Here is a 66,813-nt window from a genome sequence, read left to right as displayed (position 1 = left end):
TATATTTTTTTATTTTAATGATTTTTTACAGAGAGGAAGGGAGAGGGATAGAAAGTTAGAAACATCGATGAGAAACATTGATCAGCTGCCTCTTGCACACCCCCTACTGGGAATGTGCCCGCAACCAAGGTACATACCCTTGACTGGAATCGAACCTGGGACCCCTCAGTCTGCAGGCCAACGCTCTATCCACTGAGCCAAACCAGTTAAGGCTGGATATATTTTTTAAAAAAATAGCTCTGTTTTTTGTTGATGAACTGGATGTGGGTTAGTGGACAGACCATACATCCTTATTTGTTTGGGACAGTTGCAGTTTGTATAATGAATGACATGGTCACCTGGTTATGAGAAAAAGAGAGGAGTCAAGAATGGCTCCATATAGGGGAAATAAATGGTAATAGAAAAATCAATAAATAAATAAAATAAAGAGGAAAAAAAATGGCTCCAAAGCTTTTGGACTGAGCAACTGGAAGAGTTGCTCTGCCAGAGGAGCTGGGTTGGGGGAAGGATGGGAGCAGGAGTTGTAGTTTGAATCTTTCAAGTCCATTAAAAGACTTCCAAGTGTCTGGTAAGCACAAGGACCACTGACTGGGAGGGGGGAGTTCCGGGACAGGGTGTGAGGTAGAGAAGTCCAGTGGTTGCTGAACCACAGAAAGCATGAAGCTATGAGGCTGGGGCCTACATGAAGAATGGAAGGCGCTGCCATAGGAAAGGAGGTACGGGGTAGGGGATGGAGGTGAGGGCTAGCACCCTTTGAGAGGTGTTTTCTGTCCCTCGCTGGGTGCCTGCTCTTTGCTGTGAATGAAAATCTTTCTTGTATATGTGTACTTCCTCATCTTAAACAGAGGACAATAAATCCCATCTGCTGTTAAAAGTGACTTAGTCATCATCGTAAATATTGCCTGTGGTCACACCCATTTGTAGGCATGGCTTCTGCAAGGCCCTGTGGCCCGCAGGCCAGCTTGTCCCTGTGTCCTGCAGCCCAATGTGTTCTGCACCTTCCACTTGCATTTCAATTTCCAGTCACTTTCCTCCTTATTTTATCGCAGCCCCTCCTCTTTTAATGCAGGGTTTTAAAGGAGCACACTAGGACTGCAAGCGAAGGGAGGGCCTGTCCTGTGACCATTAGTCACTACTTTCTGCTTTGAAGGCTTGTTTCTTTCTTTCTTCATTTTCCCTGGATAACTGCTTACTGGAAGGTCACTTGTGGGTAAGAGAAATGGAACTATAAAAGTTATTTTGTTGCCAATTTAATCAGTCGTGCAGTATTTACTAGGCACACCCTCCCATGTGTCCCAAGCATTGTGCGAGACCCAGCAGGGGCTACAGTGACTGATTAGCTCATTCCTACAACAAATATTAGTTGTGGGCCTACAGACAAAACAGACAAAAATCCCTGCCAGTTTTGAGTGTATCTTCTAGAGCAGTGGTTCTCAACCTTCCTAATGCCGCAACCCTTTAATACAGTTCCTCATGTTGTGGTGACCCCCAACCATAAAATTATTTTCGTTGCTACTTCATAACTGTAATTTTGCTACTGTTGTGAATCATAATGTAAATATCTGATATGCAGGATGTATTTTCATTGTTACAAATTGAACATAATTAAAGCATAGTGATTAACCACAAAAACAATATGTAATTATATATGTGTTTTCCGATGGTCTTAGGCGACCCCTGTGAAAGGGTCGTTCGACCCCCAAAGGGGTCGTGACCCACAAGTTGAGAACCGCTGTTCTAGAGGGAGAAGGTAGACAATAGATAAGAAAACCTAGTAAAATATGAGAATGTGAGTGGTGCTAAGAACTGTGGGAAATCATTAAGCAGAGAAGGTGCATGGAGAGTTCAAAGGAGAGGAAGATGCAAACAGAGTGGTCCTGGAGGCCTTAATGAGAACAGGAGGGGGTGTCTCCACCTCAGGCTCAGGATCCAGCAGCACCCAGGTCAGGTGGCTATTATGAATCCTGGCAAATCCAGGGCTGCCCATCGCACTAAGAATAACTCCTGGATCCTTCCTTTCCGTGGCCTGCAGCACTGAGGGGATGTGGCCCTGGCTGCCTCCTGACCTCACCACTCACTACTCAGCTCCAGCCTCAGTGAGCTCTGCTTTCCTCACACATCCCAAGCGCATTCCTGTCTCAGGGCCTTTGCATGCCCTCTTTTTTAAAAAAAAATATTTTTATTGATTTCAGAGAGGAAGGGAGAGGGAGAGAAAGAAACATTAATGATGAGAGAGAATCATTGATTGGCTGCCTCCTACATGCACCCCAATGGGAATCTAGCCCACAACCCAGGCATGTGCCCTGACTGGGAATTGAACTGTGACCTCCTGGGTCATGGGCCGATGCTCAACCACTGAGCCATGCTGGTTTGGCTGAGAGGGCATTTATTAAAGCGGGGGACAGTGAAACAAGAAAGAGCTGGGGAAATGAGCCTAGGCTGGTCTGCTTTAGCTCCCTAAGAAATCAAAGGAAAAGGGGCCTTGGGGGACAGGCTCAAGGGGTTTGCCTGGGATGAACTATCATTGCCCATTGCTGTCCTGGTTGCAAACCTTGTGGGGTCCCTTAGAGTTTAGGAGATGCATGCCTGTCGGGGAGGGAAGTATGGGGTGGGAGGAGCCTGGGTGCACTCCTGGGAGGGAGAGGGTGCCTTTGACCTTCATTTTGAGGGATTTTAAAGGCTGGGCATTGCCCTAGCCAGTTTGTCTCAGTGGATAGAGCTTCTGCCCATGGACTGAAGGGTCCCAGGGTGTGTGTATAAGGCAACCAGCCAATATGTGTCTTTCACATCCATGTGTCCTCTCTGTCTTTCCCTCTCTCTAAAAATCAATGGAAAAATATCTTTGGGTGAGGATTAATAATAATAATAATAAAGAGTAAATAAAATAAAGGCTGGGCATTTAGGGGGATCTTGGGGGAGGATATCAATAGAATATTCATCAGTGTTATGCTGATGTATCAAAATGGGGGTTATTCTCTTATCTGTCCTTGGGTGTGGTTGGCAAATGGCACTAATTGGATTTCTGCTGTCTCCCTGAGTAGGGTGATTTAAGCTATTTACCCTCTGGTTGGGGAGGGGAAGTGCAAACCATTTATTCTTAAGTGTCCCTGGTTTAGGGAAGATGGCTGAACCTGCTTGACATCTTGATTTTCTATTTGGCTGCAAGCTGCTGTTTAACTATTTGGTCTCAGTTTCCCAATTCCGCTTTTCCTGGCTTACTGGCCTGTCTCAGTCTGACTGCTCTGCTGGAAAGGCCATGGGAGAAGCCACATGGACAGGCCACCTGGAGAGGGAAAGGTCCCGGGACTACTTGGAGAGAGGAGCCCAGCCTCCTCACCCTCCCTGCCAGCACACCAGGCATGTGGATGAGTCATCCTGGACACTCGGGCCTAGTCAGGCTTCGGGACCCTGCAGCCCCGAAGAAATCTGTGAAGAGCAGAAGAACCACCTAGATGAGCCCAGACAGTACTGGAATTTGAGAGACAATAAAGCAATTGTTTTAATCAACTAGTTTTGAGGTGTTTTCTCATGCAGCAGTACATCACTGGAATGCTTTCCCTGACCACCGCAGCGCAGACTATACCCTCTTCTCTGTTTTCTTTGCTTTGTTTTGTCTTTCTTCACATAACTTAAACTTCCCTGACATTTAACATGCATGTGTTTACTGTCCATCTCTCCCACTGGACTGTGATCTCTGTGAGATGAGGAAATTTATTGGTTCTGCTCACTGCTTTATTCCCGGATCTTAGGACAGTGCCTAATAAACACTCAATGAGCAAATATAGAAATATCCACTCTTCTAAGATCAAAATAGCCTTGGTGATAGAATGATCCTTTCCCTCTGAGAAAAGTAATCTAATCCCCAGCTCTCAGGGACACACACTGTTCTTTTTGTAAGGAACATCCTGCAACTGACCGTAGGCATCAACATCCACACACTTTAATTGAACTCCTGCTACATGGAAGACTGATTGGAGAACTAACAGATAAACATTTGAAAATAACTGGCAACTTTAAACAAATCCAGCTCTGTGTTTGGAGAATCGCCTGTGTTCCCAAAGAGGGGGCAAGAAGAAGTAGCTGATGCAAAGCCAGCTGGAAGAAGGGGTGAAGAGCACCACGTACCAGGGAGGACATGATGGAGGGCACTGGCCCAGCTTCTAATGACTCCCAGGCTTGCCCTGCACCCCCGGCTATCTACTAATTCCTTTAGAGAGGCCTCCTGGGCTCCAAGAGTCCTGCTTTCTATGTAAAGGGGCAGATTGGCATGGCCACCACCATGGTCCACACAGTTGCTATCTGGGTTCTCTCCTGTTCTCTAGGCCTGACGTTTTCTCAACTAATTCCAAGCCCAGTGTACCATTTTAGCTCATGTGGGCGAGTGTTTCGTGGGGACAGCAGATGGATAGGATGACAAATAGCAGGATGGTGAGGACAGCTAGGAAGTGCTTTTTCCTGTGTCAGAACTGTTGGCTATGCACGTGCTCCAATATAGTCTAGACTCACTGGGGAAGCAACAGCATGTACCAGGGGATAGCAGACAAACTGGCTTCCATTTCTTTCTTTGCTGCTAAACAACCTCATCCATACATCCAATGAACCATCTCACCAACTGTCCCAGAAGTAGACCCTGAGACAGTGGCTTATTACTGACATTGTCCTGGGGAAGTGAAACAGGGAAGAGAAGAAAGCCAATACAGCAGGTTGCTGCTGGGGAGCTCTGGGCAGCTATATAGTAGAATATGCCCTAGAGCTGTACCACCTGAGGGGTGAGTAAACTGGGTTATTCAGCCACTAATTCCTGTGTTTCATTGGCCAAGGGTTGCCTCCAAGGGAATTAACTCCATGGAACTTTGGCCTGCCCTGCAGCCAGATAAAAGCTTCATGCAGTTCTAAGGTTTTTTATAAGAAGCCATCTGTCTTAGCTTGGCTGCTGTAACTAAGTACCATTGACTGGGAAGCTTGTAAACAATAGAAATTTCTTTCTCACAGGCTGGAAGTCTGAGATCAGAGAGCCAGCATGGTTGGGTTCTAGCAAGGGCCCTCTTCCGGGTTGCAGACTACCGCTGACTTCTCTTTGTGTCCCCACATGTGGTGGAAAGAGCACAAGGTCTCTGGCTTCTTCCTATACGGGCTCTAATCCCATTCCCAAGGGCTCCAACCTCATGACCTAATCACCTCCCAAAGGCCCCACCTCCAAATACCATCACATTGGGATTGGGGCTTCAACCTATGAATTTGGGGGGGGATGTAAACTTCATTGCACCATCATGTGGAACAGTGAGTGCTGAGGGGATATGGACAGGGCAAGATGGCGTTGCTACATGGACCAGCATGGCCTGTCTGCCACAAGTCAGCCCTGTGCTAGCACTGGGTGCAGAGGAAATAAAAAACCAGATCCTTGTTCATTGTCTAGTGAGGGAGATGGATGTACAAGTAGAAGTGACCACTAACACAGAGGCCCATGTCAAATGCTGTGGGAGGTAGATCACCACTGAAGGGGCCAGGAAGCTCACAGAACAGGGAACAAAAGCTGAGTCTTGAGAGCCAGATACCAGTTGAAGGTCACATATGTGTCATTAACAGCTCAGAGTCTCGCCCTGGCCGGGTAGCTCAGTTGGTTAGACTGTCCTGATACGCCAAGGTTTTGGGTTCCATCCCCAGTCAGAGCACATACAAGAATCAACCAATGAATGTATAATAAGTGGAACAAGTTGATGTCTCTCAAATCAATCAATTAAAAAACATATTAAAAAAAAAACAACAGTTCAGAGTCTCTGCACTCATGTGGTAGCTGTCGTCTGTTCTGTTGTTGGACAGCTAGAATTCCTAACCACGATAATGATCCCAGGCATTCAGAAAGCAAGCTACACCAGAAGGGGGTGGAGACTACTCAGTCAATTCCATGTGACACGTGAAAACAATTCTTAGCACACGGACTGTGCTAAAGTAGGCAGCAGACTGGATTTGGTCTGTGGGCCACGGTTCACTGACTCATGAGCAAGACTATTGCAATAGCTGTCCAGCTGGTCTCTGACTCAACTCCTGTCCCTGTTTTCCACTCTCCAAATAAGACTGATCTTTTTGAAAGGGGATGGGATGACTTTATTCCCCTGCTTAGCCTGCCTTTCCATCTTCCTTAGAATTACTCCAATGTCCTTTCATGGCCTATTGAACCTGGCATCGCCTGGATGCCCACCTGTCCCTGGTCTGCAATTCCTTCCCTTTCTTCACTGCTTCCTGACCACCCCTGTCTTCAGATGTCCCTCCTCCAGGCTGTAAGCTCTCTTTCTTACTTCTAGGCTTTGAGGATACTCTTCCTGTGGCTCTTTTTTATTTTTTTAAATATATTTTTATTGATTTCAGAGAGGAAGGGAAAGGGAGAGATAGAAACATTAATGATGAGATAGAATCATTGATTGGCTGCCTCCTGCACGCCCCTGACTGGGGATAGAGCCCGCAACCCGGGCATGTGCCCTTGGCTGGAATTGAACCTGGGACCCTGGGACCCTTTAGTCCGCAGGCCGACGCTCTATCCACTGAGCCAAACCGGCTAGGGCTCCTGTGGCTCTTTACATTGGCCAGTTTTCATCTTTCAGGTTTCATCTTAGGTCATCCTTCAGAGGAGCCCTCTCTGACCACCCAATCCAAACTTTCAATCCGCTTGCTGGCTCAGTGATTCTGGTTCTTCATGCCTCTCAATCTGTAATTTTCATACTACTTTTTTCACTTGTTAATTGCCCGCCCTTCCTCTAGATTATAAACTCCATGTCTGTCTTGATCCTCAGTGTCTTGCACAAGCTGGCACAAAACAAACACTCAATTTGTGGGGTGAAGGGATGAATTAACCTCTAACTTGCAACCCTGTGCTTTCTGTCCCACCCTGTCCATCTCTGTACTGCTGCACACATCCCATTTTACAACTCTGATTTCACCGTCTGGCTCCTCTAGTTCCGCATCTACTTTCAAATCACTGAGCTCACAGAACCCACAGCCTCTTAGCAACGGGCTGCCTAGAACTAACCACAATGTCTCTGGTGGGCCAGTCTGGTCCCAGCTCTTTTTCTGTTGTTCTGGGGCAGGCCACTTTCCTTTTGTTGTTTGTCCCCTCACTTAATCTCTCTTAAAACTGTTCCGTGTGTCTTTTGTCTACTTCTTTCACTTTCCTGATTTTGAATTCAAGATGCACCAGATCTCCTAACCTGTGACCATCTGAAGCCTGAATCATGTTCTGTAGTTATTACCCAAGTCTTGTTTTTTTTTTAAAAAAACAAAACAAAACCGCACCCACTCCTTATGTGTAACTGCTGATTAGGGTAATGGAAAGTAGGACCGTTTGTGCAACAAGCAGAATAAATGTAGTGAATTTGTCCAGCACATTTGTCCAGTGCTGTTGATGTGTCCCAATGACTGGGGAGATGATATACACATCTGAAATGGTTAAGTGACAGAAAAAGGCAGAATACAAACAAGAATCAACGCAAGTGGTAAAAATAATGGCCCCTTAGGAGTTCAGTGAAGGGTGCAGTCATCACGTGCTGTTTGGAGTCATTCCAAGGAGGAAGGAACAAGTATTTGCCCAGTGCCTGCTCCGACAACACTGGGGTCAGTGCTATCTCCAAATTACTGATGAGGAAGTAGGTAAAGTGATTCACCTAACGCCGTGGGGCTGGGATTTGAACCCTTGTCTGCCTGATTCTGAGGCTCCTACTTTCTGCACATGCACCATCTTCTTTCCTGCAGAGTTAGGAAGACTTGCGCTGGACCTCAGGTAGGACTGGGGTTCAGGTCCAAACACTAAGAAAATTAAGATTTGGCTGAACAAAGGGATGAAGGGAAATTATTTTAGGCAAAAGTATCATCACAAACACGAGCTTAGAAATGGGTGTGAGCCTGGGGCTGTGGGACAGTCGAGATCTGTCTGAATGGATATTTCTAATCACAGCTGACCTTTGCTTGTTGTTTGGACTCTGTTTCCTTTTCTTAACTTTTAACATCCCATTAATTTAGTGATTGTACTTATTTAAAGACATGTAATATAACAGTTTAGTAATTTTTGAAAAACTTTTTAAAATATATTTTTTATTATTGATTTCAGAGAGGAAGGGAGAGGGAGAGATAGAAACATCAATGATGAGAGAGAATCATTGATTGGCTGCCTCCTGCACACTCCACACTGGGGATTGAGTCCACAACTCGGGCATGTGCCCTGACTGGGAATCGAACCATGACCTCCTGGTTCATAGGTCGATGCTCAACCACTGAGCAACACACCAGCCAGGCTCAGCAACTTTTTTTTTACACCCTTGCTTTCATGGAACATTTTTGTATAGATCCTTTAAAATGTATTTTATCTCTTTGATAATTAATAGCTAACATTTCCATGCACCCTGAAATCTCTTTAGATTATGACTTTAGGAGTCTTTGCAGTAGACAGGACCAGCCCCTGATTTGGAAAGAAGTTAACGGAGACTCTCAGCTCAGCCCTGAGGCGGTTTGAGGGAGCAGCCCCGATGCCTGCATTTGGCCATCTCTCCATGAAAATCCTGCCCTGCTTAGAGCCACAGTCTCCTGCCAGTTTGTAAATAGCCTTGTTCCTAATTTATCTCACTTCTCTTTTCGGAGCCAGTGACCCAGATTCATTCAGCTGTAGGAAGCCTCACAGGGCTGTGCAGACAGGTCTCCATGTCGCCATACTAGGAAAAGTGAGAAGGAAATCATGAAGCTGCCTAAAAACGGAGAGAAAACCTCTCACACAGTTACTTTAAATCAAACCAGACCTGTGTTAGGAACTGAGATGCCCCAGTTCCTCCAGATCGGTCCATCCCTACGGTATTTGGCTTCTGCCCGCTAAGTGCAGTCTACTTCTCCCACCACTAGGTGGCAATCCCGTTTTCATGCAGATTTCATTCAAGCGATAATGCTGTTCAAAAAGTAAAAACGAACTGTTTTCACCCCATCATGTTGGCAAACAAAAGTCTTAAACTTCTTGTTAATGAATGTGTGGGAAAGCAGGAAATTTCAGACATCACTGGTGGGAACATGAAGATGATTTGGGTGGGGAACCGGGCAGTAACGTGTAAGCTGCGTTCAGGTGGGTTCATTTGATGATGATGGCGGTTAACATTTATTTTGTTCCCATGATGTGCCAGGCGCTTACATGACTGTACTGCTGTATTATAATAGTAGGTACCGGTATTTCTCCCCAATTTACAAATGAGGAAATCAGGCACAGAACGGTCGGATAACTTGCCATAAAGTCACAGAGCTATTAACTGGCAGAGCCACAATGGACATCCTGCTTCCACCACATTGCACCTGCCTCCTGTGTGCCAGGAAACACGCACAGGAGGGTGCTGTTCACTGCACCACTGTCTATAGTAACAAAACGTTGTTAGTTAGCCTATCAGCCCAGTGGTGAGACAATGAAGCATGAGGAAATATAGATCTGGAAGTGGTCACCTGGAGAGATCTCAAAAATAAGTGGAGACAAAGCAAGTGAGACCAAAAACACAGAAAACACAACCATGTATTTTTCATGGAGACCAGCACAAGTCGTAAAACTGTAAAAGGATATACTGGAAAGATACCCTCCAAATTTATGATGGTGTTTATTTCAGGGGAGAGAAATGGGATTAGGGAAACAAAGGCAAGGACTTGTTTATCTGTGATGATCTATTAAAAACTCCCCCCCCCCCACTTGTTTTTAATTTTTTTAAATTGATTTCAGACAGAAAGGGAGAAGGAGAGGGATAGAAACATCAATGATGAGAATCATTGATAGGCTGCCTCCTGCATGCCTCCTACTGGGGATGGAGCCAGCAACCCTGGCATGTGCCCTTGACCGGACTCGAACCCGGGACTCTTCTGTCTGCAGGCCAACACTCTACCCACTGAGCCAAACCCGCTAGAGTTGACCCCCCTCCCCCAATCTTGATTATAAAGGAATCTCTAACCCAGAACATCATTTTATGATTGGATTTACATGTGCATTACTCAAACCTGACCACTGTTATTGTCAAGGCAATAATCAGGGAGATCTCCCCAAAGAGATTCTCTCAAGCTCCCTTCTATAGTATAACTTTAAGGTTCACAGGTTCCGCCTCCAGCAACAGCACATCTCTTTGCTTAACCTGCAGGCCTCAGAGGCTGGAAGGAAGGGAGGGAGGCAAGGAGAATCAGTTCTGCTCTGTACTTAGTAATTGATTGGTTTAAGACAGTGTTTCTCTTTAGGATACAAGCTCCAAACAATTGAAGCATTTATTTAAAAAAAAATAGTTTCAACTATTTCCTTGCTTCACTTTTGTGTGTGTCTGGGAGAACGTAGGGTATAGGATATAATAAAATGTTTAATTGCTCAGGTGGAAAGACACAGCGATTACAACAAATTACCCCTCTCTAACCCTTTTAAAGCTGGTAGGCAAATTGGTTACTTGGAAACACATTGACCTATGACTAAACCCTCTTCCTGTGTTTACCAGAGTCAACAAATATAAAACCATAGGTCATATGTTCACTCATTTTCCTAGAACTATAATGAGTTTATAGAAAGAAGTTAATATTCTCAGATTAACGGGTATTAATGGCTCTGAGCAAGAGGCCAGGTCTGAGGGGAAAATTAAAAAAAAACGTATTTTTATTGATTTCAGAGAGGGAGGGATAGAAATATCAATGATAAGAGAGAATCATGGGTCGACCGCCTCCTCCATGCCCCATACAGAAGATTGAGCCTGTAACCCGGGCATGTGTCCTGACTGGGAATTGAAATATGTCCTCCTGGTTCATAGTCAATGCTCAACCACTGAGCCACACAGGTCAGACTGGAAAAAAATTGGCTCTTAGTACCAGCTTGGAGCTTTGGCAGCTTCATTAAATGCAGTCTTATTAAATGCATTAAGGAAGTGTAGAATTGCAGAATGAAATGCAGCTTTAAATCTAATGGACTATCTCAAAGCTCAAATCTATAAGGTTACCTTTTGTACTTCTGAAGTAACCCCTTCAGAAAGAATGAATCTTTGAAAATTTTTTAATTACAGTGGGGCCTTGACTTACGAGTGTCCCGACTAACGAGTTTTTCGAGATACCAGCCGTCTCTCGGCCGATTTTTTGCTTTGAGTTGCGAGCTAAAATTCGGGTTACTGGCCAGCATCAGATACCCCACCGCTAGTTGGCGCAGCGAACGTCACAGTGAACACAACATCAGCCCAGCATCACGTGTCTCACTTGTTCACTTTTTGATTTGACATACGAGTAATTTGAGTTACGAGCTCCGTCACGGAACGAATTAAACTCGTAAGTCAAGGCCCCACTGTACCTCAATTTGGAGACTCTCTCATTACAAATCTTGTTTCATTTCACAATTTCTTAGGGGAACAGGTAGCAACCAAAAACTAGTAATATACATGTTGATTCTTTTTTTAAAAATATATTTTGATTCTTTACAGAGAGGAAGGGAGAGGGATAGAGTGTTAGAAACATGGATCAGCTGCTTCCTACACAGCCCCAACTGGGGATGTGCCTGCAACCAAGGTAAATGCCCTTGACTGGGACCCTTCAGTCTGCAGGTCGATGCTCTATTCACTGAGCCAAACCGGTTAGGGCTACATGTTAATTCTTATTAAAAAGTTATGACTCGTTTAGAAACTCAGATTTGGTTTTCTCCTCTTATACCTTAGTAGTGAAAATAACTTTTTTTCCTTATCAACATTTCCTTCCCAAAGGATTGAGATTTCTTTAATTGGTGAGATGTGAAATTTACCGGTGTAGTGAGAAATTGGGGTGCCCTTATGTGGTTCAGGGAAACCTACCTAGGGATTTACCTTCACTGTTCTACCAACCATATCTTCTTGATTAGACTCTAAGGATATTTATGGATCTTTTCACACCACCATTAGTTTGGGTCAAAGGGAATTTACGTTAACCCAACAGAACTGTATTAAAATGAAGGCTTGTTGGCTCTGGTTTCCTAAATCCAGGGTGAAACTTATTAGAGCAGCGTGGAAAAAAAAAATCTGCTGGTACAATTTTTAATTTTCTCACTTGATTCCTGACTTTGGATATTACAGGTTACAGGAATATATGCTATTTTAAAAAATGTAGATGTGTATAGAGTCAATAAACGGTCACCCACAAGCCTCCTCTCTCCCAACTGAACCTTACTTTCCTTGACAGGTGACTGATTCAGGACACCTCCTTGTATTCATTTACATAAAACACATACCAAAGCTACTGGGTCAGTGGTATAATTCTGAATATAAAAACAAAGTCTAACATTTTCCAGGTTTGTGAAATTAATCTATAAACACAGAAATTAAAAAACCAAAAACCTCATTATTTTACTCACATCTTGTATTTTATTTATAATTATGGCTAATGAAAGAAACAAATTAATTGTAGCATCCTATGATTTTAAAATAGTAACTGTAACTTAAATGCTAACCCACTCCATAAAATAGGGACCCATCCCCCAAGGCTATAGTGGGGATTTACTTGTTTCCCAAACCCAGTGACAACTAATAGTTTTATTACTTATCAAACACCCCCTAAAAATATATTGTTTCCCATAGCTGAAAAATTCCACAAATGATACATTTTCTCTATGGACATGATTCCATTACTCAAAGCAGAATATAACTACTAAAATACCTACAATTACTTCTCGGGGTTATTTGGTGGTATGCCAAGGGGCAATGCCAATGATATGGTGAATATGCTCCATCTTTCTCCAGAGCAATTATTTATTCGAGGCTAAGGAGTCACATATTTCTTTTTCAAAAATGTTAAATGAAAATTTTCCTTCTCAAAGAAATATATAGAGAATCCCAATATATAAAACAAGTTGTAGGAAACTGTGTTGGCAGTAGTAGTTGGCTGATGTGAGTTCCCCCTCCACACACCCTGGGACTGCCGTGCCCCTTCCCTTGTGGTGTAACCCTGGGGAAATGCTTGGCACACCAAGCCTCATTGCCCTCCAATTTTAGTTCAAAGACTGGGCAGGCTGCCCAGGACACAGAGAGGTTCCATGGGGTCCAAGAGCCACCAACACTGCCAATCCTGCTTGACCTTTTTTCAAGTAAATCATAGTCAGAGGTAGCATGGCTGATCTTTTGTATGCTGAAGTCCAGTTTTTTATATCTAAACTTTTCTGGCTTTTCGGTCTTTTTCTTTTTTATTGCAATAAATTTTAACAAATTAATATTTCTGTTTTGTGTTAAAGCAGCTCTCAGATCCTGTGGGACCTCCACCTTAGGTCACAGTAAACAGCAATATATTTTCCCAAACTGTGAGAAAGAGCTGAATCCTTCCAAATAGCATCCTGCCCCTAATCTGGTTTCTGAATATTCTGGTTCTTTTCCTTTTTTGTATATTCTTCTAGTCGAAGAAGCCACTTTGTCCAGTACTGGGAACACAGCTCTGTGTCCATGAAATGTGGGTGGGCAGGGGATCCATCTTTGTAGGCCACCACAATTAAACCACACTGAACCTAGAAGAAACACAGTAGGATGAGTGAGTTTAGGTTAATTTCCTTCTTACTCCAGGGCAAACTCAGAACAAAACAATCTAATAACTCAATTTCTAAGATGGGCTGATGAAAGACTGCTTCAGGATACACAAGAACACAAAGATGACAGATAATACTTTGAAGAATGGACTGTCATCATTTAAGAACTATTAGCAACAACAGCAAAAAGCCGAAGGGGAAAAGTGCTTTTTAAAGTGGCAGATAGACAAGGAACAAAGTAAGCAGTGGGCTACAAACAGAATAAGAACCATAATGAGTTAAATAGCTTTAAACAAGTGTTGAGCAAAGCTTTGAGCAGAGGCTCAGTGTCCTGACCTGAAAGCTATAGTTGGCATCATGGTTTATGGCACCCATGTATGCCACAACCTGCAGCGGATTGTCAAATGTATTTCGGATAAGAGGTTTCGGTTTTTCCGATGTTTTCCAATCAATCACACACAGGTTGCCTCTAAAGAGAAACCAAAGGAAAATCTTTGTAGGTAATAGTTAAAACCAAAAAGCTCTATTAGGTTAACCCTCTTACGTGTAATTTACTACTGTCACTCAATGACTGCTGCTTCTATTCTCCACTTGCCAAAAAGACAGCTCCTCTGAGCTTTACCTCTTAGGATTAGAAAGATCTGACCTTCTCTGCTTTGAGCCCTTTATTCAGTAAATGAGCCTGTCAGGAGTTTGATGAAAATATTTCCTAAATTGCACTGGTGAGACCTACAGGTGCAGACCCATGGTGGGAGTGCTGGGAAACAACGTTTCCACAGTTCAAGTTCCTATACATTCTCGAAATGCCTTGGAACATCCAAGGCCTCCTTTCCTTTAACAAGTGACAGGGGAATTGAAGCTACACCTATTATTACCTTAGTTGATTTTGCTTCAAATGTCTATCAGAATGAACCACCATAGACCAGTAGCAAAGTCCTCATCATAAAAGACTAAACATCCTGGAGCTTTAGAAATGCTCTTGCTCATAAACCAAGGCTGGGGTTCAAATCCATCAACACTTAAAAAAAAAAATAAAAAAAAATCCTGGCCGTAGCCTGTTTGGCTCAGGGGATAGAGCGTTGGCCTGTGGACTAAAGGGTTTCAGGTTTGATTCTGGCCAAGGGCATGTGCCTGGATTTTGGGCTCGATCCCCTCCAGTAGGGGGCATGCAGGAGGCAGCCCATCAATGATCCTTTCATCATTGATGTTTCTCTCTCCCTTCCTCTCTGAGAAAAAAAAAAAAAAATCCTGCCCTAGCAGGTTTGGCTCAGTGGATAGAGCGTCAGCCTGTGGATTGAAGGATCCTGGGTTCGATTCCAGTCAAGGGCACATGCCTGGGTTTCGGGCTCCATCCCCAGTAGGGGGCGTGCAGGAGGCAGCCGATGAATGATTCTCTCTCATCATTTATGTTTTTATCTCTTTTCCCCACTCCCTTCCTCTCTGAAATCAATACAAATATATTTTTAAAAAATCCTCCCACTTTTTTTTTTGGCCCAGCTGGCGTGGCTAACAGATCAAGATGCTATTTTTAGGGTAACAGGAAATAAAATCCAGGAATCAAATTTGATCACATGGCTGGTACCTGGCTTGGGGGGAGGGGAGGAGAACATGCTGGAAAACAGGCCATCCTAGGGATATTGAAAAGTTATCTTCAAAAAAAAATAAAGAGGAAAAAGAGTTATCTTTTCTCCACCAAACATTTTGATTTTGGAAAACAGATTTACAAGGATTATGTGGCTCTTCCATCTGTATCCATCCTTACCCAATTCTCTTACCTATCACACAGGTTTTGACTTAACAGAGGCTGTACCTTGAAGTAGGAGTTAAGAGGAAAAAGTAGGCACCATCTGTCCCACCCTGCATTAATGCACCTACATACTTTCATAAAAACAATCTAATACTTACTGATACTCAGCCACACAGTCCAGCAGACCTACATACTTTAAGGTCTCATGTTGCACAGCACTTTCAAGAGCTTGAACTCCACTGACATCTTTCAGAATATGCTGGATGCTTTCGATGTAGCCAGATTCCAGATTTTCATCTCCCTCTTTTAAGTTCCCCTGAGGTGAAAGTATGCTTTCCAAGGCTTCATGGAACTGTTTCCCTTGTAAAAATAAGTCTAAAAAAAAAAAAAAATCAAGGGAAAAGAAAAAACAAAACAAAAAACAGATCAAACTAGTACTAAAAAACAAATACTCTAAAAAACTCTGAATTAAATTAAAAATTACACAAGATTAACTTTTCTTTAAAACACATGTAACTACTTGTTTAACATGTGTGCACACTTTTTTTCTAAGATGCTTCAAAATAACTGCATTACTCTTAAAAAAGTGCTTGTGTACCACCACTTGGGGTAGATATACTGCTCTCTGGGAAGCATAGTTTAAGGCAGAGGTTGGCAACCGGTGGTCTGCGGACCACTGGTGGTCAGTGAGGTCTGAAAGGTTGGCAACCACTGGTCTAAGGAATGATCAATGTAAAATTTAGCTTTAAGAAAAGACAACTACACAGTCTTGATGATTCACCTGTGCAATGGTCTTTCTTTTTATCTTGCTTTTGAATGGAATCTGTTTAAAGGAAGTTAGTCTCTTCACTTGTCTAGTAACTTAGGAGTTGAAGGCTAAACTTTATTTATTCTCAGTTCCTAATCAAGAGCATCTGATTATCTCAATTTACCAAGATCTAAATACAGATGACGTGTTCTGGCTTATTGTTTTAATTCCATTAGTCTGGCTTGTCAGTCTACGTTGATAAGTAGAACAAGGGTTATGTACTAGATTCTGAACAGAATGCCTAGCAAACAACTATAATTCCATTATCAGGTGATTGACTCTTTTCCATAATCAAAGAAAACAGGCAATTCTAATACTTAAGTTTGTAGCTTATAAAATAAATAAATTTTACACATCATTTAGTCAAAATACTTGATCTCTACGCTTGTTTCTTTTGTGAAATGGGGACAATAGTATCTATGCTTTATAGAGTTGTCATGAGGATTAAGTGAGTTAAACACTCAGTGCTATTTAAAGCTAGTTATTATCTGAAAGTAATTCCTCGCTAAAGTTTAAAAAAAGAACTTAAAAGACTGACACTAGTGCTGTATATTCTACAAAACACAGTAACAATATAGAACCAGGATTAAGAAAATTACTTGAAGTATATTCTGCAAAGCCATCCTCTCCCAGTTCCAGAATCATCCGCTGCTTCCATCTCTCCAAATAGAAAATCTGTTCTGATGTCATGGTCTGCTGAAGGACTTTGGTCACACTTGGTATCTTATTCCTTTGCAAAGGGATTTTCAAAGGGGCTGTCGCAGCACTTGTTGCATTTGGTTTGCAGCTTCTCTCTGGATTGAAGAGAGGAAACCAGTTTCCTGGAACCCTTGCTTCCTCATCTTGCTTTGGGGGTTTACACTTACTCACAGGTCCATAGAGTAAAGAATCTTCCTCGAACAACGATTCTGGAGTCTGAGCAGGGCCTCTGAATGACAAGACAGACTGTACTAAATCAGAGTACTTTTCTTGGTTCACCTCTTCATAAGGGTTCACTTTTTTCTTCCGGCCACATGAATAAGAGGACGTGGAGAAACCCAGATGTGGGGATAGTTCTACAGAAAATCGCTTTGAACTTTTAAGCTGCCTGCAGATGGTCTGAAATGCCTTCATCTTTAGACTTTTCACTTCCCTCTAGTCTCCTTGCAATGCAGAGGGTCTTTTTAGTTTTTGCATTCCTAATAAAGAGAAAAGTGGTGTTAGGTGCCAAATGTGTTAAATTATTTTAACTATCAATGGGAAAGCTGCATCAGTATGATATTGCACATTTAAAGCCTATTCAAGAAGCTTTTGCAACATGCTCGGACACAGCTATTTCCAAAGAAAGGCCCTGGTCAATACCAGAAGGACCAGCACCTACTAAATTCGAAATAGCAGCTTGGGCAACACGTCCCCCGATATTCTCTCTGAAGAAATGTGATGCCAGGAACAGAAGGAGGAGTGTGAGACTAGAGGAAAAAACAACTCTAGAATCCATCCTGTAATAGCCAGGAGTCACAGTTAACAATTAACCACGGATCCTTAAATACCAGGTTGTTTGCTAAGTATTCTGTGTGGAGATTTCTCATTCAACCCTCACACCCTGTACTTAACCGTTTTACAGATGTGGACATCAAGCTCCTGAAGGACATGTCAGGTCCCAGCTGGCAAGCAGGGCAGTCAGCAGGGAGCACCACTGTGACCCCCATAAGTCAGCCCCAGGCACCTACAGTAAGGGATAGTTGATTGTAGGTTCCTCGCCCCCAGGGTGACTTTCCTTCCCCTAGCAAAAAGCTGGTGGAGCGTTTTGACCCTCTGACCTTTCCTCCCTAGAGATAACATCTGTGCCTCAATTGTATTTCAGCTCCAGGTCCAGAAAAGCAGCAAAACCAGGCCAGCGACCTCTCTGCCCCTCCTTGTCCTCAGGACCAGCTGCATTGCAGAATGACCCCCGCCCTGAGACTGGCCAATCGACCAGTGAAGACCACAACCCTGAAAGGACACACCTAGAAAACTGATGAATATCTATTGAGATCTTCCCTTAAAATCTCCACCTTAAAACCATGAGCAGACTTGGCTCAGTGGATGGAGCATTGGCCTGCGGACTGAAGGGTCCCAGGTTCGATTCCGGTCAAGAGCATATACCTTGGTTGCAGGCTCATCCCCAGTAGGGGGTGTGCAGGAGGCAGCTGATCGATGTTTCTAACTCTCTATCCCTCTCTGTAAAAAATCAATAAAGTATTTTAAAAAATAACAAAAAACCAGGAGCAGGAGGACCCAGTGTGCTCTCCCTCCCAGAAACGCCCCCCCCCTCCCCCCCGCACCTTGCCATTAGTTCCCTCACTCCCAAGGGTCCTTCCTTTTTATTTTTTTGTTTTGTTAATCCTCACCCGAGGATATTTTCCCACTGATTTTTAGGGCGAGTGGAAGAGGGAGGGAAAGACCATGTGAGATTGGTTGCCTCCTGCCTGAGCCCCAGTCAGAGCTCCGTGGGGGAGGAGCCTGCAATGAGGTACTGCCCTTGACGGGAATCGAACCGGTCGACCGCAGGCCAAAGCTATCCACTGAGCAAAACCCGCTAGGGCCAAAGGCCCTTCCTTTACCTCCACAACAAATTCCCTAGAGACCATCTCTTCTACCAAGTACTCTTCTGACCGCTGTGATTTACCAAGTAAAAATCCTCTTACAGTTTGGGTCTTGGCTCCGAATTCTTTCTAGCCAGAATCCAAGTACCCAGGTTGCTGAAGGAGGGTCGGCATGACCCCATGGGTCAGACTCCTGGTACCATTACAGCCGTCAACAACAGAACCATGTTGGCGGTCAGAATGCAAGGGCCCTTACGGTGAGAGTCAGGACTAGGGAGGAGACGGCTTAAGGAGAAGCCTAGCCCGGGGCAGGGGTAGGTACCTCAGCAGCCACCACCCCGCGCTTAACTCCCGCGTAGCTAACAACCTCTTCGGGCGCGTAAGCTCAGCGTTCCCGCGCTTTGGTCTCGAATTAGGCTTCCGCCCAGGCAAGGCGGTCCCAGCATGCACTGCGCTCCGCGGCGCGCACGCCCCGCCCCTAGCCCTTGGTTCACCTCCGTAGACACTCACGCGATCCTCGGAGAGTCCCGCCCCGCCGGCAGATGCGCGGGCGCCTGCAAATCGCGCCCTTCCGCTCTCACGAGATCTCGCTGACGTCACAGCTCGTGGCCATCTTGGACCCTGGCTAGGTAATAAATTTCGCCGCGCGACAGCACGCTCTTCCTTGAGACGCGCCTGGCGGGGAGTGTTTCTGCCTTCGCGTCCCTCTCGCTACCCTGTGGTCTGCGGCTCCCGCGTGGCCCGGAGCGAGGGTAGGCCCCGCGTAGCTTCTTTGCCCGGCTCCAAGATGGACGGGGGAGGCAGCTGTGGGGGAGCACGTGGCGTGCCGCTCGCCTTTCCTGGGGCTTCTGGGATGGTGGCGGAGTCCCGTGGCCTCCTGCCGCCGTGGGGCAGGGAGGCTAGCGGAGGCGGGGCCGCGGCCGCCCCTCTAGGCGCCCCGGCGGCGGCGGCCCAGCCTCTTCTTTCCTCGCACAGCCCGGCAGCCCGCGCTCGAGACCCGCGTCGCCATGGCCGCGGTTCCCGAGGTGCTGCAGCAGCAGGACGAGGACCGAAGCAAGGTGAGGCCTTACACTTGCAGGCGCCCGGCGGGAGGCCCGCCGGCCTCGCGGGGCCCCAGATTTCTTCCCTCGTCGCAAGGGGGCTTTGGGGCCGCTCGCGTGCCCACGCGGGACGCACCTGCCGGGCCCCGAGCGCCCTTTGTTCTTCCTGAGGCTGAGAACAGACGCGGCACCGTGTCCAGCGGCCCGGTGTCGGGGCCGAGCGGGCGCGGCGAGCCTCTGGAGCCCCGAGAATGGGTTTTTACGTAAAAAAGTTTTTTAAAACTGAACTTGGCTTCACGAAGACTGGACGGGGGACTTGAAATCCACTTAATATGCAACTAAATGCTTCCAAACTGCTCCCCCCCCTCCAGCTTGGTAAAACTCTTTTTTTTTGGCCTAAAATTTAGGCCCTAAATACTGAGGAAATTTCATCAAGTCAGAAATCTGAAGCCTGTATCTTACAACTTTATAAACGCTAAAGGCGTCGCTGCGGGAGTTGTGTGATTGTTCGTAGGTGCTCTAATAGTTGTTGAACTCGGCTTTTATTTTTAAAATGTGGGTGTTTATGTAAATTACCCCCATGCCACTTAAAGCTTGAGGTCTGGTAGGTAACGTGCAGTAAAATTAGTTTGCCGTAGCCAATTAAAGATTTAGAAACAAGCCTCTGCTCTTTTTATTGATCCTTTACATTTGAATTAGTGTCGCACAATTCGTATAAGTTGGTAATGAACCACAGTGTTATGTGCAGAATCGTTAACACAAGTTTTTCTGACAGAAAGGGGGGAAACTTTAAAGATACAAAGCATTCTTGGATTTAACCCGGAAGACGTCTTAAAATGTCCCGTCTATGTTAGCCGTCTTTGGGGAGAGACTATCATCCAGTCTACGTCCCACATTGTTCCAACGAGGGCCTCATGCTGTGTTAGTTACTCAAGTGCAACTTGGTGATGGGGGTAGTCAAGTCTTCCTGGGAGTATTTTTACTTGAAAGTTGAAAGAAGGAACTTGTTCTTTTTACTAAAACTGAAAGTGGGAACTTGAGACTACGATTCTTACCAGAACATTCCAAAGGTAGATTTCTTCCTACAAGTTTAGATGCTGAATAGGAATTTTGATAGCAATTTGATACACACACACACACACACACACACACACACACTTCTTCGTTGACCCACAGTGTTTGAGAGTCTAAAACATTAGCTGTTTAAAAGTGCTCGACTGCTTCAGCGGGCCTTCCTGTTTGTTAGTATGGTATATGGTAGCTGGAATTTAAAGTGCCCATCATTCTAACCCTCCAGCAAAATTGGAGGATTATGAAGGCTATTTCCTGCCCCCCCCCCCCTTGTAGTGGCTACAGGAAAAGGATTTATGTAGAATCATTTTCCTTCTATTTTTTTTTAAATGAAATAAGGAAATAATAAAACTTACTAAAATATAGCCCTAACACGTGGCTTCATTTTGCTTCCTGATCTAATTTTCGTCCTGTGCTGTGTATCTTTAGATGGTTTTTACTGTTAACTTAAAGGACGATTTTTATAGAGGAAGGGAGAGAAACCTGATCAGCTGCCTCCTGCATGCCCCCTATGGTGAATGGAACCACCGACCTTTTGGTCCATGGGAGACTGCTCAACCCACAGCCAGGGCCGGGGCAAGCCTCATAGATATGCCCTGACTGGGAATCGAATTATGACCTGGTTCAACTCGGTTCTCTACTGATGGAAAAGATTGTATTTTGATCTTTAAATTTGGAAAAATGGGATTTTTACCAAGTGTCATCCCTGAAAAAGTTAAGGCATTAACACCAGTGGCTCCATCGTTATAGTTACCTAGTACTGTGCCACTGTCCATGGGACGTTCTCGGGTGTCTGGAGTTTTTAATGGGTAGGGGGGAAATGAGATCACGCAGAACCTCGTTCCCATAAAATAAGTTACCCTGGTCTCTAGTCATTTTGCACCTTACAGGTTCTCCAGGCCTTCTGTTTGCCAAAAAGCCACTTAAATAGTTGGCATCATGGTTAGGTTCCCACTCCCAGATTCAGTTTGTATCCATCTGTGGTGATGAATCTCAATATTCCAGCAAACCCACCGCAAAGAGTATGGGTCCTGATTGCCTACCAAGACTTTTTTTTAAAATGATTCTTAAATTGCTAATAGACTGAAGTAAGTTTAGCAAGTAGGAAAAGTTTTGCAAGGACTAGATGGTAGCCCTTCCCAGCCTGGTGGATGATGTCACCTCGGAGCCACATTAATGTTTATGCTGCTGCTCTGGTTTGCAGTTTTTTTAACTTGTGTGGAAATTGTCTCTAGGGACACTTGACTCCCAGCTTGAGTGGAAAAATGTCCTAAAGTTTGTTAGTGTAGGAACAGTACTAAACTTTGACAACTACTATGACAATTTCAAAATTATTAATTTTTGTGGAGTTTCTTAATTTAATGGCTTGACTTCGTTTTTCTTTTTTAAACTCTGGAAGTGTAGGACTTATCAGAACTGCCCACATCTTAGTTCTGGATCAGTAACTTGTACACAGTGTCTTAAGATGCCCATAATCTCACATTTTTGGGGCTGTAGGAAGAAATGGCCAAGGGAGACTATTACAGAATTTTCTAGGTCCTGAGATCTAAATTCTCATTTGGTGTGAGACCTGGTAAATAACCAACATCTGATGTAGAGCTTGAGTTTAAACCAGGGTTTTACAGCCTGAGCATTACTGACATTTTTGGCTTGATAATCTTCTGTGGTGGGGAATTGTCTTGTGCATTGTAGGGGTTTAGCAGTATACCAGGCTTCTGGGTGACAGGAGCTCCCTTTCCTCCAGTAGTGATAGTCAAAAATATATGCAGCCATTGTTAAATGTTCCTTGGGTGGGAATCACTGGTTTAAACTTTCCTTTCAAAAATGATGTGTATGAGTGGGTGAAGGTTGTGTTACAGAGGCTGATCTTCAGTGTGCCAGTTTTTACATTTTTTGCAAATCTATGATTGATAAATTATAAGAAAATACATGCTGTATCGTTGACTTTGGGGGAATTAGCTCTCCCCACCCCAATATTGAGGAACCTCATCAAAAGATGGTAAAAGGGTTTCTTCAGTGGGTTCGGGGGGCAATTTAGGATTGCAGAGAGGCAGCTGTGTGTTCACTCTGTTGAAATGTAGTGCCTGCTTTGTATTGTGGAAACCTGAAGCTCTGATGTTACAGCACTCAAAACGTTGTGGACTAGAATTGAAGTTCACTAGCAGAGTAGAACTTAGTTTAAAATCTTTTTTTTTTAAATATATTTTATTGATTTCTTACAGAAAGGAAGGGAGAGGGATAGAGAGTTAGAAACATCGATGAGAGAGAAACATCGATCAGCTGCCTCCTGCACACTCCCCACTGGGGATGTGCCCGCAACCAAGGTACATGCCCTTGACAGGAATCGAACCTGGGACCCTTGAGTCCGCAGGCCAACGCTCTATCCACTGAGCCAAACCGGTCAGGGCTAGTTTAAAATCTTAAAAACATTTTGCTCTATTTATTGTCAGGGCCTGGTTGTTGGAGGAGATAAGGCAAAAATATTTCTGTAGCTTAGTACCCTTGAGATAGCCATAGCCATTGATGAAAGGGCATGAGTGAAGTGAGGTGATAGGGAAACAACCCTTTAATGAACCCAATTTGAGGACAGTTTTAAGTTCTGCCTTTTAGAAGCAGTGAAGGAAGATGGCTGTGGAGGACATCTTGTCTCATGCATGTGGCAAACTTTACAAGTATAAATGGAAAGTTTCTCTGCCTGATCTCGCTTTCTAAAAAGCCTCACCTCCGACATCGGTTTATTTTCTGATTGGCCACTGAGTTAACTCTTAGGAGATAGCCCTTCTAAAAGAGGGACATGAAATTCATCAACTGTTTCATAACCAGAAGGCAAAAGCCAAGAGGGAGGAGAGTGTAAGTGCAGTTAGAGGCACAGAGGAAGGACTGCACTTCCTCAGTTCAGATACGGGATTGTTGGCTTGACTCTCCCCTCCTTCCTTCCCTTTTACAAATTTGGTGTAACTTTTTCAGGCACTGCTATGTGGTCTGGAGAGAAAAGTGTAATGTTCTCAGAATAGCTGCTTGTGGTATGCATTTTCTGCTTGAAGAGTATAGTTTACTTGTTTTTGAGGGGCAGGCCTCTAACCATTCTAGTCACTGTTAATGGTGAGTACAAATGCAGAAGCCAACTTCTTGGGCTTTCACTTTATATTTCTTTTTAAAAAAAATATATTTTTATTGATTTTTTACAGAGAGGAAGGGAGAGGGATAGAGAGAGAAACATTGATCAGCTGCCTCCTGCACACCTCCCCACTGGGGATGTGCCTGCAACCAAGGTACATGCCCTTGACCGGAACCGAGCCTGGGACCCTTGAGTCCGCAGGCCAACGCTCTATCCGCTGAGCCAAACCGGTTAGGGCTCACTTTATATTGAAGAGCAGTACAAAGCTACTGGTGAGTGATGAAATTAGGGTAATGGAATATTTACATCTAAATGACTTGGGGAAATATGTGGTACCTTTGACTCAAAGCAGAGAGAATCTCATCAGGAAGCAGGCAGCCTTCTCTTTTCTCCATGCTGCCATTTGTGTCTCAAACTTATATAAGCGTAAGCTCAGATAGCTCTCTTGTGTTGCTGAATAATCTGGTGGTGGTGAAGGTAAATTTGTGTATTAAACCTATTTCTATTCATCTTGGTTTGATCATAAAGGTCAGGCAATGAATGTTCTTAAATATCCTCATCGACATGTGTACTAGTAGTATGTAACATGTCAGGGTTGTAGCAGAGGGCTGTGGACTTGATATATCAAGGAACTTTGGGGAGGGAGCCTTGATAGAATTGGGTAGTAGTAAAGGGCTTTAGCTTTCAATGGAAGAAAATTAATTTTTTATTTGTTCAGCTGCTTCCTCCGTAGCACCGCTGTGTTGATTCCAAGTAGAATTTCTGTGCTAGGAGTTCCTTAGATCATACAGTGTAACCCTTTCATTTTTGTGAGCTCATTTGAAAATAATCCAGGTATCTAGTAATTAGTTAGATTTCTTGTAATGAATGTTAGTTAAGCCAATAATTCAACTTAATCTTTCTGGTTCCATGTTGGGATTTGACTAGTTCATGGGCTTTGCAGCCTTGTGAAATGATGATTGAGTTTATCCATTCGCTGAGTACGCTGCACTGACCTTCTTCCAAGCCTTGGTTCCTGTTCTAGGAACTCAGGGTTCAGTAGCCTCCAAATGCCCTGCAGTCTGTGGTGTTCTACCATGGACAGCTTGTGTGTTGGTGGACTACCTGTAAGAATGGTTGGTGTCAGCAGGGATGGGTCCCTCTTGGGCTCATCTCACCAAGATGAGTGGTGGAAATCTGATCACTTGCTGTGGCCCTTTATCTAGTTTTTTTTTTTTTTTTTTAAAGCTTATGGCTAACTTCCATAACTTTTATCTATATTAGTATACTGAGATCTAGAAGACTGGTTCTGTTATGATTGATACTGGTAGACCAAAGTTATATGAAGAAGGGAAGAATCTATTGTAGATTGGGGAGAGGGGCAGGAAATGAGAAACAAATAGGTTTAAAAGCAGAGCTCATTGCTTATAGTCAGTTCAGTTGTTTTCATGCACCAGTGCTATAAGGAAAAGCTGGGATAGAACAGATAAGCAGGTTTTGGAAGAAAATGGTAACAAAAAATTTGAGTACCAGTACTTGGAACCATAAAGGAGGGATTTGGAGAAGGATATGGCATTAGAATTTCTTATGGAGCACTTCTTTCCTGTGAGTTGAAACAGTAACAAAGTAATATATATATCTGCTGAATGTATCTTCTCTGTTCTCCCTTGTAGTTTCTGAATTTCAGAATCTAGCCTTCCATGTCCAATCACATAGCTGCCCTTTGCCATCTGTGAACCATTAAATCTTTTGAAGAGTGAGCTTTGTAGATGGTGGTAAGCCTTGCACCAAAGTGAGTCAAAGTGAGATTTGGATCACAAGTGGTCTTTAGCTCAAAAGTCTGCAAAGTTGTCCTGCAGCCAGTAGTATCATGTTCCCCAGCTGGGTTGGCTGATGAATGGGTGAGGAAGTGCATAGGGATTCTGTATCAGGTTTTCTCCTTTTCAGGCTCTTACCAAGTATTTAGAGTTTTTAAAACAGTTAAAATTTTGCTTTCTAAATAAAGCAGTGCTGTTTATCTTGCCCTCCCCTTCCGCCCCCCCCCTTTTTTTCTTGTCACAAGATCATTGTAATCCTTACTATAAGGATTAATCGGGAAGGAAAGTACATTGGGGGCTGAAACTCCATCTAAAACTTTTGGGTATATCATGCACTGGTTTCTATAGAAATATACAAAAGAAAGTCAGTTTTAAAACTTACATTTTGTTGTTTGAGGATAGGTGTTTAAATTTGATTCTCAAGTGACCTAAGGGAACTGGGAAATTGAAAAAGTAACATGACTTGGTTCTGAAGCCTGCTTTTCTCCACTGATTTAAACAGCCATTCTTGGCATTTTGACATCAGTAGCCCAACTTGGTATTGGCCACCAGTGCTAAGCAGTACTCTGGATGCTTATTTAGGGTAGGGGATAGAGCTGGGTGAATGGGGTACAACCCAGTTCTTATACTCTACATCCTGCTGATTTATTTAGCAAGTACTGTGGCGGAAGGCTGTGGGGTTTGGGTTTTGTTGACTAAGCAGGAGAAAGAATGCTGAACTTTTAATCATACTTGATGCTTCCGGAGTAAGGATTCTGTGCTGACTTAGAAGTTTTAAGCATTTCACAACTTTTTGTTGATTTATTTGCTTCATTTTCTGGAGGGTTATATGCTCACTGTAGGTTATGTGTGTCTTCATTGCATTCATACCAAAAACCATATTCCTATGGTAACAAGAAAGGAAGATAGTAATATAGTAAATAATCTAGGCTATTAATTATATGGTTAGAGTTGTGGGAAAAGAGATGAAACCAGAAGATAATTGTTTGGTGGGATAAAAGCAGCTGGTAAAGTTCATTTTAGCTTTGACTGATGCTTAAATAAACTATTTCTCTATTACATTCACCTTGGTCCTTCAGTACCTAATTCTAAAGCTAGTCCATGTGGAGATCACGGGCTCATTAAGTTTGTTTGTCTTATAGTGAGCTAAAATGGAATTGTCAGCCTGTTTAGAAATTGAGAGATGGCTAGAAACCAGGATTTGAGACTTCTTTAGGAAATGGAATCTCAGGAAGCATCACAGTTGTTGCTGAGCTCAGGGAAATGTACCTTAAACCTGCCCCGTCTTTCTACCAAGGTCTGTTGGCCCTTTTACACCTGCCCACTTTGTTCCTATTCTGATTGACAGATACAAACATAAAATAGTATTCTCTGCAGTCAAATTTTAGTGTATATTTTGAGGTCTTTTGAATTTTGTATTTGCCCAGGGGTAAGTTATCGGAAGGAAGGAAGCTTTTATCAGAAATATGTCAGGAAAGTCACAGTTAAGACAAAATGAAGTACCCCTGACCTTGAGTCTTATCTTTGTTTGTAGAGATCTCATAAATGGACATAGGAAAATTAAGTCAAAATAAGCAAGTATTTCATAGGAGTCATCAGGAATTAATTTGGGAGAAGTATTTAGGTTGAAATGTCAGGGACTTAAACATATTGTGATCTTACTAATATAATATACCTCATGTTAAAATCAAGTTCTGGCAGAACTTGAAGCTTGTTTCTTATTAGAAAGCCATTGTTACAGGACTAACTCTGGTTTTTGCAATTTAAATTTTTTCTTAGTGCTTAAGGGAAAATGGGAGGTAACTGACAATTTCTAAGATGTAGAAATAGAAGTTATGCATTTTTTTAGTGGATATATTTAGTCTTTTTATACGTGATTGAACCCGTTTTTCTGGTTTCAAAAGTTAAGTTTATCAGTCTTAGGTCTTGAACTTTTTATTTTGAAGAAAAGAATTCAAAATGAAATTTAGGGGGAAATATCTCAATATTCCTTGTTCCCTCATTCTCTTAACTCCAGTCTTCACTTGGCATTCTTCCTGTGTGCAATAATCGAGCGTTATGACATCTTTACTTTAGCTCTGGGGGGTGGAGGCGGGAAGACATGAGATGCTTATTTCATGCAGTTTAATGCCTTGTTTGTGTCAGACCTTCACATTGACCTTTACTCAGCTTGTCTGCTTTAAGAATTAGGGAATTTATCATACTTTAAATTCAGTACAAACACCATTTTAACCACTTTTTTTTCTTAACAGTCCATTTCTTCCAAATTTTTTTTTAAACGGACAGACATGGAGTTGGGTGTTATTTTCCTCTGAATTCCTCTCACAAAATCTGTTGCTCTTGCTTCCAGGGCAGTGCTCACACTTGTCCCCTATGTGTAGCTAACGATGAGATTCTGCTAAGTAGGGCCTTTGTTAGTTTTTCAGTTCATTTCTCGGTGTCTAGATGAAACAATCCCTGGTAAATAGCTCTACTCTTGAGCCAGGTTTTTCTTATCTTTTTGACCTAGGATCCCATACCACATAACTGTTCTGTTTTACTAGTCTCGTCTTTCATATGAATGATCTGGTTAATGCCACTTGAGTATTCCTTGTAGTTTAGGCATTTATGTGAGAAGTTCACGATTTCATCCTGTCTAGTTCAAGCCTTCTTAATAATGGTTCTCTAGGTGTTTGATTAAAGAAATTTTTCATGCTGATATAAAATGAGTAATGCACATGATATTAAAATTATAGTTGCTTTTTCAGATCACAGGAATACTTTGTACCCATCCATATATTTAAGATTTCCCTACAGTGTCAGATAAACTTAGATTTATCTCAGCTGACTTTGTTCTAAATGATCTCGTACAGGCTGCTTTTTAATTACTAGCTCCCATTTTTGGAAGGATACTTTTTAGGACTAAGATGAATTTGAAACTAATGACCAAAAAATGTATTTCAGCTGAGATCTGTATCTGTGGACTTGAATGTTGATCCCTCGCTTCAGATTGACATACCTGATGCACTCAGTGAAAGAGATAAGGTCAAGTTTACAGTACACACCAAGGTAAGTGGTGGAATGGCTTCAATAATACAAACAGTGCTAGTTTGCAGCCTTGTTTTTTACAGTGGCTGTGAGAAGAGACTTCCTGAACTGAAATGGTTGCCATTTGTTTGCAATGTAGCACCACTGCTAAGTGAGCACCTCCCTCATCTTGTAGTGAGCCTCTAAATAAGTGTAATTGCTGCAGTATTTTCCACTATGGTGGAACCCTAGGGCATTGCTGATGTTAAATGTGGCTTGTACGCTGCTCTATGAGGAAGGTAAATCAAGCAAAGTGAAGTAGGCTGAACCATCTTCCTACACAGCTGAAGTCTTCCACCTTTGTTTTTTGTTTTTTAATTTGATTTTTTATTGATTTCAGAGAGGAAGGAAGAGGGAGAGAGATAGAAACATCAATGAGTGAGAATCATTGATTGGCTGCCTCCTGCACACCCCCTACTGGGGATTGAGCCAGCAACCCGGGCATGTGCCCTTGATTGGAATCGAACCTGGGACCCTTCAGTCCTCAGGCTGATGCTCTATCCACTGAGCAAAACCAGCTAAGGCCACCTTTGTTTTTAATTTGCATGTGTGGGAAGTGCTTTCTCATGTTTACCAAGTTCTTGGCCTTTGCCCCACTTATTTCTTGTGATTCAAAAGAGCTTTTTTTATTTTTTTGCCGCCAAATTTTTGTTTTTATAAATTTTAATTTTTTAAATTGATCTTAGAGAAAGGGAAAGAGAAACATCAATTTGTTCCACTTATTTATGCATTCTTTGTTCCACTTATTTATTCCTGACCAGGGATCAAACAGTCTTTGGCATATAGGACAACCAGCTGACTACCAGGCCAGGCCTGTCTCCCATTTTTTTTTTTTTTTTTTAAATCCTCACTCGAGGATTTGTTTTACTTGTTTTAGAGAGAGAGGAGGGAAGAGGGAGGGAGAAATATCAATTAGTGGCCTCCCATACATGCCCCAACCAGGGATTGAACCCCAAACCTAGGTATATACCCTGACCAGCAATCAAAACCACCACCTTTTTGGTGAAAGGGAAAAGACTCCCAACTGAGTCATCTGGCCAGGCTTGTTTCCATATTTTTACTTTGACAAAAAGCAGTATCAGTTCTTTCAGGAACACTTCCAGCCTCCTTTTCTCCTTACCTAGTAGTTAAAATGTATTGAATACTTTTCCTGTCCCAGGCGCTGTTGTAAAAGGTTTACATGGATTTGTTTTTTTATAACAACCTTATCGTGGTGTTTTATTATCCCCACTTTACAGGGCAGGAAACAGGAACTGATTTTAATAAAGCAAATAAATATCTATAAGGTCTTTTCCCATGTCTTTTTTTCTCTTAATACCTTGGTAGCTTGATTGGCGTACCTCAGTTAATCAAAAGGCAGTGTGAAGACTGCATAATTATATCTGAGTTGTACAAGGTGGAAATTTTTGAAAAGAATTCCTTAAAGAACATGTTTCATCTTGGCTATGGCTTTTCATAGTGGTGGAGAGATTGTGTGTTGCTGCATTTTGTTCTTTAGTGGATCTCATTGTGATGTTTTATTTAGGATTTTCCCTTAGTGCAGCTCAGGAAATTCAAGCCACTCTATCTAAAATAAATGGTAGTTACCAGTTAACTTCTCTTTTATTTACAGACCACACTGCCCACGTTTCAGAGCCCAGAGTTTTCTGTTATAAGGCAGCATGAAGACTTTGTATGGCTACATGACACTCTTTCTGAAACTGCAGACTATGCTGGGCTTATTGTAAGTGCATTTTGGAAAATAAAATAATTACCGAAGCATGTTTCTTCTACCTTGCTGTTCATTCTATTTAAAGAGACTTTTACCCATTTTTCATCATGGATTGTGAAAGTCTGATTTCACCTGCCAACTAGAATATGTGCTAATCATTACTGTTAAAATCTAAAATATGAGAATAGTGTTGTAGCTATGAATGAATGGAAACATACAGTCTTATATTCTCAAATGTTGTAGTCTGCTTAAGGGATAAAGGAGGCAGTTCTTGTGTTCACCTCTTTAGAGTTAATGTATGGCTGCAGGAAGAGGCCTTCTGATTTTACAGGAGTGTGGTTTGTACTGTCAGGAAGACTGAAGAATCTGGCAAAATAATTAAAATTAGTACTGAAACTTATGTTTAAGAACGTTCTGTTCACTCAGTATTAGAATGTATTTGATTGTCCTCTGGAATTAAATTCTTTTTAAAGTCTATAGACTATTATCTTGATGTTTCCTCATCAGCTCTATTTTAGTACTGATTGTTAATGTTTAAATTTTAAACATAAACACTATTGTACCCTACCAATTGTTCATAATAGATAAACTGAACAAGTGAGTGCCCAGTTTTGGGGAGGACACTTTTAAACGGCCAAAACCAATAAGGTTAAAAGAAAGACAGGTTGACCACAGGACTGGTGGCCTGTGTACAGGCCCTAACTAGAGAATGTCACTGCTGGGACAAGAATGCTCACGAGTTACCTGCTCTGCTGCAGATTCCACCTGCTCCTACAAAGCCTGACTTTGATGGCCCTCGAGAGAAGATGCAGAAACTGGGGGAGGGCGAAGGGTCTATGACCAAAGAAGAATTTGCCAAGATGAAGCAAGAGTTGGAAGCGTAAGTGGATCTTCTTGATGGGACGAGTATAGTAGTTACTAGTGCTGTCCTTTAAAACTGCGTTTTTCAGAGTGTCGGGCATAGTCTGGAGCTTTAGACCTTGACTTCCTTGGGCCACAAGCACTGGTGAGAGTAGTTTTCCCCTATGTAGACCATACTTGTTATGGAATGCTGGTCTGGCATGGTGAAGTAAACCTTTGTGTTTTCATATATAATTTTTTCAAGCTGCTGATAGTGTACAGTTGTTCTCTGAAGTTTGATTACTGGAAACATAGTTGAAACTAGATTGCAGTGAGTGCTGTTACAGAGAAGCATTCTGAATGATAACCACATTGCAGGATCGGAAGAAGTTCACAGGAAGTTTATTTTTCTTTGATTGTAATTTAATTCAAACAAAAATAGTTTTTTAATTCTGTATCATAGTTGGAGATTTGCACTAAAGTTTCTTGTGAAACCATCCTTGGGCTTTATATTGACTACCTCCCCTCTTCTACCATCAGTGTATTGAACTTAGGTGCTCATTTCAGCACTTCCCATTAATGCTCTGCCCCAAGTCCATATTGTCTAGGGCCAGTGCTCCTAAACATCCAGGTCCTGAATTATTCATGCATTTCAGTGACTATCATGAGCATTGATGAGGGTAAAGCACTGAACACAGACTCAAGTTCCCCTTTGGGAAGTTTAGAGTGATCTTTAATGTCTAGATTGAGATAGATCCACTTGGTAATTTTTTGTGTATGTGATTTTGAGAGTATGTTTATTAAAGCTGGGGGACAGTGCTCTGGCAAGTGTGGTTCAGTCGGTAGGAGCATTGTCCTGTACACTAAAAAGTCACGGGTTCAGTTCTCGGTCAGGGCACATACCTGTCCCTTCCCCAAAAAACAAACAAACAAACAAACAAACCATGAAAATATCCTTGAGTGAGGATTTTTTTAAAAAGCTGGGGACAGCGAAACAGGGAGGGGCTTAGAAGAAACAACAGGAGAGAGCCAGAGCCTAGGTGGGGCTGCTCTGGCTCTAGAAATGTTATGGGAAAGAAATAAGCTTCTTTGGCTCACTGAGAAATAAGTCAGTGACAGAAGTGAGCCAAGGTGGGGCTGCTATTGGCTCACTGAAAAGTCAGAAGAGGGCCTTGGAGACAGGTTCAAGGGGTTAGCCTTGGACAAGCTGCTACTGCTAGTTGCTCCCCTGGTTGCAAGTCTCATGGACACCTTTATCTTAGTTTATTTTTTAGAGAGTGGAAACAGAGGGACAGGGAAAGAGACATCAATTGGTTGCCTCCCACAGGTGCCCTGGCTGGGGATCAAACCTGTAACCCTTTGGTGTGTGGGCTTACGCTCTAACCACTGAGTATACAAGCTAGGGCTCTCTGGGACCTTTAGATAGGAGAGATGCATGCCTTAGCGGGAAAGAAGGGTGGGAGTGTGTTGAGATGGGGAGAGTGCTGGGTCCTTTATCTTGGGCTTTTAAAGGCTGGGAGTTTAGGGGAGGATCTCAATAGTATATTCATCAGTTGTATTATGCTGATGCACCAAAATGAGATTTATTCCCTTAAACTTCATCTGTCCTTAGGTGTCGTATAATTTCTTATGATTCTGAGCCTTTTTAGTCTCTGTGCTGTCTATATAGCTGCCAAATTAAAGGTTTTTTTTGTGTGTGTGATTTTAAAGAAATCAATGTTCTGTTGGCTGCTAAATACCAGCAGTGTTTGCATGTAGATTTCAGGCTTTGTAGACTTGCTCCATCAACCCCAGTTATAATACCACTTTCCCTCTTTTGTTCATTCCATAGATTTCAAAATGGCAACTATCTTATTACTGAATTAGACATAAAGTTATATCAAAATGTTTAGGCCTTATTCAGATATTTTACTTAGTGGCATGAGCAGTAATTGGGTGGGGTAGTGCTTGCCAGTTGAGTGGTGCCAACTAAATGTCTTGTATGCTTCTCTTTTAGTGAATATCTTGCTGTCTTTAAGAAGACTGTATCCTCCCATGAAGTCTTTCTTCAGCGGCTTTCTTCTCACCCTGTTCTCAGTAAAGATCGCAACTTTCATGTTTTCCTGGAATACGATCAGGATGTAAGGCTTTTTTTTTTTTAAGATTTCATTTCCATGATCCAGGAAAATGTACAAGACTATTCTTTAAAGATATATCTGATGCCAGGCTGGTGTGGCTCTATGGTTGAGTGTCTACCCATCAACCAAGAGGTCACCAGTTGGATTCCCAATTGACACATGCCCAGATTGCAGGCTCCATCCCCAGTAGGGAGTGTGCAGGAGGTACCTGATCAATATTTCTCTCTCATTGATGTTTCTATCTCTCTGCTCCTCTCCCTCTTTATAAAATCAATAAAGACATATTTAAAACAAATAAGCTATAGACTTGTTAAAAATAAAACTACTTGATACATATTGTCCAAAATTGACTTTTAGTGTTCTGAATTTCTTTTTTTTTTTTTAAATATATTTTATTGATTTTCCACAGAGAAGAAGGGAGAGGGATAGAGAGCTAGAAACATGGATGAGAGAGATCGATCAGCTGCCTCCTGCACGCCCCACAGTGAGGATGTGCCCACAACCAAGATACATGCCCCCGACCGGAATCGAACCTGGGACCCTTCAGTCCGCAGGCCGACACTATCCACTGAGCCAAACCGGTTCGGCTGTTCTGAATTTCTTACCAACACAGTGGAAACCTTTAGTATATGCCAGTTCCTCTCCCTGGCAGATCAATTATGTAAGACATTTTTATAAAAGGCTAAAGATTATGACCTTTTTCCCCTTCTGAAGAATAGTTTTCTCTCTCAGTTAAGTTTGGGATTATTAGAAAGAACTTAAAATTGATCCAGATTTGTTTTTTTCTAGGCTACCCTTTTGTTGACAAAAGACTTGTGTATTTGTTTTTTTAATGTTTCTGTTAATATGTATGAAGCAAATCCCAACTTAGAAATTTCCTCAGTGTCTCCTAACCAGTGAAGTTTAATAAACATAGAACAAATTTTACCAAAAATTTAAAAGCCACTGGGATTTGGTGCCTGGCCAGTGGGTGCCTAGCTAACGTGGCTCAGTTGGTTGGAGTGTCATCCTGTACACAAAAGCAGCGGTCGCCCACCAGTGTTCCATGAGGTCCAAAAGGTTGGCGACCCCTGCACTAAAGGATCACAGTTCAACTCCCAGTGAGGACACATATCCAGTTGAGGGTTCTATCCCAGGTCAGGGTGCATGTGGGAGGCCACCGATTGATGTTTCTGTCTCTCCCTCTAAAATCAATAAAAAAGGTAAGGGGGAAAAAAATCCATCTTGTTTCCCAGATAGTTTTCAAAATATCTATTACATCATACTTTTAGAATTGTGACCTGGATTTAGGTTTAGCTATATATTCAATATCTTAGATCTGGTGGTTAAGATGGAATTTGTCTTAATGTCTTTATCTTATGCGTGTGCCTGTACTAGTAAACAGTCTTATTTGGAAAGTATTTAGGACTTACCCAGAAAAATATATTTACCATACACTTCCTTTGGCATTCTCTTTCTTCAGCTAAGTGTTAGGCGGAAAAATACCAAAGAGATGTTTGGTGGCTTTTTTAAAAGTGTGGTGAAAAGTGCTGATGAAGTCCTTTTTTCTGGAGTTAAGGTAAGTGGCTTTTTAGCTGTTTAAGAAAATTCCTGACTTTGCATAGATAGGTGACCTTTTATTTCTTTAGAAAAGATATTTGTGAAACATCTTCCAAAATATCCTGTTCTCTCCCTGGAGAAGGGATAAGAACCTTCTCACACTTAAGTCTTTATTTTCTCCTTTTTTTGTAAGGAAAGAAGTGAAATTATTTAAAAAAAGAGAATTAGCCACAAGGGCAGTCGTTCATGATGGTCTCCAGAACTACACAGCCCATTTTGGTAGCCCCAGACATTTGACATTTTTAATTTTATTTACATGCTGGATTCCAAGGACTTGATGTGAAGAAAAGAATGTATTATATCTCACTGATAGTTTTGTTGTAGATAATACTGAGTTAACTAAAATATTTAAAGTTAATTTCACCTGTGGCTACTAGAAAAATTTTAATGGCACTTATGGCTTACACATTTATACTATTAAGTACTATTCTAGAAAATCAAATTAATATACAAGTCTCTCATTAACCTCATAGGTGTGATTTATTCCTTTATTCCTCATCCCCCCTTTTAACTGTGTTACCTTAATAGCTACTATTTGGTATCTAACTTTGTCACTTGCGGGCTTGAGTAAGTAGCCTAGAATATAGGTGCTGAGTACCAGGGGCCTTGTTAGAAATTTGGAAGCTCTTTGGTGATCTCATTGGCACCGTTTAAGGTGTGTGGGACTTAATCTCTACCCACGTATTGCAGGGTGTTTAGTGTCCCTGGCTGGTGCCCACCAGATTCCAGTATTGCCTCTCAGTCTGAAAGCGACCAAATTCATCCCTCTACACACAGAGTATCTGAAGCTAGGTGGTAGCAAACCACTAAGCAGAACTATTGCTCTCGCAGAATTGCTAGATCTTAGGATACCAGAGTGTTACTGGGCTTTGTTAAATGGTTCTTCAAAATGGTTCTCTGTTGACATTTCCTGCCATCACTTGACTTTTGCTGGTCTTAAGTGTGAAATGGTATTTTATCAATTTGTATTTCCCTGGTCTGTAGAGCTTAAGCTTATGTATGAGTTTATTTCCTTAATGTTTCTTCTAATTCAAAACACATATTCATATTTTTAAGTTTTGCTTCTTAAATTTTTCCCCCCCTCTCCTTTCAGGAGGTAGATGACTTCTTTGAGCAAGAGAAGAATTTCCTCATTAACTATTATAATAGGATCAAGGATTCATGTGCAAAAGCTGACAAAATGACCAGATCTCATAAAAGTAAATATCATTCACCCACTAGCCACCTACCTTTGCTCATGTGCCAGCTCTGTTCATATAAACAAGGCTATTCTTGTTTCTACAGATGTTGCAGATGACTATATCCACACTGCAGCCTGCCTGCATAGCCTGGCTTTAGAGGAACCCACAGTCATCAAAAAGTAAGTTTTTGTTGGAAAAGCTTTTCCCTACATTCTCTAATCCAAAACTAGTAGGTGGTATGATTGAAAGTATAGTGAGTAGTGACTACATAATTTCAGTTTTCTTGAGTACAAGCTTATCAAAGGTAGATAAGATAGTTTCTAGTAGCTAAAATCTTACACACTCTCTGAACACACAGACACTTTGTATCGGACTCAGAGGGCACTTCTGTACCAAACGTGATTATTGAGTCTGTATTACATGTCTCTACTACTTTTTGTTTTCTTTTTTTTGAAGTTTGCCTTGTATGTTCTGTTCCACATAGTTCTTGGCACTTTACTTGACAATATCTTGGAAAGAGATTTGATGGAAGTGGTCATAAGGATAATGTAATGATCCCAATCTGATCTTGAGTTTTTTTAAAATTTATATTTTTCAGTTTCTTTAGCCCGGCCATTTTTGGTGTGATACAGTATTCTATTTAATACCTAGGCTTAGTGTAACAGGCGGCAGTATTTCTGATTTGAAAGTGGAAGTCAGCTAATGGCAGAACCAAGATGAAATAGTTTATACTTAATGGCTTTGGGGCACACCTGATGGTTCATTAGAACCTGACCTTGGTTAACACAGATTTAGCATTAGATAAAAATTGGGGACACACCCTGGCCAGTGTGACTCAGATGTTTGGGGTGTCATCATGTACACCAAAAGGTGGCGGCTTCGATTCCTGGTCACAGCTAGATTGTGGGTTTGATCCCTGATTGGGGCTCCTGGGAGACAACCAATTTGATGTTTCTCAATCTCTCTCTCTCTCTCTCTCTCTCTCTCTCTCTCTCTCTGTCGCACGCACACACATAATATCAATAAAAAATACTGATAATTAAAATTGGAGCACAGGTTCTTCATGGCAATATGGCTGAAGGGGGGGTAGTGTACCAACAGGTTAATACCCATGATTGCGACACTATAAATGTGTTGAACTTTATAGTCATCTTCTCTACTAGAATGGGCCAAGTCTAGTGATGAAAACAATACTTTGATATGTTAATTCTAAAGCACCAAAGGCTAAGACTCCTGAGTTTACCCATTCCTGTATATATTTTAGGTACCTGTTGAAGGTTGCTGAGCTGTTTGAAAAACTTAGGGTAAGGATTTTTATTTTGGTTTTCATTATATATTTTATAATCTGTTGATATCTACTCTGATGATGATCTTTATTTATTCTAAAAGAAAGTAGAGAGTCGAGTCTCCTCAGATGAAGATTTAAAGCTGACAGAGCTCCTTCGATACTATATGCTCAACATAGAGGCTGCTAAGGTAAGTTCTTTACGTCTGCCTTGCCATGACTTTTAAGAGGTGTGATGTTAGAGAGGTATTTTTGTTAAAAATGAAGGAAGATAGGAATTTGTCAGGATTGTTTATGTAAGTGATGAGGATCTAAATAGAGATGTAAATTGAGGCAAGCTTGAGTTATCAGAAATTGAGTTTATTGAGGAATGGCAATTTGGAAAAGGCATGCAACAATAGTAAGCTACATGTGAGGGTGTGGAGCGGATTTATGGGCAAGGAGGGTACAAAGAGTGGGAAGTCCATCCAGAGTTCAAGCAGTAAGTTCATGGGTGGATGTTCATTGGTCAGGAGATTCTTCTGTAAATCAGGCATTTACAGGAAAGTAGCCTGTTTGTTCTTAAGTTCTGTTCTGCGGGCACATGCATGAGGTTCTTCATTTCATGTCTTTCAGTCTCATTTTAGATTGAAATTTTCCCACAGTTATGTATCTTTTTGTGGCATTGTATCCTTACCTTGTATTACTTGAGATCAATAGCAGTTGTACTTGAGAAGACAGATACATAAATAGTTTGGGGGTTACGAGTTATTTGATGCAGTGCATAACTGAAGACTTTCTGAAGGGGCTATTTCTGAGGCAGAAAAGGTTTTAGGATTTCTGAGTTTTATTGAATTGCAGTTGTCATTAAGCATTATTTATTAAAAAAGCAAGACTAATTGGGAGCAGAATGACCTTTTAGAGTGAAACATGCATTCTCCACTGTCTTCTATACAGCCCTGAACAAAAATGTTTAAGTCATTTTTGTGTGAAATAATGAATCAGACATAAGATTAGATAGGGAAAATATGTAACAGAAAAATGCTGTCAGGATGTAGAAATTCATTATTTTCCCCTTAGTTTAGTTTTATTTAAATAAATTTGTCATTTGGCATGTTTCTTTAGTCTTACATTTGGATTTTTTTTTTTTACACATTCTTGACTATCTTTATACGAATTTAAGTGCTGATGATAAACAAGTTTTTTTGCATATATACAAAGAGGGACATAATTGAATCTTAGATGTCATACATGCATACCTTTCCATTTTATTATAATTATTTTTTAATATATTTTTATTTCAGAGAGGAAGGGAGAAGGAGAGAGATAGAAAGATCAATGATGAGAGAGAATCATTGATTGGCTGCTTCCTGCATGCCCCGCAATGGGAATTGAGCCCGCAACCTAGGCATGTGCCCTTGACTGGAATCGAACCTGGGACCCTTCAGTCTGCAGGCTAATCCACTGAGCCAAACCGGCTAGGGCATAACTTCCCATTTTAGATACTAAGGTAACTTACTTTGCTGCAACATTGCAAAGAATATTTCAGATTAGGTCTTCAGGGTAGACTTCCAGAGGCAGGGTTCTCTGGATAGAGTTATAAGAATGTTCTAACTACCTCATTGCCCACTTTGCATTCTATCTGCATCATTTGACTCACCTTGCAGTAATTGCACATGCTCAATACACAGTGATTAATTTTCTGAAATTACTTTCCTAGAAAAAGAAATCCTTCAGTTTTCACTTTTTTTTCTTTTGACTCACATGAACAATTCGGAAAAAATTCTCTGTAATGCCATAAGAGTTCTTCCAAGACTGATCTTGGAATTAAAAAAATAATGGGGCGGGGGGTCATGAAGTAGACTAGATGTTGACATTTCAGGTAGTGCATTGGCACTAGAGTACTTGGGATATTTTACCATGTTTTTATCTGTTAATTTTCTTCTCAGGATCTCTTATACAGGCGTACCAAAGCCCTCATTGACTATGAGAACTCAAACAAAGCGTTGGATAAGGCCCGGTTAAAAAGCAAAGATGTCAAGTTGGCTGAGGCACACCAGCAAGAATGCTGCCAGAAATTTGAACAGCTTTCTGAATCTGCAAAAGAAGGTAGAGCAGGGCCACTCTTTACCTTTACCTTTTACTTGTAAACTAGAGGCCCAATGCATGAAATTCATGCAAGAGTAGGCCTTCCCCCAGCTGCTAGCACCAGCTTCCCTCTGGCACCCAGGACCCGGGCTTCTCTTGCAGCCCCAGCTTCCAGAAGGATGTCTGGTCTAATTAGCATATTAGGCTTTTGTTATTATAGATAGATTATTTCAACCTCACTGAGAGAAGTTGCACAAATAGTGCAAAGAACACCATACATACATCCTTTAGTTGTGGACACCTACCTGTCCACAGTTTGTTCTTTCTGTTTTCTAACTTGGCACACTTGCTCCCATGTGTGTGTTTTTATAACTGCACTAGAGGCCCAGTACACGAAATCACGTGAGTTCCAGACCCAGCGTTCTGCGGGACCCATCAGTGCACCTCCTGGTGACTGGTCTTTGGGCGTTATGGCGTTTTGGCCACAGGCCAAATATAGATTGGTGCTTTTGTTTTTTTCAACCATTTGAGTTTGTGGTTAAGTTTTATGTATTATGGTCTTTTTTTCCTAAAAAAATGTTTGTGCATTTTTTATTTTATTTTTAAAAAAATATATTTTATTGATTTTTTACAGAGAGGAAGGGAGAGGGATAGAGAGTTAGAAACATCGATGAGAGAGAAACATGGATCAGCTGCCTCCTGCACACTCCCTACTGGGGATGTGCCCGCAACCAAGGTACATGCCCTTGACCGGACTCAAACCTGGGACCCTTGAGTCCGCAGGCTGATGCTCTGTCCACTGAGCCAAACCGGTTAGGGCTGTTCATTTTTTAAAAAGATAATTTGCCTTTTTGAAGACCATAGTCTCTTATTAAAAATAGAATGCTTCTTTTAGGTTGGTTTATTTCCTCGTTAGATTCCAGTTATCTATTTCCAACAGAAAACTATATAAATAATGTGCTTCTTAGGGTATGGTATCTGAGGGTATTAATTTTTATTACCTAGACATGTGTTGTTATATTTCTTCACTGTATAGTTGATATTTTTTTTTCTATGCCACTAATTACTAATTCATGGGGAGACAATTTAAGACCATGCATATATCTTATTCATCAAACTTTCCCCCTAAAAGCTTATGTTGGTTCTTGCCTGAACCAGCCTCTACCCTTGTGGTTGTATGAGATTTGGGAGGTGATTTCCCCCTCCCTCCAATTCTAGCATTCCCTTTCCAAATTAGCACTTGACATCAATTTTTTTTTTTCATTGCTAAATTGACATCAATTTTTAAAGTATAAGCCTGCCCCTTTTCCCTATTTCTTCTTTAGATGGACTCCTATATTCTAAAATAATTTTGAATTTTATTATACTAGCTATTTTGGTACTCATTGTTCAGCCAGCCAGTGAGGAAGTGCTTTTAAGCTGACATGTTCTTATGACATACCCCCCCATTCTTTTTTTAAAATTTTATTGATTTCATAGAAGAAGGAAGAGGGAGAGATAGATAGAAACATGAATGATGAGAGCGAGTCATTGATTGGCTGCCTCCTGCATGTCCCCTAGTAGGGATCGAACTGTGACTTCCTGGTTTATAGGTCAACACTCTACCAATGAACCATGCTGGCTGCCCTCCCCCCGCCCCCCATTCTTTTGAACAGTTAGATGTTCTATGTTAATCCTACATCTTTTCGTCTCCAGGCCTGGAAACTGCCATTTCTTTCAGAAGCCCAAGCTCTTGTTACTTAAGGAATTAGTAACAAGATTGGGTGCTAAATATGCTCATTGATTCTGGAGAATCTCTGCTTCGGGGCCCTTGTACTGACAGCGAGGAAATAATAGGGATGTGTGCACACATGTGCACGTGCATTTGGCTTCTTTCTCCCCTCAAAATTCATAAATCCATGTTGATGATGTAGTTCCAGTCCATGTCCACAGGGCTTTTCTTGCCTTCCCCCATTTTTGCTTTGAGGGGAGATGGTGCACCATGTCGTCTTTTCCTTAAGGGATCTCACTGCCCTGTAGTTCTTAGGGGCCATGGAACATGCCAAACCAAAAAGTAATGTGTCTTTTAGAACAAACTTAATTATAGTGAGTCTATACTTGACACAACCTCAAAACATGTTCCTACCCCCCTCAAAACTCAGGTTCCTTTGAGAAATCCAAATCTCATTTAAAGACTTTGTTTTCTCAAAACTTTTTTCCTTTCCTGTGGTTTAAAAAATCTAGGCATATTTGGAAGTGTCCTGATAGTAGCTATCCATGAACAGTAGTACAATTCTCCTTTGTCTTGGCTCATACGTATTCAAGACTGTAATGCCTTAACTATAAGGAGCAGAACTTCTCTGTACAAAAACTGCAGATGGCATGCAGACACACAAGTAGCTGTCTTTTAAATTCTTTCAAAAGGAAGCTCCTTTAAAAAAAGTTTCATTGATTTTAGAGAGAGAAACAGCACTGATGGGAGAGGATCATCAAACCTCCTCCTTATTGCCCTATTCTTCTTGCCCATTTTAGCAGCTATTTTAAATTTATAAGGAACACACTTTAAAATGACTTGAGTTGAAATCTTAGGTTATTATATAGGCCAGTGATGGTGAACCTATGACACACGTGTCAGAGGTGACACATGAACTCATTTTTTTGGTTGATTTTTCTTTGTTAAATGGCATTTAAATATATAAAATATCAAAAATAGAAGTCTTTGTTTTACTATGGTTGCAAATATCAAAAAATTTCTGTATGTGACACGGCACCAGAGTTAAGTTAGGGTTTTTCAAAATGCTGACACGCCGAGCTCAAAAGGTTCGCCATCACTGATATAGGCCAAAGTTTAGTGGCTCTGAGAGTTTTAGAGAAGGGGATTAAAGAAAAAAAGTTTTTAAATGGTGCCAATTTAGGCCTGTCCTTATTACCTAAGGTTGTTCCTGTGTTACAGATTTTATCCTCTTTATTCAAATTACTAGTGGCCTGGTGCACGAAATTTGTGCGGGGGTGGGGGGGGGGTGGGGGGGGGTTCCCCTCAGCCCAGCCTGCACCCTCTCCAATCACACCCTGTGGAATTGGGCCTAAACCAGTGGTCATACATCCTTCTCGCAATCTAGGATCGCTGGCTTCTAACCACTCACCTGCCTGATTGCCCCTAACTGCCTCTGCCTGCCTGCCTGATCTCGCCCCCAACTGTCCTCCCCTGCCATCCTGGTTGCCCCCAACGGCCCTCCCCTGCTGGCCTGATAGCCCCTAATGGCCTCTGCCTTGTCCCCCACCACCATGGCTTTGTCCGGAAGGAAGTCGGATGTCCAGAAGATGGCAGATAGACCCGGTCTAATTAGCATATTACCCTTTTAGTATTATAGGTAGATTATATAGGATAGGATTGCTTTAAAAGGGGGAAAGCCTTTAAAACCCTCAGCCCCCACTGCCTTTGCAATTCACTCAGATTTGGTTCTGGTTGTTCGGTTTCTATGCCAGTCAGCATCTCCAGGCATATCAACGGGCCTGATCAGAGAGGCGGAGCTGATTAGCAGCCCCAGCAGAGGCCTGAGAAAGAGGCTGCATGGCTGCTGGCCAGGCCTCGAGAGAAAGAGAGGCAAGGGCTGATCAACAGCTGCCACAGAGGCCTCTCTTTAGGCCTCTCTCTGGGCCTGATCCGCATTCCGCTCGGCAGTCAGTGCTGGGTTGCAGCAACCCAAGCAGCGCAGTCAGTACTGGGTCACCACGGCAACCCAGCACTGACTGCAGGACTGACTTCCAGTTGGTCGAGCCTTCAGTCATTTTGGCTGTTACTGACCCTTGATTTTTATATATTAGGATAAGCCTGGATGTATGATATTTAAAAGTACCATATTACCATTCAGAGATTAACGGGTCTTAACTTTGGTCCCAGTTCTTTGTAAGATTTGTGGCTGAACAGATTTGAGTTAGTTGAATGAGCATAGAGAAACAATGGTGTGGGGAGACAGAAGGGTTAGTGTGTAGAGTCTTGGTCCTGGGGAGCTTATCTTGACATCTGGGAAGACCCATTTAGCCAAGATGTGGCTATTAACACATCAGTATAAAAATTTTGTGTATGAGTTTTTAGTTTTTAATGTGGCTGCTTGCATTATATTTCCGTTGGACAGTGCTGTATAGACATGGTACGAGAGGATAAATTTGCTCCTAAGTACCCTACCGCACCAATTTGAGCAGGGAAGGGTTTTCAGAATTAAAAAAAAAATGTCCTTACGCCCTAACCGGTTTGGCTCAGTGGATAGAGCATCAGCCTGCGGACTCAAGGGTCCCAGGTTCGATTCTGGTCACGGGCATGTACCTTGGTTGCAGGCACATCCCCAGTGGGGAGTGTGCAGGAGGCAGCTGATCGATGTTTCTCTCTCATCGATGTTTCTAACTCTCTATCCCTCTCCCTTCCTACTCTGTAAAAAAATCAATAAAATATATTTTTTAAAATGTCCTTAAAAAAGCCATTGGTTCAAGTATGTGTGGCTCACCACCTCCCAACCCTCTGTCTACAAACTTTGGTTAAGGACAAAGCTACTCATCTCAGAGATTCTCCAATAGTCCTCTGAATTTTGATTCTTCAGTGATTGAGTGGTGTTGCTTATTTAAAGGTAATGGCAAGCATATTACAGTGTCCATAGAATGGGATGTGTACTAATTGCAGAGATAATAGAGATGTGAGAAAATATGGCAGTGCTTCAAAGCTTTGGAGATCATTTATTTGTAAGAATGATATTTGGAAGTTAAAGATGAAAATTGTTAACTTTTTTTGAAACTTTCTCTCTTGTAGAACTAAGCAATTTCAAACGAAAGAGAGTGGCAGCATTTAGAAAGAATTTAATTGAAATGTCTGAACTGGAAATAAAGCATGCTAGGGTAAGTATTCAGATTAAGCCAACAACTTTTTCGTTTTTGTTGTTGTTGTTTGTTTTTAATTATTTTCCAGTTATCCCAATATCATTAAGCAGGTGGGGTTTGCTTTGTGGCTTTAATCCCCTGTAGTGTAGGTGGGAGCCAGTTGTTACAGTATGTTTATTCTACTGCAAAACAAATTCATAATGTCTTGGTGAAACATTGCTTTTGAAAAGAGCATTCTTGATGGTGGCTACCCTGCCTCCTTCTCAAAGTTCTGTGTACCACACTTTGAAGAATCTGTTCTAATAATTTGTGAACACACCTATCATACCATTTTACAGCTCTTAATTATCTGGAGTTTTCATGGAAAACAATTTTTAAAATAAATTGTCATCTAGTTTTGCTAAATGTCTTCTGATACTCCTTTTTGGTTTAGAAAGGAAGAAAAATATATATTGATGTCTAGCTTAATTTGCACAGAAAAGTTGGAGAACAAAGGTTTTCAATGGTGGGTGCACATTAAACTTTACTAGGGAATTTTTAAGATTTTTTGCTGCCCAGGCCCATTCACTCAGACTTCTGGGTATGGTTTTCTTGGGAGGTTCCGGGGTACAGCTGAGATTGGCCCCCCAAAAGTGCTGTCTGGTCCAGGGCCCCTGGGTCAGCCCTTGGGGCAGTAGGGAATTGGAGGAGGGAATTGTCACTACAACATAGATGTGTTTATTCACTTGTTTATTCACTTGTCTATTAAGTCCAGGTCCTTTTAAATTGGAGTTTTAAAGTATCGTACATAAATTATACCTATAATGTTCTGGGTATTTTAAGTTTTCTGAATTCTTTAAAGTGAGAACTATGAGACAATTTGTGCGAAGTCCTATATAAATATTTATCATTTGTTATCTCATTTAAAATTCCACCCATAACTAATTTTTAGCAACTTTAAAAATATATATATATATATAATATATATTTTATTTAAAAATATTTTTAAAAAATATTTTTATTGATTTTAGAGAACAAGGGAGAGGGAGAGATAGAAGCATCAATGATGAGGGAGAATCATTGATCGGCTGCCCCCTGCATGCCCCCTAGTGGGGATCGAGCCCACAACCCAGGCGTGTGCTCTTGGCCAGAATCAAATCTGGGACCCTTTAGTCCACAGGCCTATGCTCTATCCACTGAGCCAAACCGGCTAGGGCTGCAACTTTTTATCTAGTCTTCTCAAGGCCTTTATCTTCAAAGAACAACTTATTTATGTAGTAGTTAGGTTAATTCACTTAAGCAGAATTGGCATGACTGCGTTTGGTGCAAACCTGGGGCTGGGATGGTGGAGGTGCTGGAACTGCATCCACTAGCTCTTTAGCTGTGATCAATCCCAGACCTAAGGGAGAGGATCTTACCAACATGAAATCGGGCGAGAAGGACTGTAGACTAATTCATTTGTGATTTTTTAATTTTTAAAAAAATTGATTTTAGAGAGAGGAAGGGACAGAAAAATTGATGTGAGAAAAATATCGATCAGTTACCTCCCACATGCACCCCAACTGGGAATTGAGCCCAGCACCTTTTGGTGTATAGGACTATGCTCCAACCGACTGAGCCACACCAACCAGGGCTGATTAAGTTGTGATTTAATGAAGTAAAACACCAACCAAGTTTGACTGGCTTTAAATCTTGTGAAAACCTAGGTCGGTGGGTTTGAGTTTAATTCTTACAGACGTGTAGGAAGTCTTGGATTCGATTGGCTCATTGGTCTACCTTGACTTGTTTTTCTTCCAGAACAATGTCTCCCTCTTACAGAGCTGCATTGACTTGTTCAAGAACAACTGATCTGCCTTTTCTCTGAATGAAGGATATGAATGTGAAAGCCAGCATCACTTGCACTTAAATCATTACCACAGAAGATTTATTACCTTTGACTTTACTTTAAAATTATGTTAATAAACATTTTGTTTTCTAAAAATCTTAACACTTAACCATGTTGGTTTAAAAATATTTCTGTTACTTGCTCCTTCAACATAACTGATCTTTTCTTTACGCAGTTAATAACTCAAAATGGGCAGAATCTAAAAGTGGGTTCTCTAATTTGTCTTTACTTATGAAGAAAGGGTGCAGGAAATATGTGCCTTCTGGAAACAAGTATAAGCAATTGCCTGGCACATGTAGTCTCACTATTTCATGTGCCCTTGTCCCTACAAACCAGTTATTTTAGGGTAGGTGCCAGTTACAACAAATAATTCAGCTATACTTGTCCTAGGTAACAAACATTCCATTCTTTAATTAGGTAACTTTCCCCCTTACTCAGTTCTTTAGTAGTCATGTTTGTGCTATAACCAGCAAGAATGCCTCATTTATCTTTCTGTACCCTTTGCAGCACCATTTTTGTAGTTGGGATATAAATATTTGAGAGAAATATCTTAAGGGTATAAAAATCAATTTGGTTTGCTTTAGAAAATGGCCAGATCATCTTGTTACGAAAGATGTGGGCGGTGGATGTTTGTGTTTGGACATTTTATAAAGTGTATAATAAAATAACAAACTATGATATATGGAGTGTTTTTGTGGAAAATAAAGCCCAAGATTGCAGTTGCAGCTCAGTCTTGGCAGTGGTGAGGGGCTTCCGTGTATGTCTAGTCCTCATGGCCTCCGTTCTAATCTTAATATCAACAGTTTTGAAGACTTAATGTGTCAGAAGGTCCCCAGATCTGGGTTTGCCTGCTTTTGGTTTGCAGTTTTGACAGGCTGTATATGATGCTGTGTCCTCAAAAAGGATATGCCTGTCTCATTGGTGGTGAATGAGCCCTAAAGGTGGTGCTTTCCAGGTTTTCTCTGATGTTTATTTTTTTGTTAATCCTCATCCTAGGGCATTTTCCAATTGATTTTTAAAGAGAGTGGGCAGGAGAGGGAGAGAGAAACATTGATGTGAGAAAGACACCAATTGGTTGCCTCCCACATGTGCCCTGACCAAAGCTGGGGATAGAGCCTGCAACTGCGGTATGTGCCCTTGACTGGAATCTATCCACTGAGCCAAATGGGCTAGGGCTCCTGGAGTTTTACCTCTTATCTGTCACTATTGGAAAGATACTTTGAGACAGTGTAAAAAATATCCACCCACCACTTTTAGCCTCTATTCTTCACTTTAATCAGTTGTAACTGGTTTGTAGGGTTTCAAAACATTGCTATTTGAATACCACAGGTAGCATTTTTTTCCCTAATGGTAAACTGCTTTGAAATCTTACCTCCCCAGCCAGTTGCTGAAATTTACTGAATGAGCTATACAGTAGCTCCTACTTTATTTACATATTTTTGGAAGCATGGTGCTGGAAATGAGTGGATTTAAATGGTGGTCTGGGTTCCTAACATTTCCGTCTTGCTTACCTGTCACCCCCCCCCCCCCCATACTATATAGTTGCACGAACATTATGTATGGTTGGACTGGGTAACTAGGTGGGTTGCAACTGGTCCAAGGAGCTCTGACTATTGGACCACCTTGCCTCAAGGCCTGATCGGCTTTGTTGCACCTTGTTCTAGGTGTGCTGTGTTCTGAGTCCTCTGCTTACTGCGTGGTCTAAACAGGCACCCCCCCTGAGTCAATTGCATCTGTAAGCTGCCACAATATTTCAGGTGTCCTTCAAATTATTTTAAGTAACTAGGTCTGACGGTCATTCATGAAATTTCATGTGGCTCTTGGTGAGGGAGGGATGTTTGTAGTCCTTTTCCTACTCATGCCAGTTAACAGCGATATATGTAGTCCTGTACTCTGTTCCTGAGAAACCATCAGAGGGGAGGCAGTGGGGGACTAGAAGCTGTGTTGTTCTACATGCCACCGAGCCTGTGGGGATTGTGGGGGGAAGATAAAAGGAAGGCAGCTTCCCTGTGGGCTTCAGCAGGAGGAAAGCCAAGCTGCTGGGCAACTTTGCAAGAGTGCAGGTGGGCTTGGGTAGAGCATTTTGAAATGTTTTCTCTAAAGCCAGTCGGTGAATATGGGCCATCTCAGAACGATATGGGAGCTTTTGTAGGGGTGTCTGTTTTAAACCTTAGAGTGCTGTTAAGTGGATTGCTTTGAGAGACTTGACAGCTCTCTTAGGAAAGGTGCATTGTAGCACAGAACCACAGTTAGTAGGTAAGGCATTTTACCTAAAGGAAGATAAGGGGATGCAAATCAGCAAGGATTGCCACCTCTGATCTGTAAAGCTTTGGTGGAAAGTGAAGGTTAGTGGTGGCAGCCATGCAGTGGGCCAGCATTTGCCTTGCCTACCTTTGAGGTTGTGAGGTTTGAGATAATGCCTAGACACAGCTCTCTTGAGTTGTGATTTCCATTTGGGAGCTATTTCTAGCAGACAAGTGCCTTGCACCATCAGCCTTCCACCTATAGGTGGCAGAGGCACCAAGGGAAGCTACAGGCACTCAGCTTGTGGAGCCTCTTCAGGAACAACGGAGAGGGTAAGCCTGGCATTCTTGCAGGGTTGCTCAAACGATCATCTCGTAACAGAAATGTCCTGGGATCTAAGATTCCAAGTGTTTTTTTCTGGATGGTGTCTTCCCATTCCAGCAGCGCTCTCCAGGATTCATGAGGGCCTCCGATGCTTGGTGACCCAAGATAACCTGTGTTGCTGAGGCTGCACCTTCTGTTCTGGGAACTTAACCTTTTCTGGCACTTAAATAGCTAGCTGCAAGGTCCTGGGGGTTCAGACCAGGGCCATGCAGCATGTCTGGAAGGAATGTGGGGAGGACCTTCCCAGCCCTGCCTGGGTGGGCAGAGCAAAGATTCCTCATTGTCATTTGGTTTGTTGTCATTCAAGGACATTTTAAAAAATCTTTATTTCTGACTCTAAAAGCAGTACATTTAAGGAGTTGAAACAATGCCGATTTATAAACTAGAAAATAAAAGTCCTACCACATTCCATAAAAATCAGTTATTAGAAAACTTTTAAAGGGAAAAAATAAAATCAGTTATTAAGTGTTTCTTTTTCCTATCCTTATGTGTAGTGTATTTTACAGAAAACTTCAGGACGCCAGAGTTGGGGGTGGTATCAATTTCTGGAGGTTCTTAGTTCTTGAGTGTCTCTCCTTCTGGAATGGTCTCCATGATCCAGGGGCTCGGACACTTCTGCACCTTGTTCTTCCACTGCCCATCCCACTGGAAAGGGCAGAAGACGAGGGAGGCGGGAGGCCCTCCCAGCCTTGTCTTCCCTTCAGCAAATCTGGCCACCTGCAAAGGTTTCATTAGTTTGAATGACTTACATAGTTCTTTTAGGAGGATTTTATTTACAATATACAAATTAAATCTACTACCAGATTGTAGATACAAAATAGTTAGCCATTTACATGCAATAAACATTAATATTTCAAGAAAAGATTTTAAACATTACCAAAACACTACTACCATAGTATATCACAAAAGTTGTAGGAAATAAAAATCTGCAAATAACTGGATTACTTCTAAAATATTTTTTCCCTCTGGCTCTTTTTGTTCATCAGTTTATGTTCTTTACATTCCACAAATGAGTGAGGTCGTGTGATACTTCTCTTTCTCTGAGTGACTCATTTAACATAATGCTCTCCAGCTCCATCCATGCTGTTGCGAATGGTAAGAGTTCCTTTTTTACAGCAGTATAGTATTCCATTGTGCAGATGTACCACAGCATTTTTATTTCTGATGGTTGCCTTTCAGCTCTAGCCCACAAGCATTAATTCATCTGGTACAACTCAGCTAACGGGGAGTTTGGGGTTCAGGGTGTAGGATTTCCACTGAACCTTGCTGCAAAGGTTACACAGTGTAAGTCTCGCCAGCTGCTTATGTTTCAAGAACTGTTTATTACTGGCCTTATTTTTTAACTGCCACATTGTAGATCCTTTCCTGTCATTTTGGTGTAGTTTGGAGATGGAATGGAGATCATATGTGTGTTCTTTGCCATGTTGCCTCCAAACCAAAGCACAGGAGGGGACTATTCATGCCTCAAAGATCAACCTAAGACAAGGCAAGATTCGTGAACAGCAAGTAAAAACAGTGCTGCTGGGGTATGAGGCTAGTACTAATTACTCTGGATTTGGGCCTGATACTCATGGTAATTTTGGGCCTAGTTGATGGAAGTCCCAACTCCCCGTTGCCCTGTCCTGCCAGAGTAAGGTTTCTGCAGAGCCGTTGAGCTGTTGAAACTTCAAGCTAGAATCAGCCTTTGAGACTCCAGTTGGTTACAGCTGTGGCTCCCAGGCCTCTCTGCTCCTGTTTTTATTTTATTTTTTAATGCTTTGATTTTTAAAAAAATGTTTCTATTGATTTTTAGAAAGAAAGGAGGGAGGGGGAGAGTTAAAAACATTGATGAAAGAGAAAATATTGATTGGCTGCTCCTGCATGCCATACTTATCTGGGGACCGAGCCCACAACCCAGGCATGTGCCCAGACTCAGAATCAAACCTTTGACCTCTTGGTGCATGGGATGATGCTCAACCAACAGCCACACCAGCCAGGTTCCTTGGAATTGATTGCATCATGAGCCCGCAGTTGTGCTAGGAGGTCGTGTGGGGAGGCAGGCAGCCTGCCCCGGCATGTATTTGGGGGCAGAAAAAGTGGCAGAATGAAGGGTACAGAAAAAGGACCCTTGGGATGAGAAGAGGAGGAGCCAGTGAGCAAATAGGTGATGCAGGAAGCCCCACTCCCTTTTGTGAAGCTGACCTGGGCCTGCTCAGCAAACGCCCTGACCCAGAAGAAATCCCAACTGGGTGTTCAAGAGGGAAACGGTCTGCTGGGAAGGCAGAGGCCTGGGGCTGAGCCCCCTGGGCTTTGGGAGGGGCGCTCTGTCTCCCAGGAGACACTGTCCGCAGGGCCTCTTACCATAGCTCATCAGGCTAATGAGAGCTCTGGCCTCTCCCACTCCACCTCTGTAATTTGCTCACTGCCTTTCCCCTCTAATTTTATTGCCACCTCAGCAGTTTCCCAAGACCTGGGGGCTCATTTTCAGTGGAAGTCCCCTCCCTGGGTTAATGAAAGGGGCTGCTTTCCTGCAGCTAGCCAGCTCTCCTGGGGGTGGGGAGGGAGAACAGCTTTGCAGAGCCCTACAAGGGGTGGGACAATCTGTTGGCAAATGTTTTAGAGTAGGAGGCAAACCCTTTTTTTCACCAAGTGCCACTCGGTACTTTTTCAGACACTTTTAGAAACTTCACAGTAAAGAGGCAGAGGACAGACCACAAGAGGAGGAGCGGGCAGGACACCTGGGTGCCCAATGTCCAGCTCGAGGTGGTAGCCTCTCCGGTGTCACTGCCTTGTGTGGAGTTAATGTCTCTGTTCAAGTTCCTCTGGCCTTGTTTCCCCATGGACTGTGGCTCCTGTAGGAAAGGCCATGTTTTGGAATCACCCAGGGCTTGCAGGTGCTGGCTCCTATCTCAGTCCATGGACAGATTCCTGAAGCTCACGCATTCCCACATTTGTAGAGTTGGCCGGGGAGGGGGAGTACCCTGAACACAAAAGGAGGGTGTAGTTGGTGATGCTTTCGCCCCCCTGCACTTAAGAGGCATTTGGAATAGCAGTCCCACCAAGATGAGAACAGTTCAGACTGCTTCTAGGGGCTGTGAGGACCAAGGGAAGCAGTCCATGCAAAGCCTTCATGCTCACCACAGAGTAAGTCCTCAATAAAGTGTCACATCATTGGTCCCTGCCTCTCTCTGGGCTGTGCACACTGTAGACTTAATGTTTGTTCCATTGGGTTGGAGCCATTTACCTAAGGGCTAATTCTAGGAGTTCCATCTCTGCCAAAGAGTTCATATCTCAAGTGTCTACAGCGTGACCGGAGGTGATAGGTTGTGGCTTTATATGGCAGGCAGGCAGGCTGATCCTGCAGCAGCCTGGACCTTGCTCCCCCTGAACCTGGAGCTGTCCTCCAAAAGACCGCATTTGCACAGGTGCCTTTGCCGCAGCCCTTAGCCAGGTGGGCTGGGAAATTCAGTGCCCGGCCTAAAAGTGAGTCAACAACACAAGTCCTCTCACTCAGAGCCACTCTTTGATCTCTGTCCCCTGTAGATTCCTTGGTTTACACAATGCTTTATCAGTTGTCCCTAGGGCCCTGGCCACTAAGGCCACCTGCTGCTCCTTCCCAAACACACACACACTGACCCTACCCCAGGACCTGCCTCTGGCCCAGGGCATGTCTGCCTGTAGGGGCCACTGCCAGCCCAGGAATACTCTCAGGTAGTGTCCAGCAAGGACAGGAGCTGGAGGGATGAATAGAGGTGGGTTACACACAGCCTGTTTAATGACCCCATCTCACTCCCACACCCCCTGCTCCTGCTTCTTGGGGCCACCTCCCAAATAAAACCCTTACGCCCAAATCCTCAAATTGGTTCGCGCTTGGAGGAGCTTTAACTAAGGCAAACATTACTGAGCAGTCAGCAGTGGACTCCAGAGACTTGCACTCTGTGTTTTCTCCCAAATTATCAAAAATCTCCCCAGCGTCCCTGGAAGGGAGGGAGGGCAGCAGGGAGGTGGAGGTGCAGATGGGAGCACCTTTTTGCCCACACCCTGAGTCTCCTGATTCCCTATGCAAGACACAGCCTCTGACTTCACATCTGAAAAATAGCGGTGGGAGTATCCCCACTGGTGGATCCAGGGAAAGGAGGATTCAGTAGATAAGTGTGAAAGTCCCTTTTACATTTTAAAGGGATTATTCAAATGTAAGGACCACCAGGATTCAGGGGAGTGAGGGCCCAGAGCAAGGCAGGCAGATGGTGGGATGCCTGGAATGAATCTATCAAGTGGTGGTCCATGACCAGCTGGCCAGGGATCACTAGGGTGTTAAATGAACTCATTTATTCATTCCACAAACGGCTAAACCCCTCTAGGTGCCAGGCACCGGGGAAAGCAGTAAACAGAATGGGCAGTCCTTGCTCTCATGGAGCTTATTCTGTGGGACAAGAGAGACAATAAACAAATTAGTAGATACATAAAGAGGTAAGGTGAGGAATGCTTTGGGGAGATGTATATCACAAGAGCAAATGGGAGTGGAGGTGTTATTTTTATATAGACCATCCAGGGATGGCCTGACTGAGCAGAGACCTGGGAGCAGTGAGGGAGAAAGGCATATGGATATTTGGGGGAAGAGGGTTCCAGGCTGAGGAAAGAGTGAGGACAAAGGTCGTGAGGTAGGAACATTTTAGTGTGTGTATTAGTTCCATAACAAATTACCCCAACACTTAGTAGGTTAAAATATCAGTTATTTATTTAAAAATATTTTTATTGATTTCAGAGAGAAAGGGAGAGTGAGAGTGAAATAGAAACATCAATGATGATCGGCTGCCTCCTGTATGCCCCACACTGGCAATTGAGCCCGGAACCTGGGCATATGCCCTGACCAGAAATTGAACCATGACCTCCTCCTGGTTCATAGGTCAACGTTCAACCACCGAGCCATGCCAAATAGGCATCAGCTATTTATTTATTTATTTTTATTATTTTATTTTTTAAAAATATATCTTTTTATTGATTTCAGAGAGGGAGGGAGAGGGAGAGGAAGAGAGAGATAGAAACATAAATGATGAGAGAGAATCATTGATTGGCTGCCTTCTGCATGCCCCACACGGGATAGAGCCCAAAATTCAGACATGTGCCCTGATGGGGAATTGAACTGTGACCTCCAGGTTCATAGGTCGATGCTCAACCACTAAGCCACGCCAGCCGGGCCAGCTGAACAGTTCTGGTAGCTGGGCTCACTCAATTGTCTGAGGTCAACTGCCAGGTTGTCTGGGGCTGGTGGCTTAGAATGGCCTCAACTGGGATTGTTGTTCCATGTGATCACTCATCCCCCTGCAGGCTAGACCAGGATGATGCTTATGGTGGCCAGGCAAGCATCCAAGGGAGCAAGGGAATCTGCAGGTCCACGCTGGGCACTGGCACACCATCACATCTGCCACATTCTATTAGCCAAAACACCTTACAAGGCCGGCCTAGGTTCCATCTTTTTTTTTTTTTTTAAGCTAATAAACCCTATTTTTATTTTATATTTTATTTTTTAATCCTCACCTGAGGATATTTTTCCATTGATTTTTAGAGAGAGTGGAAGAGAGAGGGAAAGACAGCGAGAAATATCATGTGAGAGAAACACATCGGTTGATTGCCTCCTGCACGAGCCCTGACCAGGGACTGGGCCAGGGAGGAGCCTGCAACCGAGGTACATGCCCTGGATCGGAATCGAACCCAGGACACTTCAGTCCGCAGGCTGACACTCTATCCACTGAGCCAAACCAGCTAGGGCCCAACTCCGTCTTTTGATGGGAGGAGCTGCAAAGACTGCAGCCACTTTTGCAACTTTCTATAATCTCCCATGTAGCAGGTGAGAAACCAGAGCTCAGAGAGATAAAGGCCACACAACCCCTGAGATTCAAACTCATGCCTGTTTAACTTCAGGGTTGGTGCCTTTTCTAATATAAACTGTCTCTTGTCCATTGGTTTTCTTAAATTGATTGATTAGTTTTTCCTAATGACATGGTAAGGTAGAAAATACAAAAACAACAGGACCAGTTTGGCCCTAACCAGTTTGGCTCAGTGGATAGAACATCGGCCTTCGGACTGAAGGGTCCCAGGTTCGATTCCAGTCAAGGGCATGTACCTTGGTTGCGGGCACATCCCCAGTAGGGGGTGTGCAGGAGGCGGCTCATCGATGTTTCTCTCTCATCCATGTTTCTAACTTCCTATGCCTCTCCCTTCCTCTCTGTAAAAAAATCAATAAAATATATTAAACAAACAAACAAAAAAGAACCGACAGGACCTGCCCGGCTGGTGTGCCTCAGTGGTTGAGTGTCGACCTATGAACCAGGAGGTCACACTTCGAGTCCCGGTCAGGGCACATGCCGGGTTTCGGGCTCACTCCCCAGGGTGGGGGCATGCAGGAGGCAGCTGATAGATGAATCTCATCATTGATGCTTCTATCCCTCTCTCCCTTATAAATAAAATATATATAAAAATATATATATAAAAATATATTTCAAACCAAACCAAAAGACAGGACCCAGAGGTGATAATGCTGAAATTTCCTTCTAGCCTTTTTTCCTGCACATTAACTGTGAACCTCTCTACCTCCCACCCCAAATCTCTATTTGTCAAATACTTTTTTTCAGGTGGTTTCTTCTTTTTTTTTTTTAAGACATTTTTTAAGAGTAGTTTTAGGTTCACAGCAAATGTAAGGGGAAGGTACGGTTGATGGTATCTTCTTTATCCCCCAGGGGAATAATGTAGAAGAACGAATTGTTCATAAGTAGGTCAGCTTTATTGTTTAAAGTATTACATTTTCCCCCAATGACCTCCACCCTGCACCCACCCCTCCCCAGGCCTTCATCGCACTGTTGTCTGTGTCCATGGGTTATGCATATATGCATACAAGTTCTTTGGTTAATCTCTTCCGGGGGTCAGATTTTGATGGACCTAAACACCAGAGTGAGGATTCTTTTTTAAAATTCTATTTTTATTGATTTCAGAGAGGAAGGGAGAAGGAGAGAGATAGAAACATGAATGATGAGAGAGAATCATTGATTGGCTGCCTCCTGCACACCCCACACTGGGGACTGAGCCTGCAACCTGGGCATGTGCCTTGACTGGGAACCGAACCGTGACCTCCTCCTTCACAGGCCGACGCTCAACCACTGAGCTATGCCGACTGGACCAGAGTGAGGATTCTGAGGCAGGTGATGGGGAACTCTGGAGGGTTTGAATAGAGGAGTGGGCCACGTGTGATAAATAACAGGTATCCATGCTGGGCAGGTAGCTGGCAAGGGAGAAGTTGGGGAAATTACCTGAGCTGTACCGGAACCACCGTCCAAGAGACCGGAAGAAGAGGCTGACAACTCCAGGATTAGAATTTATTCTGTTCAAAGGGGAACTTTTGGACAGAAGCTGAGTCTTGGGCAGCAGCAAGACAGTGAATCCCTGAACAAAAAGTGGAAGAGGCTTGATATACTGGTATACAGCCTCCAGGAACACGGGCAGCTTGCAACCATGCGGTACGTGCTTGTTAAGAACTATATGTCCCAAGTGGTAAACAATGTAATGGGCCTACTTCTCTATGCAAGAACATTCCTTTCAGGTGATATGGACCCACCCCTCCCAGGTGAACTGGTGGACACTGAGAGCAGCCTGCTTCTTTTTTTTTCAAATATATTTTTATTGATTTCAGAGAGAAAGGGAGAAGGATAGTAAGATAGAAACATTAATGATGAGAGAGAATCATTTATCGGCTGCCTCCTGATTGCACCCTACTGGGGATCGAGCCTGCAACCTGGGCATGTGCCCTTGACTGGAATCAAACCTGGGACCCTTCAGTCCACAGGCTGACGCTTTACCCACTGAGCCAAACCATCTAGGGCGAGAAGCCTGCTTCTTAAGATGGTGTTGGTCCCGCCAAGCACTAGAAACCATTTTGGCTAACAGGGGCCTGAAATTCTGGGCAAAGGGAGTGGCAGTCCTGGGCCAGGGATGTGCCGACTGAGGGAAGTGGAGCTTGAGTGGTTCTGGGGGGATGTGAATGCCGTCTGCAAACCCTTTAAGGGCCCTCAGGCGAACAAAGGGCAGGGTTGTGATGGGTAGGAGAGACAGGGGGACAGGATTGGCAGCCCTCGGGAGGGGTGAGCCCCTTGTGAGGTGGAGTGGGCTGGTTGGACATGTGCTAGGTTTTGCTGACTCAGCTACTCTCCCTCCTTTGGGTAGAACCCCTGATATTTCTGTGGGCACCTCTCTCCCAGCCCTGCCCTTCTGGGGTTGCTGACCCCACCCTCTGCTTTCAGGTGTGGGTGGCCAGAACTCTGAGGTCTGGCCCAGGAAAGCCTTCTCCCGCTCAGGAACATGGCTCCATCAGGGACTTCTGCTGGGGCCATTGGTTTGGGAACACACTCCCAGGCTGTTAGAGCTGCCAGGGGGTGACGTGGTGCTGCCGAGAACCCAGATGGCATTGCTCCAGCACCTGAGTCCACGTGCCAGGCACCATGCTGCTGTGGGGCACTTGAGGGTCGGTGGGTAGTCACAATCCAGTGGGGCCAGTGCCAGGAGAGAGAGAGGCCCAGGGGCCGGACTGGAGGTGGGGGCCAGGGAAGCCTTCCTGTAGGAAGGAATTGAGACTCCAAGTGTGGCCCAGAGGGGTGATCTGGAGGGAAGAGTGTTCCCATCCACAGGCACAGAGGCAGGTCTGCCGGCAGCGTTCTGCGAGACTGGAGAGGCGGAAGCCAGGACACTGGAGCTCTCCTCACTCCCTGTGTAGCCAAAGAAAGGCGCACGCCCTCGCTGGGCCTCAGCTTATTCTCGTTTGTCTAATGGGCCTCACACCTGGACAGAATCACCGGAAGGTGCTAAAAATGCACATTTTGGGGCTTCCTTCCTGATTGTCTCAAGTGGGATATGTGATGTGTGTGGCCCAGAAATGTACATATTTACCCAGCACGTCAGGGGCCTCTGATGAGAGCCCTGTACCCACATTTTGAGAAGCTCTCCCCGAGAATGCCAGCAGGCGTCTGGACCAGGAGATCCACCAGGCACCTGCTGAAGCAGGAGTTACCCCAGGACCTCCCAACCTGGCACTGGTCAGACTGAGGGTGCTGCCTTTGGGCCACACCTTTGCCAAACACAAGGTGCTGAGCCCCTGGCGTTGCTCACCATCCTGGTGGCTTGACTCCAAGTGCCCCAGGGTCCGTGAGAGAGGCCTCTCCAAGGCCCCTGAAGAGGCGATTCCCTGGAACCGGTTCTAGGCCATGCTCTCTCTCTGGCCTCCGCCACCTGGCCTTGTGCTACTCCTCACCTTTGTCAATATTTATTTCTTGCCTGGCCTCAGTCTGGTATTTGCTTGAAAAAGCAGGAACAGACGTGGCAGCCTTGCCTCCTTGTTTTGCACTCTGCTTCCTGGCATTTCTGCGCAGGCTGCCTTGTTTTCTGCAAGTGGGCTCACCCTACAGCCCTGCCTCTGCCCGGCTCCAGCACAGAGCCCAAGGCCTGAGAGCTTTCTCGTGTCACTCTTGACTCCACTTTCCCTCAGAGGCACCTTGAACCTGTCCTCTGGCTCCGCACACAGCTTATCTGGCCTCCAGGCCTAGAATTGAGGTCCTGAGTTAGAATCAGAACATTCTAAATGTTCCAAAGATACTCCTGGCTACTGAGCAGCACTGGCTCCTGATCCAATTTTGAATAAGCCACCAGGAGGTTGTGGTGAAAGGTCATGTTGTTTGAAACAGATGTGCACATCATTTTCTTTCTTTTTAAAAAAATTATTTTACTTTTTCTATCACCATTTATCCCTTCTATGGCCTCTGACTATCATTCTTTATGAAGTCAGACCCTGGCGTTGGCTGATGCAACAGAATGGGCCTGGGAGACCCGACTCAGGCAGGGAGCTATTAATGCTGCTGGTAAATGTGATCAGCCTCAGGTCACTGGACATTTTTTCTGCCAAATCTATCCAGATGGGACCTTGTAATTTTTGCCTCCTTCGAACCTCAGCAGCACGTTTCAGAGAGAGAGAAGGCCTCGGCCCTGGCCTCCCCATTCCCACATTTCAAAGTATTTTGAGATCAGTTGTCTGAGTTTTGAGCATTGCTCAGGCCAGTGCAAGTGTGGTGAGTGTTCCTGTTCTAATAAAGACACTGCTAACAAAGTTGGACGTTTGCTGCTGTTTCTTTTCTTTTAAAAAAATATGTTTTATTGATTTTTTACAGAGAGGAAGGGAGAGCGATAGAGAGTTAGAAACATCAATGAGAGAGAAACATCATCCATCAGCTGCCTCCTGCACACTCCCTGCCAGGGATGTGCCCACAACCCAGGTACATGCCCTTGACCGGAATCGAACCCAGGACCCCTCAGTCCGCAGGCCGACGCTCTATCCACTGAGCCAAACCGGTTAGGGCTGCTGCTGTTTCTTTAACTTTTTATTTTGAACTACAGTTAGAAAAGTAGTGGCAAAAAGAATTAGTAAGCGTAGTAGGAAAGTTGGAAGAATAGTACAGTTTCCCTATATCCCTCCCCTACCTCCCCAACCTCACAAAACCATAGCACCATGATGAAAGCCAGGGCATTAGCCTCAATACAACACCCGTAATCCAACTAAAGACCCTGTGAGAACCTCAGTGCTTTCCCAGGAATGTCCTTCTCCTGCTCCAGGAAGGCATTCAGGATCCCACATTCGCATTCACTTGTTTTTCTCTCTCTGGTGTCCAGCTGTCTGCAATAGTTCCTGGGTCATTCCTAGCCTTCAGGACCTGGATACACACGAAGAGTGTTGATCAGTGACTTTGCTGAACATTCCCCAGTTCAGGCCTGTCTGGGTCTCCTCATGACCGGTGGAGGTCGTGCATCCCAGGCAAGGACATCACAGATGTGGATATCTACCCTCCACGCTAACATCTTCGGAGAGATAACTTAAGGGTAAGCCACTCCCTTTTCTCCTCAAACCTTCCATAGATTCTAGCATCTGTCAGCAGATCTTGCCTGCAACAGTCACCTCTGTGCTGTTTGCCTAAAGCTGATTTTTCCCTTCCCTCCTTCCTTCCATATTTATTGACTGGATTCCCATTGCAAGAAAGAGCTGTCACTTCTGCTCCATTAATTTATTTAATCAAGTAGTTATATCAATATGGACTCATGTATATTTTATTATATAGGTTATAATCTAATACTATTATTAATTTATTTTACTGTTCAAATTATTTTAACCCTGGTCATTAGGAGGTTCTGTGTTCGTTGTTTCTTTTTTGTTTGTTTGTTAATCCTCACCTGAGGATATTTTTTCCATTAATTTTTTTTTTTTTTTTTTTTTTAGATAAAGTGGGAAGGGGAGAGAAACATCGATGTGAGAGAGACACATCTATTGGTTGCCTCCTGCATGCACCCCAACTGGGGTGGGGGATTGAACCTGCAACTCAGGTATGTGCCCCTGACCAGGAATAGAACTGGTGACCCTTCAGTGCACGGACCAATGTTCTAACCGCTGAGCCACACCAGTGGGCTACTCTGTTCTTTCAATAAGCCCCCATCTTTTTCTGCTTTCACACAAATTCCAGAATTTGCCGCTGGCCTCACTCAGCTAATTGTTAGATATCCTTTTTGAGTTCTGCATAGATTATGAATTCCTGAGGCCACAGACCACCTCTTCAGTATGCCAGATTAGGCCCCAAACATATTCCTTAGTTGATTGGTGTGCTGGCAGAGCTGGTTCTTTGGGAGAAATTTCCACTATTTGGAGGTTAGAAGTTGTGATTGTTGTGCTGGGAGCTGGTAAGACCAGGTAGAACCCAAGTAGGCACCAACGCTACTATCTTTTACAGGTTATGTTCCTTCTACCTGAAAGTCTCCACAGTGAACACCTGGAGTTCAAAAGCTCCAGAATACCCAACTCCTATTGACCTGTAGCTCCCTTTGCCTGGCACACAGAAGGGTGCCAAGATTTCATGATGATAACCTTGACCTTTGACCAAGCTTTACCTGATTTTACCAACAACTGAGAAAGTTGGGACATTTCTTAGTTTGGGTTCCCCCAGAAACTGACCTTATTATAAGTCTACTAGAGGCCCAATGCACGAAGGTTTGTGCAAGAATGGGCCTTCCTTCCCCTGGCTGCTGGCACTGCCTTCGCTCCGGCCTGGAGCTGCCTTTCTGCCTTCATTCTGGCCTGGAGTCGCCTTTCCGCCTTCCCACGCTGCCCAGAGGCCCGGAGCGCCTGGGTTGGTGTGGAACGCCTGCATTGTCGCCGTGGTTATGACGCAAGTGTCTCGCCCTGCCCCGGCCACTGGGCGCCTGTGTATGCAAATTAACCTGCCATCTTTGTTGGGTTAATTTGCATACACACGCCTGATTGGCTGGTGGGCATAGCCAAGGTACGGTCAATTTGCATCTTTCTCTTTTATTAGTGTAGACAAGTGCAAGTACTTTCTATAGGAAGTGATCTCAGTGGGGAACGGAGAAGTGAGACAGAGGATGGAGGGCAGCCATGATTGCGTTATTATACTATCAAGCACATCATACCTATGTACACTTGGAGCCTGGTCCTGCTGGAGAACCCTGGGCGAGAGTGTGGAACATGTGCCTAAGAGTTCTGCCCCTCAGGAGCTGGGGTGTTTATGTACCAACTCCCATTAGTTTGTGGTTGAGGGCTGCTCCTGGGCATGTTAATTCTCTAGCTCTTCTAAGCACACAGGCAGGGTGGGCTCTTGCCGCTAGAGCAAGGGGCTCAGAAATAGGGAGGGTCTACAGGATATAGGGAAAGGCATATCTGCATTTTACAGATGAAGAAACTGAGGTTCAGAGAAGCTACGTGACTCTCCTGAGGTCTAGAAATGGTACTGAGGGCTGGTACTTGAGGCGATGAATTTGAGGAAGGACTGTGTTAGATGGTCCTCTGAAATCTTCTCCCTTTGCCTCTGCATCTTATGGCAGGTTCTTCCTCCGTTGCCTGCTCGCTGGCCTGAAAATGACCTCCAGGCTTGGCAGGGAGTGTATTTGCACAAGGCACACCCCAGCAAAATGAGTGATGGTTTGGCCTAATGTCTTGTAGTTGCAAGTTCATTGTTTGAGTTGGATGGGGCCAAGCCCCTGTATTATTTCAGGAGGCTTGAGTTATGTCAACCCCACCAACAAGCAGTGTTGAAAGATTAGGCAAATAGGTGGAAGAAACTCCTGGCTTCTTGTTTGCTTACACTGTTGGGCTGACAGAGAATTTGTTTATCTCCGACACCAGGTTCCTCTGGGCTGCATGTGGTATATCCCAGTATCTCACTGAGCCCTGTCCTCTCCTGAACTTCCAGACCTAGTTGTTGGTTCTTTTTCTGACTACCCCCTCCCCGCAGCCTCTCACACATTCCCAGCCTGCTCCCCTGGTTAGCCTTTGGACCTGGGCTATCCTTAGGAGTCTGGAGAGGGAATCTTGTGCCAGGAGACCTGGGCTCTGCCAACAAGTAAATGGGTGTGTGGGACAGATGTACTTGCCCAGCCTCAGTTTCCCACAGAAGGAATGGAATATTTAAAGAGGAAATTCCTTTTGCCTGGTCATCTCCCCAGACAGCCTGGAATGCCAAAGCAGATGAAATTACCAAAGGAATGTCACATCCCAGGGCCTGACTGACTTCCTGGGCTCCAAGAAACATTAAAACAGTTTGCAAGCATGTAAAAAAGAAGTTCCACCTCACCGGTGTTCAGGAATATGTGAATTCAAACAAGATACTAGTGGGGGTGGGGACAGGGGAGTGTCTAGCCCCCGTGGGGGCAAATTGACACTATCTGTCACAACAAAAAAGCCCATGTCCTATACCCCAGAGAATCACTTCTTTTTCTTCTTTTTTAAATATATATTTTCATTGATTTCAGAGAGGACAGGAGAGGGAAAGAGATAGAAACATTAATGATGAGAGAGGCTGCCTCCTGCACACCCCCTCCTGGGTATTGAGCCCTGACCAGGAATCGAGCCGTGACCTCCTGGTTCATAGGGCAATGCTCATCCTCTGAGCCACACCGGCCGGGTGAGAATCACTGCTTTAAATCTGCGGCAGAGAGTGCCTGGCACAGATGCACAAGCACGCAGGTCCGCGTGAGGCTGTTCACCAGAGCAGCGCTTCTCCACACCCGGCAGGCTCAGTCTTGATTTCCAATCTGTTGCAAACCTGTACATTCTTACTAAAATTCATTACTAGAGAAATGAAAATTTTAAAACCGAAACTTTCAAAACACAAGCCCCCGATTTTTATTGTGAAATCTGACAAAACATTGCTCTGGCCAGTTGCTGTAAAGGGTCCTCAGTGTTCACCCCAGTGTCTGTTCTCCTCTCATCATGGGCTGCTGACAGCTCACGGGCCGCACTAGGCGTGCAACCACTACTGTGCTGTGTTGCTTGCAAAACAAAACACTGGAAAGAGCCTAAATATTTACCAATCGGAGAATGTGCACGTAGACATATCATGTCCATACTATAAAATCCGTGTACTAGTGAAGAATCAAATGGGAGGTTTGTAAATCCTGACCTAGAAGGGTGGCTGAGAGACATTGAGTGGGAGAAAAGAACAAAAACATACAAGCTGCTAAAGGATACAGTTTTCTCGTGTGTTAAAGGTGAAAAAAAAATCCACAAAACATTATATATTTCCTATCTATATATATAAAAGCCTAAGCGACCAAACAACTGAACGACCAGAATGACCGGAATGACTGGTCAACCAGTCACTATGACGCGCACTGACCACCAGGGGGCAGATGCTCAACGCAGGAGCTGCCCCCTGGTGGTCAGTGTGCGCCCACAGCGGGAGTGCTGCTCAGCTGACTGACTGGTCCCGGCGGCCCACCAGCCCAGCAGTAGCCACCCACTCCATCGGTAGTCCTGCAGGTCCAATCTCTGGAGAATGGGCCAGGCACTGATGGACCAGCACCACGGGCATGATCTGAAAACGCCCCCAGCCTCTTGGAAATCGGCCTCGGGCATTGCAGCTGCTTCCCCTCCCTAGACCCTCTGCAAGGAAGAAAGGATATAAAAGTGGCCGCCAGGTGGCTCCTGACAACTGGCACGAACCTCAGCAGGACGGATCTGGATCCCGAGCCAGCAAGGGCATTGCACAGCCCACCTGGAGGGCTGATCGTGTTCTGCACCCCGCCCCCCTTGGGACCCCACCCATGCACGAATTCATGCACAGGGCCTCTAGTCTGTGTATAAATATGTATAAACATATGTAGAAAAGATACTGGAAATGCTATTGAGAATGGCAATAGTTTCATTTTTTTATGGAAAGACGGCATTCAAATAATACTTGTATAATAAAAAAAAACCCCACACTAACATCTAAGCAAGGTTGATCTAAGTCAGGTAAAGCCTCTCCCTAGTTCTCAGGTTTCATTGGAAACCGAATTTTTGCTGCCTCCCAACCAAGGGACACACCACACACTGCCACGTAGGTGAAATATGGATTAGACGAACAATCTGTATCAAGGACAAACTCACAGGAAAAAGGAAGACACCCTGGCCCCAGTTGTGGCCTGAGAGGCTGGGAGGGGGCCTGGCTGGTTGGTTGATAGCATATGAGCCCCCCATGAGGTGGCCAGAGGCAGAATAATGAATTTGGATTTTAGATTCAACCACAGAGTAAAATTCTAGGACCTGAGTTCTGAGGTGAAGGTAGATTGAACACAGGTATTTAGTCTTGGCTCCTTCCTGAATCCTGGCTCAAGTGATGGTCAAGGGAGACAGAACCCTACAAAGATGAAGAGAACGAGGCTGGAAGACAGGTGAAGGAATGTTAATGAACTTAGCAGAAGAAACACTGGCATCCTCAGTGGGTAGTGAGAAGGGGAAGCTGCAGGACTTTCACGACAAAGCCCCCAAAGCCCTTTTGTTCTCTCCTCTCTGGGTTCTTTGACTCTACAGTTCTGACATTCATGCTGATTTACCTTGATATGAATCTTGTAATATGGAAAGTTACTTCCTTTGATTCTGTTAGGTTTATTGTATAATTTCCTTGATCTTTTTCTCTGTTCTTTTTCTGGAACTCTTTCTAGCTGGATGTCAGACCACCTGAATTCATACTGTATTTTTCTTTCCTAGTTTCCATGTTATCATTTTTTGTTGCTCATCTACTTTTGAACAATGTCATTGTCTTTATCTTCTGAATGCTTCTATTGGATTTTTAAAAATTAAACTTTTAATTTTGTAGATGCACATATAAGAAACAATACAGAGAGATCCTATTTATCCTTTACCCTCCTCCTAGTTGTAACATCTTGCAAAGCTATAGGACAATATTACAGTCAGGATATTGACATGGATGCAGTTAAGATACAGACACTTTGGTCACCACAGGGATCTTTCACGGTGCCCTATCACAGTCATACTTGCTTGCTTCCTGAGCGGTTCCCTCTCACTTCTTTCTTTTTTTTTTTTTTCGGAATTGAATTTATTGGGGGAGACATCGGTGAATAAAATGAAATGGAATGCAATAGGATAAAATGAAAGGTGTAAATCCATAAGAAGCTTTGCATTGTGGATGAAAAGGGGCCACATGTTGCCCTGCCCGGCTTGACTCAGTGGATAGAGCATCAGCCTTAACTGTACGATAAATGAATATTTATCTTTTTTATATATATTTTATTGATTTTTTACAGAGAGGAAGGGAGAGGGACAGAGAGTTAGAAACATCGATGAGAGAGAACCATTGATCAGCTGCCTCCTGCACATCTCCTACTGAGGATGTGCCCACAACCAAGGTACATGCCCTTGACCGGAATCGAACCTGGGACCTTTCAGTCCGCAGGCCCGCAGGCCAACGCTCTATCCACTCTCACTTATTTCTATAATTTTGTCATTTCAACAATGGACTCAGAAATGGAATCACACAGTATGTGACCTTTTGTGATTAGCTTTTTTTCACTCAGCATAATTCTTCGAGATTCATACAGGTTTTTGCTTGTATTGATAGTTCATTCCTGTTTATTGCTGAGAAGTATATTCCATGTTACTGATGTACTACCATTTCTTTAACTATTTGCCACTTAGAGAAATTTAGTTTGTTTCCAGTTTTTTGGCTATCTATATATATAAAAGCCTAATATGCAAAGTGTCCCCCTCAGGAGTTCAACCAACTGGGAGATCGATTGACCGGGAGATTGATATGCACTGATCACTGGGAGTGGTGTGGAATGAAGGGAGGCTCTGGCTGGCAGCCAGGGAAGGGAGGCCCCAGCTGGCAGCCAGCAGCTGCTAGGGACCCTACCTGAGCACGAATTTTGTACACTGGGCCTCTAGTTACAAATAAAGCTGCTATAAACATTCATGTACAAGTTTGAATGTAAGTTCTCATATACTGAGATAATTGCCCAGGAGTGCAATTGCTAGGTCATATGGGAGTTGCATGTTTAGTTTTTTTTTAAAAATATATTTTATTGATTTTTTACAGAGAGGAAGGGAGAGGGATAGAGAGTCAGAAACACCGATGAGAGAGAAACATCGATCAGCTGCCTCCTGCACACCCCCTACTGGGGATATGCCCGCAACCAAGGTACATGCCCTTGACCGGAATCGAACCTGGGACCCTTCAGTCTGCAGGTCGATGCTCTATCTACCGAGCCACACCGGTTAGGGCATGTTTAGTTTTTTTTAAGACCCTGCCAAACCAATGTATGAGGGATTCATTGTCTCCAGACCCTTGCCAGCATTTGGTATTACCAGTTATGTATTTTAGAAATTCTGATAATCATCTCATAGTGGTTTCAATTTGTATTCTCCTGATGACCAATAATGTTGAGCATCTTTTCATATGATTATGTATTATTGGTATATCCTCTTCAGAAATGACTCTTCGTGTCTTTTGCCATTTTCTAATTGGATTGTTTGTTTTCCTACTGTTGAGTTTATGTATATATTGATTTCGGAGAGGAAGGGAGAGGGACATAAAAACATCAATGATGAGAGAAAATAATTGATTGGCTGCCTCCTGCATGCCCCCCACTGGGGGTCGAGTCCACAACC

General features: G+C 43.4%; 2 protein-coding genes and 1 non-coding gene across 9 annotated transcripts; 2 read left to right on the top strand and 1 right to left on the bottom strand.

Moving 5' to 3' along the window:
* Positions 1-12,333: 12,333 nt before the first annotated feature.
* On the bottom strand, positions 12,334-19,258 carry MGME1 (mitochondrial genome maintenance exonuclease 1). Of its 5 annotated transcripts, none has more exons than XM_006087979.3 (5): positions 19,131-19,258; positions 16,656-17,234; positions 15,407-15,623; positions 13,838-13,970; positions 12,334-13,483 (listed from the first exon to the last, which is right to left on the bottom strand). In XM_006087979.3, exons 2-5 carry the CDS (start codon positions 17,167-17,169, stop codon positions 13,322-13,324), a joined length of 1,026 nt encoding a protein of 341 aa, XP_006088041.1. In that variant the 5' UTR covers positions 17,170-17,234; positions 19,131-19,258; the 3' UTR covers positions 12,334-13,321. The 5 variants fall into 5 exon arrangements, with proteins under 5 accessions (XP_006088041.1, XP_023608980.1, XP_006088042.1 ...); XM_023753212.1 differs by having other exon boundaries at positions 19,115-19,228; XM_006087980.3 differs by lacking the exon at positions 19,131-19,258 and adding an exon at positions 18,723-19,068.
* On the top strand, positions 19,155-46,901 carry SNX5 (sorting nexin 5). 3 transcript variants are annotated; one of them, XM_006087981.3, is made up of 14 exons: positions 19,161-19,372; positions 19,596-19,678; positions 28,589-28,693; positions 30,324-30,434; positions 31,181-31,302; positions 33,259-33,382; positions 34,842-34,937; positions 36,072-36,177; positions 36,263-36,338; positions 37,424-37,463; positions 37,549-37,635; positions 39,373-39,532; positions 44,292-44,377; positions 46,136-46,901. In XM_006087981.3, the coding sequence occupies exons 2-14, from the start codon at positions 19,628-19,630 to the stop codon at positions 46,184-46,186; spliced, it is 1,215 nt and encodes a 404-aa protein (XP_006088043.1). In that variant the 5' UTR covers positions 19,161-19,372; positions 19,596-19,627; the 3' UTR covers positions 46,187-46,901. The 3 variants fall into 3 exon arrangements, with proteins under 3 accessions (XP_006088045.1, XP_006088043.1, XP_006088044.1); XM_006087982.3 differs by having other exon boundaries at positions 19,231-19,249; XM_006087983.3 differs by lacking the exon at positions 19,596-19,678 and having other exon boundaries at positions 19,155-19,372.
* On the top strand, positions 24,797-25,033 carry LOC111825850. Its single transcript, XR_002829051.1, has one exon. It is a non-coding gene; the product is annotated as a small nucleolar RNA SNORD17 (small nucleolar RNA).
* Positions 46,902-66,813: the final 19,912 nt, after the last annotated feature.

Source organism: Myotis lucifugus, unplaced genomic scaffold (assembly GCF_000147115.1).
Source record: "Myotis lucifugus unplaced genomic scaffold, Myoluc2.0 scaffold_42, whole genome shotgun sequence".
Taxonomy (NCBI): Eukaryota; Metazoa; Chordata; class Mammalia; order Chiroptera; family Vespertilionidae; genus Myotis; species Myotis lucifugus.
This window is presented reverse-complemented; position numbering and strand designations above follow the sequence as displayed.

Bases quoted from the DNA above. Each gene is read 5' to 3' on its own strand.
- SNX5 (XM_006087981.3), top strand. From the start codon at position 19,628: ATGGCCGCGGTTCCCGAGGTGCTGCAGCAGCAGGACGAGGACCGAAGC. The intron at 39,533-44,291 runs GTAGAGCAGGGC...TCTCTCTTGTAG, and splicing joins TTCTGAATCTGCAAAAGAAG to AACTAAGCAATTTCAAACGA. The intron at 44,378-46,135 runs GTAAGTATTCAG...TTTTTCTTCCAG, and splicing joins TGGAAATAAAGCATGCTAGG to AACAATGTCTCCCTCTTACA.
- MGME1 (XM_006087979.3), bottom strand. From the start codon at position 17,169: ATGAAGGCATTTCAGACCATCTGCAGGCAGCTTAAAAGTTCAAAGCGA. The intron at 13,971-15,406 runs GTAAGTATTAGA...GTTTCTCTTTAG, and splicing joins GACTGTGTGGCTGAGTATCA to AGGCAACCTGTGTGTGATTG. The intron at 13,484-13,837 runs GTCAGGACACTG...TGTTTCTTCTAG, and splicing joins ATGCCAACTATAGCTTTCAG to GTTCAGTGTGGTTTAATTGT.